Source organism: Xenopus laevis, chromosome 1S (assembly GCF_017654675.1).
Source record: "Xenopus laevis strain J_2021 chromosome 1S, Xenopus_laevis_v10.1, whole genome shotgun sequence".
In the NCBI taxonomy this organism is placed as follows: domain Eukaryota; kingdom Metazoa; phylum Chordata; class Amphibia; order Anura; family Pipidae; genus Xenopus; species Xenopus laevis.
Window position 1 is genome coordinate 84,440,681 of NC_054372.1, and position 72,089 is coordinate 84,512,769.

The window sequence follows — 72,089 nt, forward strand, 5'->3', positions numbered from 1 at the left end:
CCGTTGGTATGATGTTCTTTTTCTGAAATGCTGTGTTACTTTTACGCCAGATGTAACGGGACGCGCACCTTCCAAAAAGTTCAACTTTTGTCTCGTCGGTCCACAAGTCTTGGCAATCATTGAGATGTTTTTTAGCAAAATTGAGACGAGCCTTAATGTTCTTTTTGCTTAAAAGTGGTTTGCGCCTTGGAAATCTGCCATGCAGCCCGTTTTTGCCCAGTCTCTTTCTTATGGTGGAGTCGTGAACACTGACCTTAATTGAGGCAAGTGAGGCCTGCAGTTCTTTAGATGTTGTCCTGGGGTCTTTTGTGGCCTCTCGGATGAGTTTTCTCTGCACTCTTGGGGTAATTTTGGTCGGCCGGCCACTCCTGGGAAGGTTCACCACTGTTCCATGTTTTTGCCATTTGTGGATAATGGCTCTCACTGTGGTTCGCTGGAGTCCCAAAGCTTTAGAAATGGTTTATAACCTTTGAAATTGAACTCAGGTGTGATAAACCACAGTTAAGTTATTTTTTAACAAGGTGGGCAATCACTTTTTCACACAGGCCCATGTAGATTTGGAGTTTTTTTTCTCCCTTAATAACGTAAACCTTCATTTAAAAACTGCATTTTGTGTTCAATTATGTTATCTTTGACTAATAGTTAACGGTTTTTGATGAGCAGAAACATTTAAGTGTGACAAACATGCAAAAGAATAAGAAATCAGGAAGGGGGCAAATAGTTTTTCACACCACTGTACATGTCCCTTCACCTCTGGACAAATAATGCATCATTTTTAAATAATATATATTTCTAAGCATAAACATTCTTCTTTCTCATTTAAAAAGGTAATAACAGAAATCACATTTGAATCAAATGCTAAAGGCATGGTAAAGCCAGTATCACAAAACTGTATGCTAAGGCAAGTAACAGTAACTGCACTGTATTGGTTTCCCAATGGAGCTTAGTAAAAGTTTACATTTAGTACCTAAGCATAGTAGGCCAAAAAGTGCTGTGGGCACATTGGAAATAAGATGATATACATACCCATTTGTATGTGCAAATACTGCATGTTTTTGAAAAGGTATTTTGAGTTATTTAAACAGAACATATTAGTAATACATTGGCTCTTCCAGCTATGCTTGCACTGCAGTTTTGTTCCTTAAAATCCTTGTACTACAATATAAAGCTAATTTTATTATAAATTAATAGGGATTAACTTGGCGGTAAACCAATATCTACTGTAATATACGTGTACAGTGGAAACTTTTTTGTACTGACAACCTTATAAGAAAGCGAGTTTATCCCATCGGAATTCATAGTCTGTCTTGTGTGTGCAAGCAAGTCAAACCTGCAAATCAAGAAAAAGAATAATATAACCAAATACTACAACTTCACATAATGTAATTTAAATCCTTGTGTATTTATCAGAAAACCGTGTCTTACAGGGTAAAGAAAATTTTGTCTTTCAAAAAGAGGATTCATTGAGTTTTATAATAGGAAATAAATACAAATTTCCACTGCCTGTTAAATGTGAAGAAAGTGATAGCTTATTAGCCAATAAACTTGCTCACCAATGTTTTGTATTTGCATTCGTATAATAAAACTGCAAAGTACAATGCTGGTCTATAGCAGCATTACTGTATGGGTCATTTGCCATACCCTGGGTCTTTTGCTTAAGGAAAAATCCCAGTGGGCCCGACTCTTCTGTGCCCTGCCACCTGCCAACCACCAGAACACAAGAATAAAGATTGCCATGTATTCCATTGTGGAATGAAAGGCCATCTTTAATTTTTTCCTCTAGATACGCGGCCTAATTGACAGCAATGTAAGTAAGTATTGGCTTGGGAGTGGTGGTGGTGGGTCCTTGAGCCAGATGCCTGGGGCTAACCACCCCTCTTGGATGAAGAGCCGCCTAATACAGGTAGCTATATACAAAGGGCATGCTCAATTGCAGCCTTTTTTGCACTTGAAATTTGCATTGCATTGAAAACTATCCCTTGTGTGACCACAATTTTTATTGGCGATCTAATGCAGATGCACGCACTCCCATATGCTCCGTCGTGTCCTGCACCGTGTCAGGCACTGCGTCAGTCAGAGTACATAACAGAGCAGATTTCGGCATGAAAACAATATGTATTTTTGTGCCAATATTCACTCCTTATTGCACAAACTGGCAGTTATAACTATAGCAATAAAAAATCATAAAAGTATGTGGAATAGGTGTTAACACCATGAAATATATGGGCCTAGATTTGAATGGGTGATTTTAAGCTAATATGAACAGTAATGGGAAATGCTTTAAGTCTATATGTTTTGTTGCTTTCAAAGGGGTGCTAAGTCTATTTAACATACTGTATGAGGTGCACTCTTGATTACAAAGGTTTTTTCCTAAAGAACTTATTGTTGGATTGGCTTCCCTGCTGTCAACAAGCTGTAGGGAGCTCAAATGCCTGCACCTTCTTGCCTGCACAGCTTTCTGTACTGATTTTTTCTGTCACAGAAATTTAAGTCCCAGAAAAGTCACATGGAGTCTAGATGCTAGAAGGTGAAGACTGAACTTCCCTTCCAGCTTATCCAATCCCCATGCGGCTTTACAAAGAGTACAGAAGCTGTATAAGGGACAGACAATGTAGACACTAAGCTCCCACCCTCCCCGTCTGATTCGCTGCTTATTGACAGCAGGGGACTGACTAAATGCAACACAGTCAGGTCCTCCTAAAACCCAAAACCCACAGCCCCCCCCTGCCTCCCCCGATGGTGGCCCTAATGCTGACTCCTGCCCTGACTATTACCTTTATTGTATGATAAGCCTGTGGAAACCTTACTTGTATATAATAAAAGCCAGAAAGTTTGCCCAGGTTGGTTTTGGTTTTTAACATGTAACCAGTACATTTTTGCTGAATGGTTGCTAGACTTAATTAGACCAGTAGTAGTTTTTGCCTGATCTTCAGTGTCTACTTCCACCTACATCCAGAATTTCAGTTCAGAAGGGCTTATGGTCCTTAGATAAAGTAGACTTATGCGTTGTGGTTCCTTATGCCTACAGGGTTACATACTGAAACATTTACATCTTTATCATTTCAGCAAAAACTAAATAAATATTTAAGGATTTTGAGTTCTACAGAAAAATGTCAACAATGTTAAGCAAATAGCTGACAAACTCTCCTCTTTTACACTGCAAAAAAAAACATTTTGCACAATATGAAGGGCATCTGCACCTGTTATTTACACTTAGATTTTTTTTTTATTGAAGCCCAATGAGTTTCTCATGTGCAAAAAGCAAATAAGTGCTTCAACGGTGAAATGACTTAGCCCTAAAAAGGCTAAGTCCTTTAAAACTCTGGGGCCAAAAGGCAAAACCAAAAAAAATATTTTTCAGGTTACATCTCCTTTCAGCTTTAAGATATTGGGAGCGTCAGACATTTTTTCCCCAATATCTGCAAACACACAAATATCCACTCAACTTCAGGTGCAAACCCACCACAACGCCATCACACTTGGATTATTTTTTATATTAGAAATTAGCAACCCCTTTTGGCGTAACCCCTGTCAAATGTATATATAGGACAGCTTTAACAACAAAAAAAATGTGCACTAAAATAAAAACATGAAAGAGTTATGTACAATATATTACTATCCCAGAATATAGTTATGGTTAATTCCAGTATTAGAAACTTTAACTAGCAATGACAAGCTGATTATAGACATTGTCCCTTAGTATACATAAACCCCACTTAATATTACTAATTTAGAGGTACTGATGTCAAAATCTAAGGCTCACTACATATTTGGCATGGATAATAGCTAGTAGTACTTTGTTAGTTCACTTTTCCCCCCTCACTGCTTTTAACTTTTAATTGATTTCAGGTTACTGCAAATCATAGTTACAAATGCTTTATAAGATTTTGTCTCAAACATTATTTAACAGTATATCAAATGGAACTTTTACCTATGACTAATATGGACTAGCACAGCATTATAATCTAGGGAAAGAAGATGAGAGCTGTCTAAACTCTGTATAAAGAATTTATTTATACCTTTGTGGATTTGGGTCATTTTTGTTATCTTTGTTATGACGAATCATCCGGCATCTTCCAGTAAGAGTATCTGGACGCGATATATACATATCTCTTGATGCAATTCTACAAAAATATTTAAAAAAACAAACAAAGGTAATATGTTATTACAGGGTGACTTTAGAGGGCTAGATCATCCAGTCCAGTTTTTTAGATAATTTTGTGGTATATTTCTGATATTTCCAACAATATTAAAAAAGAAGGTAGAGATGATTTTGGGGTTGTGAAGATAATGATGCTGTAGGCATATAAGCCAATATTGGAGACAAAATCTGGAGCCCAATTAATAAAATAAAATAAAATTTTTACCTAATAGTCTGGTGGGACTAGTGACTTCACAACCACAGCAAAAGAGGACACCTGTTGAGTCCCATTGGGATCTTTAAATTGTACTGAAAGGAATACTCCAATACTGACTGAGAAGGTGTTTTATTTCATTAAACCAACTCAATGATCTTTCAGGTGGTGTCCAGAGCCTGTCAGGCCAATGTAAACCATGCACCACCACTTTTGTAGATATTCTTTGGTACAAAAGAAAATCTCATACACTAAAGCATAATGTGCTTTAGTTCATCTACTATTGCCCAATAGGGATACTGAACCCATTTGGGGGCGAATCTGAAACCTGCTGAAAAAGGCAGAATCCTGGCCCAGACCGAATTTGGATTTGATGCATCCCTAGCATGTACCAGTTCAATTTTTAATTTGAATGCTTTCCTAGATCCCTCGTCTTCCCTTATATATTTTTGTGTGTTTAATGTCTCCTGTATCTCTTTTCAAGAGTGCCGCTAACATGTCACTCAAAGAAGGTTCAAGCTGGGAGGCCCACCAGATTGATATTAAAGCATTACGCTCTGCATTGTGTGGACGGGAACCACCAGGTAAAGAATCTGATCTAATGGTATGCCACATTTTTTTCTTAGCCTTGCCTACTTCTGTTTAATGTTTTATTAAAAAAATTTTCTGGGGGGAATTTGGTTGGTTATTGCATCCTGATGCTGAATCCAACAGGTATTTCATGAGTTCTGGATCACACTGTCAGCATAGATACCAGACAGGCTTCACCTAAAGGACCCTTTGTATAACCCCTAAAATATTTATATAGAAACAATACTAACAATAATAGCTAATGCACCAAAATTGAAGGAATAAAAAATGATAATTAATATAAGAACATCATATTCTATGAAATTGTAAAATTTTAAATTTCTATGAAATTGTAAAATACTTTTGAAACTCCATAAAACTAACTGTTGGAAGGGGTACAGAAGAGAAAAGGAAAAGGGGTCACACAGTAGCCAAATTTGACATTTGTTTTACTACACTGTACAGAATTGCAGTAAAACAGTACACGGCCTAAACATTGCGTCAGCCAAATTGTATCAAATACAATTCAATATGTGAGATATATAGAGATCACATAATATATATCCCTGTAGCCCTTGCCCTTATAAGTGTGTGAAATTACCATGCTATAGTTTGCTTATATATGTCTTTAAATAAAAACCAATGTAACCAGGTGCCTGAAGTATTTCCTCTGTTTCTCAGTCTGGGCTGATAGTTCCTCAAGGAATAGGCAGGAGTATTAGGGTATATCACGTCTCAATATTTGTGAGCATGATCATATTACATGCTCCCAGTATGGCATAAGCTGAGCGCACTCCCTGAAAATGTGAAGACGTGTTTCATCCTCAGTTTTTCTCTCCAACAAACATTACTGACATTACGGTATATTTGTTTCAATTTCTGATGTGTTTTAATACCACCTGGATAGGTGTTTCTTATTCAGCTTCTTAAAACAGCTGCAGAGAAGAGCATTTATACCTTTCTCCAGACCATTCTCTGAGAAATCTAAAATCAAGTCTTTTCCCCAGGATTTAATAAAAAATCTATTTCTTCCTATCACTGGGGGGGCGGGGCTTGGAGTTTATATAATACTGTTGTTGTATTAGGTGGTGAATTGTTGCATAGCACCTCAAACAATGTTAAGTCCATCCCCAGGGAAATACTGCCTCCCAAGTAGGTGCAAAAGTGTTTGACCTGATGGTATTTGAATTCAAAGATTTTATTAAGTGGTCTGGCTCGTCTTAATATTATCTAGGCTAGCTATTTGACATTGTCAAGAATATGGATATACTGATGATGTCCGTCTACTAGCCATTCTTTAAACTCATTCCGCCAGAGGGCAAATGGGAAAACTGGGATCACACCTGTAATCCCCCCTGCATTGTTCACACCTGTAACACCTCTATTGCTCATACCCGTAAAGCTCTTTACTGTACACACCTCAGACCCAGACTGAAAGTGCCCACATTGTTCACACCTCTGCTCTGTGTGTGCCATACTCTGCCTGCCCTATGCTCATTGCATGTGTCATAATCTGCCTTCCCTATTCTCCTTGTGTGCCATACTCTGCCTGTTCTATGCTCCGTGTGTGTCCTTTCTCTGCCTACCCTATGCTCTGTGTGTGTGCCATACTCTGCTTGCCCAATGCTCCTCATGTGTGCCATGGCTGCCCTATGCTCCCTGTGCAGTGGCCCACCCAAAAACCTTAGACCAGGGGTCTACTCTCAGTACTTTTATTCTTCCTCTCCTCACTCAACAAATATTCTCCTAGTCTCTTTTCTTTACATACTATAATCTATTATTCAATCTATTTAGCCTCTTTGTTCTCCTGCTAAATGTTTAGCAGCATGAGGGCCCACTGACACTTGGGCCCACCGGCAGTTTTCCTGGTATTCCGGTGGGCCAGTCAGACACTGCCCCTGTGTGTGCCATACTCTGCCTGCCCTATGCTCCCTGTGTGTGCCTTACTCTGCTTGCCCCATGTTCCCTTGGTGTGACATACTGTGCTTGCCCTATGCTCCCTGTGTGTGCCACATTCTGCTTGCCCTATGCTTCCTGTGTGTGCTATACTCTACCTGCCCTACTCTGTACCATGTGGGACCTGAGCCTGGTAGGGTTTGTTCTAGGGGCTTGTTAGCATTTGGAAATTGTTGTTAGAGGCCCCTAAGGTGTTTAATCATGTGCTGGGGGGGGTGCTGTGTTATCCACAGTGAGCACCAACCATTTGGGTTTTTTTGTGTGTTACCAACATTAATGTGGACATGGTCTTAAAAGTTCTTGAGATAACATGGGTATGGTTTAAATGGGTGTGATTTAGAAGGGGTAGTGGTCAACATTGGCTTCCATTATTGGCCGTCCACCACGTAGACTAGAAAACTTCCAGCCCTCTGTACCACAGAAGTTCGACAGCACTGTATGGTTAAGTAGTGGGTCAGAAATGTGGTCAATTCTACGGTGTAGCTTATCAACCCTTGGCAAGTGGATAAGATGAGTGCATGTAGATTGCTGTCGATTTCAATCCAAGCTTTATCATCTAAATTATGAGACCAGGCTATAATTATGTTTCATATTGCTGTTCTGTGGTAACATCTTACTTCTATACATTATAGCTGTCTTAATTCTTGTGAGATAGCCATTCCATACAAACTTGATAATGGCTGATTTAAATGACTTCAGGCATGTTTTAGAGCAGGGGTCCCCAACCTTTTTTACTCGTGAGCCACATTTAAATGTAAAAGAGTTGGAGAGCAACACAAGCATGAAAAAGTCCATGGGGATGTCAAACAAGGGCAGTGTTCACTGTTTGGTAGCCTCTATATGTACTGGTAGCCTACAGGAGGCTCTGCTTGGAAGTACACCTGGTTTTTATGAAACCAAAACTTGCCTCCAAGCCAGGAATTCAAATATAATCACCTGCTTTGAGGCCACTGGGAGCAACATCCACAGGGTTGGTGAGCAACATGTTGCTCGCGAGCTACTGGTTGGGGACCACTGTTTTAGAGAATGGCAGTGGGGGGCATTGGAACAGATAATGCGGCATCACAGTCATTTATACTAAGTTGATTCTCCCTAGCCTAGATATTGGATGTTTGGCCGAGTATGTCAGGTTCTTTTCCAATTTCCTATCACCATAGTCCTTCATGATAAGAATACCTCGATAAATAATGTGTCTGTTGGCCCATGTATATGGAAATCTTTGGGAGAGACTTTGTACCGTGTGAGATGGTTTTGATATGTTCAAAGCCAGATATTTGGTATAGTTGATTTTAAAGCTGCTCATCTTACCAAATGTCTCAAGAAGTCTTTGGTAGAAGAAATTTAGTATGGAAATCAAGGGTTAGTTAAGAAGAAAAGTAAATCCTCTGCATCTGCCGCTAGTTTGTAGTACTTGTGCCTTGAGATGTCTGGGGTTCCTAGACTAGTTTGAAAAGTGTGGGGGAGAGGGAATGTATATGTAATCTAGTAAAATGCCATTTACTCTGTGTGCTGCTGGACCTTCATAAAGAAATTTTATCCAGTGGCATTCCAAAGCCATATTTGGTCAAGCACACAAACAAATACGGCAAGTTCACCCTATTAAATATTTTCTCAGTGTCTGTTGAGAGTAGCATGAGAGGGATTTGTTGTCCCGTGCTTCCCTTCCTGGGACAAACCACACTTGCTCCAAGCCTATTAAGGTTGACGGAATCATGTATTCTTGTGACTACAATTTTAGCTAAAATTTTAATATCTACATTAATCAGGGAAATGGGGTGATACCTACCAGGGTCCTCTGGGTTTTTATTGGCTTTGAGCAAAAGGGAGATGTGAGCTTTGAGGGATTGCTGTGAGCATTGCAATAGGTCTTGAATTAAATGCTTTAGTTAGGCGAGGGATCAGAGTGTCTGCACATTCCTTGTAGTACATAAGTGTGAACCCATCAGGTTCCGTCCTTTTGCCATTGGGAGTAGAATCCATTACATTAGAAACTTATTCAGTAGAAATGTCAGCCTCTAGTGCCTGGCTTTGCTCTGCAGATAACCAGGGCGAGGGTATTGAGTCTAAGAATTTTGCCAAGTCTTCTTCCTTGGGTAAGCCATCCACGACAGTTGGGTTCCCCAACTGGTAGGGGTCTGAGTAGTATTTAGGGATGTAGCGAACGTCGGAAAAAAAGTTCGCGAACATATTCGCGAACTTGCGCAAAAACGCGAGCGGTTCGCGAACGGTTCGCGAACCCCATAGACTTCAATGGGAAGGCGAACTTTAACATCTAGAAAAGACATTTCTGGCCAGAAAAATGATTTTAAAGTTGTTTAAAGGGTGCAACGACCTGGACAGTGGCATGCCAGAGGGGGATCAAGGGCAAAAATGTATCTGAAAAATCTGCCTGTGTGTGCTTGGAAGAGATAGTGTAGGGGGAGAGCTGTTAGTGATTTCAGGGACAGATGATAGTAAGTTTGCTGGCTAGTAATCTGCTTGATACTGCTCTGTATTGGAGGGACAGAAGTCTGCAGGGATTTGAGGGACATTTTAGCTTAGGTAGCTTTGCTGGCTAGTAATCTACTGTTCTCTTTAAACAACTGCCATACGTTGACCTTGTAGGCATTGTTTGCCCAGTTTTTTTGGACGCAGCCACTGAAGCACAGTTGCCAGAAAAAATATGCCATATAAATGCTGAAAATAGTCATTTTTCGCCATTACGTAAAATATATTATGGCTGCTTGAAAAAAGTGACTCCGGTGTTTTTTCTGGAGACGGTAATATTATGGATATTTAGACAGAATGGGAACAAGGTCACACAGCTTGATGGCGGGTTGAAGAAAACAGTGTGCAAATAATGCCTACAAGGCCAACGTATACACTACTACAGCGGTGGATACGGATTACGTAAAATATATGAATGCTGCTTGAAAAAAGTGACTCCGGTGTTTTTTCTGGAGACGGTAATATTATGGATATTTAGACAGAATGTGAACAAGGTCACACAGCTCGATGGCGGGTTGAAGAAAACAGTGTGCAAATAATGCCTACAAGGCCAACGTATACACTACTACAGCGGTGGATACGGATTACGTAAAATATATGAATGCTGCTTGAAAAAAGTGACTCCGGTGTTTTTTCTGGAGACGGTAATATTATGGATATTTAGACAGAATGGGAACAAGGTCACACAGCTCGATGGCGGGTTGAAGAAAACAGTGTGCAAATAATGCCTACAAGGCCAACGTATACACTACTACAGCGGTGGATACGGATTACGTAAAATATATTATGGCTGCTTGAAAAAAGTGACTCCGGTGTTTTTTCTGGAGACGGTAATATTATGGATATTTAGACAGAATGTGAACAAGGTCACACAGCTCGATGGCGGGTTGAAGAAAACAGTGTGCAAATAATGCCTACAGGGCAAATAATGCCTAAAAGGTCAACTTATACACTACTACAGCGGTAGTAAAATAAAAAAAGTAAAATAAAAAAAAATGAATATTAAAAAAAAAAAATTAAAGTTGGTGCTGCTGAACTACTAGGAGCAGCAGATTAGCACACCAGTCCCACTCCCCAACACTGCTAGACTAATAGCACTGGGCTCTTATAGTAGTAGTAGTAGTAGTAGTAGTAGTAGTAGTAGTAGTAAAACAACAAAAAAATAAATAAAAGCAGTCCTTACAAGGACTACTGTTATTGCAGCAGTCAGCAGATGAGATCAGAAGCAGGACAGCTGCCCACTGCAGCTACATACAGAGCACTGCAGTAGAAGGTAGATTACTAGCCAGCAAAGCTACCTAAGCTTAAATGTCCCTCAAACCCCTGCAGACTTCTGTCCCTCCAATAACAGAGCAGTATCAAAACGATTACTAGCCAGCAAACTTTCAACTGTCCCTGAAATCACTAACAGGCAGCAGCTCTCTCCCTACACTATCTCTTCAGCACACACAGGCAGAGTGAAAAAACGCTGCAGGGCTTCGGTTTTTATAGGGAAGGGGAGTGGTCCAGGGGAGAGCTTCCTGATTGGCTGCCATGTACCTGCTGGTCTGGGGTGAGAGGGCAAAAAAAAGCGCCAACAATGGCGAACCCAAAATGGCGAACGTCGCGCGACGTTCGCGAACTTCCGGCGAGCGCGAACACCCGATGTTCGCGCGAACAAGTTCGCCGGCGAACAGTTCGCGACATCTCTAGTAGTATTTATGAAATTCTTTTGCAATTTGTGTGCTATGGATTATCTTTTCCCAGAATCTCTACCTAAGGACATGGATCTGAATTTTAGTGACCTGTGAACGCAGGAGTCGGGCCAGTAATTTGCTCCGTTTTCATAGTAACGATGTCTCATTCTGGAAACCACATTCTCTACATAGAAGCCATGAAAATGTGTCAGGTCTTTCCTTAGCCCAGTTAGTCGCTGTGTGAGCTCAGCTAAGGGGTTGTTGTTTACATAACATCTCTACAGTTCAGATCTGGTCTGTTGGAGCATTATAATGGGTTTTATGGATGTGTTTCTAGCTTGCACCAACTTGATTCAGAATCCCACACAATTACAGGGTCATCACTGACATCTTTAAAATAATTTGTCACGGGTTGTTTAATCTCTGTAAGGGTGGTTGTATCTTTTCAAAAAATATTAATTTAATCTCCAGAGATTTTGTCTCCCCAGGTTGCTTCCAAGAGACAAGTCAGGTGGTCAGTCCATGGGGCAGATTTACTAAAGGGCGAAGTGACTAATGTTTTCAGGGACTTCGCAGATTTACTAATGGCCACAGACGTCACTTCGCTAGCAAAGGAGATAGACACTAGCGGTGATTCACACTCTATCACCAGGGGAAAATTGACGTTACTTCGCAAATTCAATAAGATGCGGATTTTACTGAACGTTACCTCTTTCGCCAAACTTGCCTTCACCAGCTCAGACCGGGCGAAGTGTTCATTCTTCTGTTACTTATATCAAATTTTTTTTAGTGGAAAAAGTTTCTAAGTCCAAAAAACGCTGGCGTCTTTTCCTTTTTTCAGAGTGATAGCCTGCAAAAGTCCTTAAGAAATTTTTTGGAACATTAACTATACAGTGGGCTCATGTGTAGGGCATTATAACATCTATTTTCTTTATTAAGGTTCCCTGTACTTGTGCAGTGTAATGTATTTGCTGGAACATATACATCTATTCAACTTTACATTTGGAGCCGTATGCAAATAGCCTGAGCGAAGACTCCAACGAAGTTGCGATAGGCTGAGTTGAACGCTAGCGCATCTTTGATTTGCTCGCATTGGCGAAGTAACGCTAGCGATAATTCACCAGCGTTCAGCGCTCTGGATGCAACGTTGCATTCTAGTAAATTAGCGTTGTCTGAGCAAATTTTCTCCTGGCGAAGTGTTGCAATGGCTTTGAAGCCGTTGCTGGCAAATTTTCACCACTTAGTAAATTTACACCCATGAGCCCATGTGAATTTCAACATTATCTACAATGCCAAAGTGATGTTGCAATACAAATATATAATCAATTCTAGTATACAGAGTGTGTCAAGCAGAATAAAATGTGTAATCCCTCTCCGTAGCCTCCAAACATCTACGAGTTGCAATTGGTGTAATATACAGTATGTGTAATCTTACGTTTGAAATCACGACCAAGTACAAGCATGCCTTTCTTGTAAAACCTCTAGTATCCGATTGGATTCCACATCTTGGCTTTCGCTTGGCAAATATAATGCCACAAAGGTAATAATTTAAAGGGATACTGTCATGGGAAAAAATGTTTTTTTCAAAACGCATCAGTTAATAGTGCTGCTCCAGCATAATTCTACACTGAAATCCATTTCTCAAGAGAGCAAACCGATTTTTTTATATTTAATTTTTAAATCTGACATGGGGCTAGACATATTGTCAGTTTATCAGAGCACAAGTCACATGACTTGGGGCAGCTGGGAAACTTCAGTCACTCTTTACTGCTGTACTGCAAGTTGGAGTGATATCATCCCCCTCCCTTCCCCCACACAGTAACCTAACAACAGAACAATGGGAAGGTAACGAGATAGCAGCTAACACAAGATAATAGCTGCCTGGTAGATCTAAGATGAGCACTCAATAGAAAAAGCCAGGTCCCACTGCGTCACATTCAGTTACATTAAAGGGATCTTGTCAACGGAAAACATGTTTTTTTCAAAACGCATCAGTTAATAGTGCTACTCCAGCAGAATTCTGCACTGAAATCCATTTCTCAAAAGAGCAAACAGATTTTTTTATATTCAATTTTGAAATCTGACATGGGGCTAGACATTTTGTCAATTTCCCAGCTGCCCCTGGTCATGTGACTTGTGCCTGCACTTTAGGAGAGAAATGCTTTTTGCCAGGCTGCTGTTCTTCCTTCTCAATGTAACTGAATGTGTCTCAGTGGGACATGGGTTTTTACTATTGAGTGTTGTACTTAGATCTACCAGGCAGCTGTTATCTTGTGTTAGGGAGCTGTTATCTGGTTACCTTCCCAATTGTTCTTTTGTTAGGCTGCTTAGGGTGGAAAGGGAGGGGGGTGATATAGCTCCAACTTGCAGTACAGCAGTAAAGAGTGATTGAAGTTTATCAAAGCACAAGTCACATGACTTGGGTCAGCTGGGAAATTGAAAATATGTCTAGCCCCATGTCAAATTTCAAAATTGAATATAAAAAAATCTGTTTGCTCTTTTGAGAAATGGATTTCAGTGCAGAATTCTGCTGGATCAGCACTATTAACTGATTCATTTTGAAAAAAAAATTGTTTCCCCATGACAGTATCCCTTTAAGTAGGAGAAACCACAGCCTGCCAGAAAGCAGTTCCATCCTAAAGTGCTGACTCTTTCTCAAAGCACATGACCAGGCATAATGACCTGAGATGGCTGCCTACACACCAATATTACAACTTAAAAAAAACTACACTTTCTGGTTCAGGAATTAAATGTTATATTGCAGAGTGAAATATTTGCAGTGTAAACAGTATAATTTAGAAATAAAAAATACATCGTAAAAATCATGACAGAATCCCTTTAATGAAAACATACTGTATGTAGGCAGATTCACTTACGGTCGAATTGTCGCCAGCAATTGTCACCATTACGCTAATTCACTAATATGCGAAGTTGCACACTGGGCACCGAACGCTGTCAACTTTTCGCTAGCGTTACTTCGGTAGTGCAAGCATTTCATAGCAAAGATGCTCTAGCGTTCGTTTGTGCCTAGCGAAAATCACTAGTGATCTTGCACTTAGGTCAATTTGCATACGGCGGGTAATTTATAATTGTATGTAGGTCTGTATTATAAATGTTGGTGGAAATGCTTGAAGTTACCACTTTTTATTACACATGTCCAGGGAACCTTAATAAAGACAAGAGAATTTATATAATGAGCCCACTGTTCAATGAATGTGCCATATGTTAGGAAATGTCTGGAAAAAACAGTTATCCAAAAAAAGTTTGTTAGGACTTTTGCCGGCAATCCCGCTTAAAAAAAGAAAAAGACGCCAGCATTTTTTGAACTTTAATGCATTTTCGGCACACATGATATGATGTAAGTGACAGAAGATTGAGGAAGATCTAGCTTGTTTTAAGCACTTCACCTGGTCTGAGGCGGCAAATTCAACTCTGGCAAAAGAGGTAATGTTCAGTAAAATCCACAGTGCGACTGAATGCTAGCGACGGTTCACTTTGCTAGCAGATTGGCGCCTGCTAGTGAATTGGCAACGCTGGCGAAAAGCCACTTCGCCCTTTAGTGAATCTGCCCCAAGGTCTGCTTAAAGGGGTTGTTCACCTTCAAACAACTAGTTGGTTTCAGATAGATCACCAGAAATAACGACTTTTTCCAATGAATTTCTAATTTCTATGTGTGACAGTTTTTCTAATATTGAAGTGTAAAGTGACATTTCTCTCCTTCTGAATCAGCTCTGGGGGGAGGGGGGTCGCCGATCCTGTAAACTGTTCTAAATTAATACATTGAGTTGATCCATTTCTTATCTTTGTCCCTGCTGAGCAGAATCCCTGGGTTTCATTACAGGCAGCTGTTAGAATTGATACAATAGTTGCTATTACTCCAGAGATGCTGCTGAGAAATGTATCAACTCAATGTTGCAAATTTTTAACAGTTCAGAGTCTGCACCTGAATTACTGAGCTGCCAGACTCAAACACCAGAGACACGAACATTCAACTTTAAACTTAAATTTTGGAAAAAACTTAAAAAATAAATAATGGAAAGTAATTGAAAAAAGTCTTTATTTCTGGGGAACAATCTAAAAACAACTGAATTGAAAAAAGTGTTTGGAAGGTGAACAACCCTTTAAATCCATTTTGGTAAAGAGGACCTTAAAATGGAAATTCCTTCCAAACAGTATGGCCGCCCTTTTGGTTTTGCTCTGCTGAGGGTGACAGGATAGTACCATTTCAGGATGTTAGTGATTTTAAAGTGTGTCTCTTGTACAAAAGCAACTTGAGCTTTATGCCGGCCATCAATTCTGATGAAAGAAAATCCTTTTTTTGAGGGAAATTTAACCTGTATACATTTAGACTAAGTACTCTTATGGGTGTACTTTTTGTGTTGGGTATTGGGTTACCAAGTGTTGACATATTGTTTTGTGACAAATGGGGTAGGGGGAGAGGAGGGCAGGAGGTAGGGGTTAAGAGGGTGGGACAGGCTGATTAAATCCCCTTTCAGGAAAATTATGGTTATCACACTCTTTCCAATGAAGGGTAGTAGCAATCGCCTCATATGGATAGTTCAAAAAGTGAGTGTGGGAGCTAGGGGGAGGTGGGTGTTGAGTAGCGAACCTAAGAGAGTAGAGTTCTGGTGTACCTTTTGTTACAGCATTGGCTTCTTGTGGTTTAGCTCAGACACGGGGGAAGGAATCTTAAAATAGGTAGCTACAGTATTGTGATGGCACTTGATTTGTATGGGGTCTATGACAGACCATCAGTACCATTGGTGTATAGCAAGGCCCTAGTTTATGTGACAATAGATTGTGTTACAATGCCATCCTTTATACCTTACCCTGTACGTGCTGCCTCGCTAACCATCTATGACACATACTAAGGCATAATGCAGCAAGAACCCCATTTATACAGTATAAGAACTAACAATATCTAACAGTATATAAACAACTAGTCATATTGGTCTCTATAAGGGACTGCCAGACACTTAATATATTGTCAGTTCCATGAGATGCATCTCAGCTACATCTTCATTATCCAGAGATAGCGATGGTATATACTGTAACTGGTCAAGGCAGATATTAATCGGTGATCAGTAAAGTATAATTTATGACTAGTCAATAACCAAGATTAAAAAAAATATCAAACCTGCATGCATCATTAAGATGCCTTCCATGGGGTAACATAGGTGACGTATTAACGAAAAACGGTACCTAAACTCAAAACCTGACAAACCAGTTCAGTCCCAATTTGGCTAAATAGCTGAACTTCGTTCAGGTCTAACCACTGTGGTAGTGGAAAACCTGTGGGCATGAGAGCATATCCTCGAGATCATTGTGGGTTGGTCATCCTTCTGAAGCAACTGGTGGACTGGTGCCATACAGGTAGTTAGACCAATCTGTAACATCCGGAGGTGAAATATAAAGGGCTGTACAGAATCTTCTGATATTGGACTGTTCACAGAGGTGATGCCAGGGGTGAGCCTACTTGTAGACTATCTTGCGTGCTTTTAGGGTCTCCATCAGGCCTTTCAGAAGGTGCTGCTGCAGGATTGTCGAGTATGCCATGTCTTGAAACAGTTCAATCTTATTCCTAGTCCTTGCCCTGCCTATCTGACCTTCTTAAGGATTTCTTCTTTTTTTGATGTAGTGGTGTTGGCAGCAAAGTACATCTCGAGGCCTGCAGAATCTAGCTGCGACAACTCTATGGAAGCAGTCTATACGAATATTCATGTCTTTCACCCCCAAAGGTTTGGGAGTAGTCCCAGGAGGCAAAGTTTTATGAGTTTTCCAAATTTTTGTAAATGGAAGAAGCGCTTTGGAGCTCAAAGAAAATATGTCTTGAACTTTTTCTATGAACTGAATCAGAACAAATACCAGTTGGAAATGTGTTTGTTTTTGACCCAGATGCATGGCATGCTTTCCTGCTTTAGTTATTCTTTGAAAACCACCCCAAAAGAGTGAGGAATTGAATCTAAATTAACAATTTACATTACATCTACCTTATGCCCATGTTTCTAGTGAGCCAATGCGTATCCATGTAATGGACAAAATGTACTCTTATACTCTGTATTTTAGTGAAAAAAAAATAGTGTTTGTTAAATGCTGCTGTTAAAATAGTACATAAAATATGACCAGAAGACCATATGGAAACTGTGGTCCAGTCAGTGGCTAGTTAAGGGGAGTAAGGCCTACTCTACTTCAAATGATAGAGCGTTATAAGTTAAACATGCCATATGTCTGCCACAGGATAGAAGTGTCCATAAACACACTTCATTACTTTACATTCATTTACAAATGTCAGGGGGACAGGTGTGTTGATCTGTACAGAATTTCATTAATTTCATTAATAGGATAGGCCAGAGAAACATCAGTGTACCATGTGCCTAATTGATTTGTGAAGGGCTGTCTAACTGGAGGCCATGGCCCTCCAAGAGATTTTTATGGCCCTCGTCTAAGAGCTCCATTAACCTCCCTAGATGACATAATTATTATATTATATTATAGATTGGTGCTGAAATATGTAATATAATAAATAACTGGCCCACTATATGGAAACAGTTTCACACTGGTTTTGTACAATTGATGTTTTCTTACCGGTTGTAGATATCATCATCTTCTCCACCCCAACCCCAATAATTATTTGGAAATCCATTGATTTTGAGAAATTGCTTCATGCTCAATGCAGAAACGCCACCAAAATACTGATTGTATGGCAGGCTGGAAAGAATTCATAATGTAAGTTATAACAACATATGACAATATTTAAACATGCTCTCTAGATTTAAAAAATCTCACTTGCTATCAGAATATATCATATTTTTAATAATGACTAGTGATGGGCGAATAAATTAGGCAGGCAAAAATTCGTGGTGAATGTTTTTGTGAAACTGCGGCGTCAATTTGCCACCGAACAATCTGGTGCAACAATATATCCTATTGCGCATCAAAATTGGCAAGTCAAAATGATTTGGATGCCCATTGACTTTAATGCATTTGGACAAAATAGTCGCATGTATAAAAATTGTGGATTGTGTCAAAAATTGTCGCATAGCAAAACTATTTTGACGCCCATTGACTTCAATGTGAATTTTCAGATTCGCCCATCACTAATAAAGACCCCTTTTCGATTGTACATTATTATGTAAAACACATGACCAGTAGAACTTTATTGCTATTTAGGTGTAGCAAGTTGCTCTGTAATTATAATGCAAATGCCTCATTATTTATGACTTAATTAGACTGTGAACTTAATTGAGATGAAGAGATATAGGGTATATTTATCAAAGAGTGAAGTCAGAGATCGCCACAGTCCTCTAGAGTAAAATTCCTCCACTCTCCATTCATTGCTATGGGATTTTGAAAGGTATATTTATCAATGGATAAACTTTCACTTTCACCATTGATATATACTCTTCCCATAAAATTCCCATAGAAATTAATGGAGAAAGGCGGAATTTCACTCTAGAGAACTCTGGTGATCTCTAAATTCACTCTTTGATAATTATACCACTAAGAGAAGCCCCTGCTCAAAAGAATAACTTTTTTATTTCTAGTTAGGGTACATGAAAATCTTATTTCCACAAGTTCAAACCTATGTGCATATTATTCCTATCACATTTATTTTCCATCTGATCTACAGCAGGACTCTGCAACCTGGTGGCCCGGGTATAATGTGGACATCCAAAAGTATTATGTGGTATCAAACTTCCTAAGATTAATGGAATACCTGGTTATAGATATCATCATCTTTTCCACCCCTGGAGAAGGGGATCTTTAAAAAAAAAAAAAAAAACAAAGATACAGGAGAAAACTACCCTGTGTGTGTGCTCTCACTGCATACACAGGACAGATTTCAGTCAGAAAACACTCAAATGTGCATTTTCTGCTTAAAATCCTGTTTCACTGGTGGAGACAAACACAATGTGCCATTACCTGAAAGGCTATAGTGTGAACATCATCAACTGAAGATGCTATTTCCGCTCTTCTAATCTCAAGAAAGAAAGATCTTGACAAGTCTCTAACCAGGGGCATTTTTGCCAAGGTTATTCCTTTATACATTTTATTAGAAGACACATAACTATATAACATAACTCTTATATAGTTAATCTGATTGGAAAAAAGAAAACTACCAATCAAATTCAGGTCTTCTATGTATCTTGGCAGCCACAATTAGTAGATCTATATGGAAGGTGGTCTTTCAAAAGTGCCACACCCCAAATGTGCCAGTCCAGGTAGATAAAAAAGGAGAATTTTTTCATACTTACCGTAATTCTCTTTTCCTGGCCACTTTCCATTACAACCGGGGGGCTCCTCCCATCCCATCCCTGCCCATAGACCAGAACGTCCCTCCCCCTCTAAAGCTTTAAAGGCACCCCCTGGACACACTTTCTTCATCTAATATAAAGCAACTGTCCCAATGGGGTGGGAAATGCTGAAATGGAGAGTGGCCAAGAAAAGAGAATTACAGTAAGTATGAAAGAATTCTCCATATCAGCATTACAACCGGATATACCGAGTCATGAAGGCTAATGGGTGGGAAAAACAATACACAGGAACTGATGCAAAAATGATTTTAATAAGAATGCAAGGCCATGTGGCTACCAGCTGCAAAGGCATGATTACTTGAAGAAGACAAGTCCAACTGATAGTGCCTGATGAAGGTTCGAGCTGAGGACCAGGAGGCTACTTAGCAGATCTGTGGAGTCGAGACATTCGCCAGCGCTGCCCATGCAGACAAAACAGCCCTAGTGGAGTGGGCCTTTAAACCCTCCAAGCCTGTAGAGACAGGGCAGCTGGGTTTGGATGAAGAAGAGGCCCCTCACTCAGCAAATCCCTCCTCAGAGGGCACAGGAGGGGCTATCGAAAAGTTTGAGGAGCAAGGGGTACCATGGCCTGCGTGGCTATTTTGGGGCAATCAGAATCAATTCGGTCTTGTCCTCGATGAGCTTCAGAAGGACCTTCTGGATGAGGGGAAATGGAGAGAAGGCATAAGCTAGCCTGAAGGATCAAGTTTGGAGCAACTCATCTGACCCCATTGCCAACTGGCATGGTTTTCTCGAGAAGAAAGCTGGAAGCTTCATATTGAGGTGAGAGGCTAGAAGATTGATCTCTGGAAGACCCCATCTCATCACTAGCGTCTGAAAAACCTCCTGGTTCAATGACCACTTGTGGCTTAAGATACAGTTTCTGCTCAGGAAGTCTGCCTCCAGAGTCTCGATTCCCAGAAGATGTTCCGCTGTCAGCAAGGTCAGGTTTTTCTCTGCCCACTGGATGATGGGCTGGGTTTCTAGAAGCAACGACTTGCTCCTCATTCCCCCCTGCCTCCTGATATATGCTACAGCACTGGTGTTGTCCGAAAGGAGCTTGACTGAAGAGCCTCTGAGAACATCCGCAAAAGCAAACCAGGCTAATTTTGCTGCTCTTATCGCCAAGATGTTTGAAGGTACATTAGTCTGACAAGTAGGCCATTTTTCCTGGACCCATTCTGTCCCCAATCTGGCTCCCCAGCCCCGAGTGGAGGCAACTGAAACTAGGACCTTCCAAAGTGGCTGAGAGAGGCAATATCCTCTCATAAGGTTCTTCTCTGATCTCCACTATAGGAGAAAATTCTTGAAGGACTGAGATAGATGGATCTTCTGATACCAATCCTTCTCTTCCCTGTTCCATTGGTCCAAGAACAGATATTGGGCTGGCCTCATGTGCCATCTCACCCACTTTGTTACTGGAATGGTTGCTGCCATGGAGCCCAGCAGGGACATCAAGTCCCTGGCTGTGGCCCAATCCTTGAATTGGAAACTTAAGGCTAAGTTGACAAGGGCCCCGACTTTCTGGAGAGGAATCGAGACTGGGTCCTTCTGGGTGTTGAAGGAAGCCCCTAGATAGACCAAAGTCTGGGATGGAGACAAATGGTTCTTTTCCCAATTCACAAGCCAGCAGTGGGATTCTAGGAAACTGAGGACTCGGTCGCGGTGTGCCAGTAGAGTCTCCCTTTTTGTTGCTGACAAGAGAATGTCGTCTAGGTAGTGTCAGATGGAGATTTCCTCTAGTCTGAGAGCCACTATTAGGGTGACTAGGACCTTTGAAAAAACTCTTGGAGCGGTGGAAAGGCCAAAGTGTAAACAGCGAAATTGAAAATGTCTTCCTGCTATAGCGAAGCATAGGAAACGCTGGTGAGAATGAGCTACTGGGATGTGGAGGTAGGCATCCTGTAGATCGATTGGAAGAAGCCAGTCTTGTGGAAGCACTGCCGCGATGATTGAGAAAATGGATTCCATCTTGATTTTTTGTACTTTCAAGTGTTTGTTGACTAGCTTTAAGTCTAGTATCGGTCTCCATCCTCCTGCGGACTTCTTCACCAAGAAGAGAATGGAGTAGATCCCTTTTCTCTGCTCCTCTGGTGGAACTGGAGACACCGCTTCTTCTGTTATCAGCCACTGCAAATAATGATCCAAGGCCTCTCTTTTTTCTCCTTCGCTGGGGTAAGGAGAGATTCGAAAAATATGGTCTGTTGGGACTGAGACAAACTCCAGAAGGTAGCCTCTTGTTAAAATGTCTAAAACCCACTGGTCTTAGATGGTAGACCTCCATGATGTTAGAAAGCCTGCCAACCTGCCCCCTACCTTCCCTTTGGAGGACGGATAGTCAGGATGGCTTCTTGTTTGTCTGGAAAGGCTTAGACTTGTCTTCTCTAGGAAATGAAGCCTGTCCCTTTCTCCAGGAAAAGGGTCTGTAGTCTTCTCCTGTAGACCTAGACCCTTGCTGTCCGGTCCTGGGTCTTCCTGACCCTCGAAAAGTAGATGATTTAAAGTAAGGGACTCTTTGCTTTTTCTTCCCTTGGGGCAAGAATAGACTTTTTTCCCTGGAGGCTTTGGATATGACATCATCCAATTTTGATCCAAATAGGCGCAAGCCCTCAAAAGGTAAGGTGCAGAGGCTCATTTTGGATGAGACATCTGCCGCACATGGTCTGAGCCACAGAGCACTTTGGGCCGCCACCAAGAGAGCCATTGAACGTGCTGTCAGTCTGGTGAGATCCACTGTGCCCTCTGAGATAAACCCCGTAGCCAACTTTAGTTCTGCCAATCTGGAGGAGATTTCTTTTAAGTCTGCTCCTTCTGAAATAGCTCCTTCAATCCCGTCGATCCAAAGGGACACGGCCTTGGCCATTGAGACTAAGGCCACTGCTGGCTTGCAAGCAGCCCCAGCCACTAGAAAAGCTTTTCTGAGGTCTGACTCCAACCTCCTATCCATAGGATCCCTTAGGGTAGAACTGTCATCGATGAGAAGTGTTCTTGGCTAGATGTATAACAGCCAGATCAACAGAAGGGGCAGAAAAGCATTCCTTGGTTTCAGAATCCTTGAATGGATATAGCTTAGAAAATCTTGTCCCCTGAGAGACAAAGGAGACCTTCTTGGCGGTTTTCTGCCATTCAGCCTTTATGAGGTCTGAGACTTCTTGAAAAAGTGGAAAAGCTTGGGGCGTTTTTGTGGAGGATGGCAGAACCTTCAGGGTAAGTGACCCTTCTCCATCTTCCTCTACCCCTAAAGTCTGTCTGACAGCCTTGATAAGTAGGGAGACTAAGGAAAGATCAAAGTGTACTTGGCACTTTCTGATTTCTCCTCAGAGTCGAAAAGGTCATCCGCAAGTAACTCTGGAGACACAGATTTATCTTCAGAGGAGTCTTCCTCTCTTCCCAGACCAGGACTACCAAATCCCTTGGGGCTATGGTAGAAGGACCAGAAGCAGAACTGCAGAATTCAATCCAGCAGGATCTGCAAAACTTCTTGCCTGTTTAAAACGGATTGAAGCAACCCACATATTCCTGGGCCGTAGAAGGACCTGTGCACTTTTTAGAAGATCCATCTTCTGGTAAGCTGGAAGAGAGAAGAAAAAAACCCAAAATCAAAAAAAAAGAAGAGAGAGAGGGAGAAGGAAAAGAGAAAATAGAAAAGGAGGGACCTACCTAGCTTGGAGGGCAGAGGCACCTGAGGCTAAGGAATCCATTCCAAAAAAACCTTTCCTGACACAAAAGAAGGAAGACTCAGCTCGAACCATGGGGAAGTGGGTAACACTTGGAGAGGAAGTGACACGCACTTCCAATCTCCTCCCGAAGATTCCCCAAACAAAAATGGCCGCCGCGACTTTTTGAGCGAAAATGCACGTGCGCGCCCATCTAAGATGGCCGCGGCGGCTTGTCGGAATTGCGCATGTGCAAAATCCAAAATGGACCCTGCGAGCGAAAACACGCCAGTCACAAGGAAAAAAGGGGTAGCAGCTGAATCCTATTCTGTGCAGGAAGGCAGATATGAGAGAAAAGGTAGATAACATCTACCATGGATTCCTTTGCGGCACAAGCAACTTCCAAGTCACTTACATGCTGCGCTCAGGGAGACAAAATGGAGGAGGTAGAAAAACCCAATCAAGGCTTAGCCCCTTGTCTGCCCCACACCCCGACTTTACAAGAAGGGGAGGAAGGAGAAGCACCCCTGCCCTGGATTCACCTAAGGAAGCTTACAACTTCCCAGGGAATAACTCAAACTAGGAGAGGATCCCTAAGGTCATAGCAGAGCAAGGACAGAAAGAAAAAAGACGAAGTAAGTGTGTCCATGGGTGCCTTTAAAGTTTTAGAGGGGGGGGGACAGTCTGGTCTATGGGCGGGGATGGGAGGAGCCCCCCGGTTGTAATGCTGATATGGAGTGGCCAGGAAATATGAAATAATACTTTAAATGTGTGCTTTTATTTATTTATTTTAATTAAAGAGGTAGTAAATACAATCAGAGACATGACACATGAATAAGGTTGCCGTCTGGCCGTCAAAAATGATGGTTGATCCCAATGTTATTAATAGGGGAAAAAAGGTAAATATATAGGAAGGCCGGTATTTTTTTCCAAAAAAGGTGGCAACCCTACACATGAGGCAAATTCAATTGTTTTCCTCAGGCTCCAGCTGAGTGGGTGGCAAAACACTTGAAACTTTCACTACACAGACATTAATGGGATTGTCTAGACCCTACCATTGGTTTTTGAATTATTTGCCTATACTGCAAATTTCACTAACCTCGTCAATGAAAAACATGCCATACAATTGGGGGCACATTTACTAAGGGTTGAATTTCGAAGTTAAAAAACTTCGAAATTCGACCATCGAATTACATACTTCGATAGTCGAAGTATTTTTTCAATCGAAAACGGCTATTTTCGAGCGATTCGAAGGATCTTACCAAAAAAAACCATTGACTTCTAAAAACTTAGCCAAAGACTCAGAGAGGTTCTAGGAGGTTCCCCCATAGCAATTCGGCAGGTTTAAGGTGGCAAAGTGTCAAAGTCGATGTTGTTTTAATGAGACAGTACTCGATTTTCGAATGGTCGAATTTGTGAAGTTTTTTCAATTCAAACCGAATTTTGGTTTTCGATGGTCGAAGTACCCAAAAATTACTTTGAAATTCAAAGTTTTTGAATTCAAAAATACACTTAGACCCTTAGTAAATGGGCCCCATGAATTATAGGAAACAAGCCTTTATGTCCCCTTTAGAAGATGAAATTAGTTTAAAAAAATTCTTACCCAAACCCAAATTTATCCATTGCTGCAGAGAGATGTCTTGGTTGGCTAAAACACGTGTAGGTGTTCCGATCATCCATCGGGATAAGATCAACATCACTAAATACAAAACAATCGTAGGCATATTCTTTCAATGATTCCACATAACCAATGTTCAGCAGTTTGGCCCGATTGAAAGTTTTTTCACCATCCTTGCAAAAAGAATATGGATGAAAATAAATAATGAAATGAAGGGGTCTTTTCCTAATTATATATACGGTGCTTTATACCATAAATTTAACCAACATTTCAACTCCTGCTTCAAAACAGGTACAATTTCTTTCAAAAACTTTAAAACATAGGAACAAAGGAACAAATGTGAAGTATAACCATAGATACTTCTATTCAGTTAAGCTACTGGAAGAAACAAATAATAATTCTCAGCAAGAGATTTCTATAAGTTTCTATAAGTGTAGCGTTAGATCTGTTCTGGTAGTTGGTTAACATTCTGTCAGCTTGATGGCTTCTGGGGGGTGAGTTTGTTGGTGTTTGAGAAGACAGACTGTGTAAAAGCTTGTTCAGTCTCAAGGACAAGTGGGTTATCCCAAAGTAATTCAGTCTTGTACCAGGAGGTATGTTGAAAAACATGTATTAAGTGTCTAATTGGATGAGGTAGTGAAGATATGTACGTGAGCCATGTGTGGAAGAGTGTATTGTTCCTTATTTGTCATGGTCTTGATCCAATCCTGTTGGAAGATATGATGGAGATTGTTCTGGACTAGGGTTAGAGGTGTGGAGGGGTATGGGATAGCCATAGATGCAAGATGACTTTTCTAGCTGCAGCAGCTAGGCATTCAGTCAGGGCTTTTTCTGAACGCGTAGTTTGTGTGTTAAAAGAGAATTTGCTTAAAAAGAGGCTGTAACGTTCAAAGTTTTGCCTGATGGCAAAACCACCTAATGGCCAGTAGCAGGCAACTTCCCCCCAAAATTGTTGAATATTTACGCAGGACCATAGGCAGTGTGTCAAGTCTGCTCCGGGACTACTGCATTTTAGGCATGTATCAGAGGAGGCAGTGCCAATATGGAATCTCTTAAAGTGGAACTGTCACACAAACATAAAAAGCTGTATATTAAAAGTCCTTTTAAAATTAAACAAGGAATCCAAATTCTTTTTTTTCATTAAAGCATTCATAGCTGTTGTAAATGCATTAAAAAATCTCAGCTGTCAATCAAATATTGCCTGCCCCTCCTCTATGCCTTAGGCCTAGAGGCGGGGCAGGCAATTACTTTCACTTTCCATTCAGCACTTACTAGATGTCACTGCTCTCCCCACATTCTCCCTCTCTCTTTACTATTTATTTATGAAACCAGTGCATGGGGATGGACATCAGGTCCCCCATTCTGGTGCACAAATAAGACTTTGAGATGACGCAAGGCTTGCCTTAATAACAGTGTCCACAAAATGGCTCCTAAAATTATTATTGCCCTGACCTAAGGAAACAAGTTTCAAATAATTCCTATAGTGTAATTAAAGTGTATTTTGCTTGACTAACATAATAAAATAGGATTTGGAATATTTTTTTTTAGGTGACAGGTCCCCTTTAAGTGGTGTAAGATATGAGTGATGTAAAATTTGAAGGGACATTTCCTGGTAAGTACTTGCTGGTAAGCTTTTCATTATGTTGATATAGTATTGGAAGATATCGTGGTGTGCTTCTGCATTTGGGATCAGAGCTATCGATCTTATAATATTTGTGCTGGGGTTGTCAATGCCCATGTGGATTCTGATTTGTTGATATATTTGAGATGTAGATTTTGTAGTCGTTTGTAGTGGCCACAGTAAATCTAACAGGTTATGTTTGACTGCATCAGTTAGTTGGGATAGCATCTGTTTTGCAAAGTGTAGTAGTTGTAGGAAAGAGAAAGGTTGATTATGTAGGAAAAGATATTTCTTTATCATATCGAGTGTATGTAGCAGTTTTATATTATCAATAGTTAGTTCTTGTATATCCTTAGTTCTAGTGAGCACCATGTTTGAAATAGTGTATTGTGTCTCCCTGGAGTTAAGTTTTTGTTCCCTAACCATGTAAGGTGTATTGAGTTATACAAAGAGAGACTGCACTCACCAAACAATTTATACTCAAAAGGCCAGGTGCACTATGCTCGGTGTCTACTCCAACCGACATACAGCATTGTAGAAATTAGCACAACTGCCACATGAATTTTAAAAAGTCTTTATTTGTTTCACATGGCTTTTAGATCTCTGACACGTCACGTTTCAAGCCCCAGTATCAAGCATGAAAAAATGCTGATACTGGAGTCTGAAACGTGTGTCTGAGATCTAAAAGCCATGTGAAACAAATAAAGGTTTTTTTAAAATACAAATGGAAGTTGTGGACGGTGCTATGCTAATTTCTTCTCATTTGCTTCATGCAAATTGACTATTCTAGCTGTGTCATTTGCCCATTTATCTAATGTTTTTAATTTTTGTATAAAATTTGTCCCAGGCTGAATTCGTGCCTCCACCGAAGATCGGTTTGTGGTCCCCCAGGAGTCTAGCTGCTGCAGAAGTTCCGAAAAAAACAATTTATTATCATTATTAGGTGTGTATACATTCGCTATGATATAGGTGAGTCCCTGAATTTCTATGTCTACTATTAGATATCGACCTCTGATTTATCTTTGTATCTCCTGGTGACAGAGCTGTGTAGTGATTTTTTAACAATATTGCTACACCTCTAGATTTTGAAGTATCTGTTGCAGTGATTTGCTCTTGTATCTTGTATTTTCTGCCAATGTGTCTCTTGTAGTGAGGACTACATGGACTTTCTCACGTTTTAGAAAGTATAGGCCTTTTTGTATTCCTCCTGTATGTGATGTAGTGTAGGGTCTACCATTGGAAAAATTAACATAACCTATTCCCCCCTGGGGATATGGCAAGATAGTCTGGTTTGGGGTGGGTGTTCCATCACAGCAAGCACTAAATAATGTTTTTAGGCATAATCCCAAAGTGAAACTGTTTTGATAGTTAGCTACTACCCAGTCAATCCTGAAAACCTGAGTATTTTGCGGTCTGCATTAGAAATTCCCAGCTGTGCCACTAAAGGATCAACAAAATACAGGTATGGGTCCTGTTATACAGAAAGCTCCAGGTCCCGAGCATTCTGTATAACAGATCTTTCCATAATGTGGATCTTCATATCAAGTCTAAAGAAAGTCATTTAAACATTTAATAAACCCAATAGGCTGGTTCTGCCTCCAATAAGGATTAATTATAATCTTAGTTGGCATCAAGTACAAGCTACTGTTTTATTATTACAGAGAAAAAGGAAATATTTTTAATTATTAATTAATTAATTATTAGATGATCATGAAGTCTATGGGAGATGGTATTTTTTGTAATTCGGATCTTTCTGGATAACAGGTTTCTGGATAATGGATCTAATACCTGTAGTTGAAATTTAACTTGTTTTTAACAATAGCAAGCAACACTTCCTGCCAACTGTGCCTGTTATCCTGAGAAAATGTAGAATTTTGAATATGTGTCTGGACTGAGTTTTTTGTTATTACAAGGAAAAAGGAAATCATTTTTTAAAATCTGGATTATTTGATTATAACTGAGTCTAAGGGAGACAGCCTTTCTGTAATTTGGATCTTTCTGGCTAACAGGCTTCCTGATAACATTCTAATATCTGTTATTCAAATTTAACTTATTTTCAACATTAGCAAGTAACTCTTACTATCAACTGAGCCTCAGTATGTGTCTGGACTGAGAGTTCAAAACATCCCCATTTTCTTCTGGTAATGTTTACAAATCTAAAAGATAACATTCCTTTATGTACAATATTTCATTAGGTTCAATGCAATCAATATAAGTTAACTTTTTATGATCAGAGTTCTTTCCTGCGTTTTGTTTAAAAAATCTGGAAAGATGCAAGTTTGCCAGTACAAAACACTTCAAAATGAGTATGTAACATTGACACACCTATATGACACACCTATAGGATAGACTAAAGATAGAACAAAGCAAGGCAAAGTTGACTAACACACCTGTCTTTGTTTCATTTCTGTTACTAAAGAAGGAAGGAAAGTAACACTTGGGTGTACAAGTTTAGCACTATAGCATGATTGTTCAGAATCTTTGAATACATAATAAATGAAAGCATTTGATTCAACATACAGTATTAGGAAACATTCTGAACATTTTGTAATTATATTGAGGTTTGGCCTTACACTTGACAGTTTGGTTTTCCCCTCAGTCTCTCCTTACATGTGTCTGTGGAAGTTGCAAAGTCCCACCACTTCGATTACACAATACTAGGGATGTAGCGAACGTCGGAAAAAAAGTTCGCGAACATATTCGCGAACTTGCGTCAAAAATGCGAGCGGTTCGCGAACGTCGCGAACCCCATAGACTTCAATGGGAAGGCGAATTTTAAAAGCTAGAAAAGACATTTCTGGCCAGAAAAATGATTTTAAAGTTGTTTAAAGGGTGCAACGACCTGGACAGTGGCATGCCAGAGGGGGATCAAGGGCAAAAATGTTTCTAAAAAATACATTGTTGACACAGCGCTGCGTTTTGTGCTGTAAAGGGCAGAAATCACACTACATTTCTAAACCTGTGTAATAAAATGCTTTAAAACGTCCGGCGTCTACATGTAAAGGTTACAGCCTGTTCACACGCAAAGACGAAACGCGGCGCTTACTGCAACGCAAAAAAACGCAAAGAGCTTTAATGAATGATACCGTCAAGTGAGCAAATGATAGTTGTTAATTACTAGTTGAGCTTGTCACCTCCAGGATGTTCGTCCTGTTGGTGGCAATATTTCTGTAGTGGTGTGTTTAGCAGTCACCGTGCTTGTGCGCACGTGCACGGTCAGGCAGAGGTAATTCAATGTACAGTGAAGTCAACCAAAAAACACTGATTCTGCAGTGTGGGCCCAGTCTACTTTATTGATCACCTGCGGTGACCATAAAAGATGCGATTTTGCCACTGTTGCAGAACCCTGAAAAATTAGGCATGTGTACTTTCCTGAAAAATTATGTTTTTTTTGTCGCAGCCACTGAACCAGAAGGCCAGAAACAATATGCCATATAAATGCTGAAAATATTCATTTTTTTTTGTCGCAGCCACTGCAGCACAGAGGCCAGGAAAAATATGCCATATAAATGCAAACAATATTAATTTTTTTTGTCGCAGCCACTGCAGCACAGAGGCCAGAAAAAATATGCCATATAAATGCAAACAATATTAATTTTTTTTGTCGCAGCCACTGCAGCACAGAGGCCAGAAAAAATATGCCATATAAATGCTGAAAATATTCATTTATTTTTGTTGCAGCCACTGCAGCACAGAGGCCAGGAAAAATATGCCATATAAATGCTGAAAATATTCATTTATTTTTGTCACAGCCACTGAAGCACAGAGGCCAGAAAAAATATGCCATATAAATGCTGAAAATATTCATTTATTTTTGTCGCAGCCACTGAAGCACAGAGGCCAGAAACAATATGCCATATAAATGCTGAAAATATTCATTTTTTTTTGTCACAGCCATTGCAGCACAGAGGCCAGAAAAAATATGCCATACAAATGATGAAAATATTCATTTATTTTTGTCGCAGCCACTGAAGCACAGAGGCCAGAAACAATATGCCATATAAATGCTGAAAATATTCATTTTTTTTTGTCACAGCCACTGAAGCACAGAGGCCAGAAAAAATATGCCATATAAATGCTGAAAATATTCATTTATTTTTGTCGCAGCCACTGAAGCACAGAGGCCAGGAAAAATATGCCATATAAATGCTGAAAATATTCATTTATTTTTGTTGCAGCCACTGCAGCACAGAGGCCAGGAAAAATATGCCATATAAATGCTGAAAATATTCTTTTTTTTTTTGTCGCAGCCACTGAAGCACAGAGGCCAGAAACAATATGCCATATAAATGCTGAAAATATTCATTTTTTTTTTGTCGCAGCCACTGAAGCACAGAGGCCAGAAACAATATGCCATATAAATGCTGAAAATATTCATTTTTTTTTGTCACAGCCACTGCAGCACAGAGGCCAGAAAAAATATGCCATACAAATGATGAAAATATTCATTTATTTTTGTCGCAGCCACTGAAGCACAGAGGCCAGAAACAATATGCCATATAAATGCTGAAAATATTCATTTTTTTTGTCACAGCCACTGAAGCACAGAGGCCAGAAACAATATGCCATATAAATGCTGAAAATATTCATTTTTTTTTGTCACAGCCACTGAAGCACAGAGGCCAGGAAAAATATGCCATATAAATGCTGAAAATATTAATTTATTTTTGTTGCAGCCACTGCAGCACAGAGGCCAGGAAAAATATGCCATATAAATGCTGAAAATATTCATTTTTTTTGTCGCAGCCACTGAAGCACAGAGGCCAGAAACAATATGCCATATAAATGCTGAAAATATTCATTTCTTTTTGTCACAGCCACTGCAGCACAGAGGCCAGAAAAAATATGCCATACAAATGATGAAAATATTCATTTATTTTTGTCGCAGCCACTGAAGCACAGAGGCCAGAAACAATATGCCATATAAATGCTGAAAATATTCATTTTTTTTTTTTGTCGCAGCCACTGAAGCACAGAGGCCAGAAAAACTCAGGATTTACCTGGATTCAAATTAAACCAGTAGGGTTTGCACCCTAGTTTGTAACGGTGGTGGAGGGGAGGAGGACGCTAAAGGACAGCTGTGTGTGGAGTCATGAGGCGTGCAGAGAAGGACAGCTGCATGGGGAGTCAGAAACTCAGAACAAGTCTTCCGGCGTGCAGTAACCCTCCGAGATCCACCCCTCATTCATTTTAATAAAGGTCAGGTAATCCACACTTTTGTGACCTAGGCGAGTTCTCTTCTCAGTTACAATCCCTCCTGCTGCACTGAAGGTCCTTTCTGAGAGGACACTTGAGGCGGGGCAAGACAAGAGGTTCATGGCAAATTGTGACAGCTCTGGCCACAGATCAAGCCTGCGCACCTAGTAGTCCAGGGGTTCATCGCTCCTCAGAGTGTCGATATCTGCAGTTAATGCCAGGTAGTCCGCTACCTGCCGGTCGAGGCGTTCTTTGAGGGTGGATCCAGAAGGGTTCTGGCGCTGCCTTGGACAAAAAACCATTTGCATGTCTGACGTTACAGAGTGGCCAAAGTGCTTTGTCCTTGCAGGTGCGCTCGTGGCAGGATTACTGGCACCTCTGCCCCTGGAATGTTGATGAGTTCCTGAAGTGACATCACCCTTAAAAGCATTGTACAACATGCTTTTGCAGGCTGGTTTGTAAATGCAGCATCCTTTCAGACTTGTGGTATGTTGGTAACATTTCTGCCACTTTATGCTTGTACAGAGGGTCTAGTAGAGTCGCGACCCAGTACAGGTCCTTCTCCTTAAGCCTCTTGATACGGGGGTCCTTCAACAGGCATGACAGCATGAAAGACCCCATTCTCACAAGGTTGGATGCAGAGGTATCCATCTCCGCTTCCTCGTTATCAAGGACTGCATCATCCACGGTCTCCTCCCCCCAGCCACGTACAAGACCAGGGGTCCACAAAAGGTCACCACTAGCCCCCTGTGAAGCCTGCTCCTGTTGGTCCTCCTCCTCCACAAAGCCACCTTCCTCCTCTGACTCCACTTCTGACACCTCTCCCTGCGTTGCAGCAGGTGCCTGGGTTCATTCTGGTGATTCCGACCAGAAATCGTGCGCTTCCTGCTACTCGTCACGCTGGTCTACAGCCTCATCTGTCACTCGTCGCACGGCACGCTCCAGGAAGAAAGCAAAGGGTATTAGGTCGCTGATGGTGCCTTCTGTGCGACTGACCAAATTTGTAACCTCTTCAAAAGGGCGCATGAGCCTGCAGGCATCGCGCATAAGCACCCAGTAACGGGGGAAAAAAATCCCCAGCTCTGCAGATTCAGTCCTACCACCCAGTTCAAACAGGTATTCGTTGACGGCTCTTTGTTGTTGCAGCAGACGTTCCAACATGAGGAGCGTTGAATTCCAGCGAGTCTGGCTGTCGCAAATCAAACGCCTGACTGGCATGTTGTACCGCTGCTGAATGTCAGCAAGGCGTGCCATGGCTGTATAGGAACGTCTGAAATCCTGGGTACTTCGAGACAAAACGTTGGACTATTAAATTCAGAACATGTGCCATGCAGGGCACATGTGTTAAATTGCCCAGTCTCAGTGCTGCCAACAGATTGCTTCCATTGTCACACACCACTTTTCCGATCTTCAGTTGGTGTGGGGTCAGCCACCGATCGGCCTGTGACTGTAGAGATGACAGGAGTACAGATCCGGTATGGTTTTTGCTTTCCAGGCACGTCATCCCCAAGACAGCATGACAACGGCGTACCTGGCACGTCGAATAGCCTAGGGGGAGCTGGGGGTGCACAGGTGTGGAGGAGGAGGACCCAGCAGCAGAGGAGGAAGAAGAGGAAGAAGACGAGGTAGAGAGCGAAGGAGGAGTAGAGGTGGTGGCAGAACCGCGTGCAATCCGTGGCGGTGACACCAACTCCACTGTCGTTGTTGAGCCACACATTCCCTGCTTCCCAGCCATTACCAAGTTCACCCAGTGGGCAGTGTAGGTGACATACCTGCCCTGACCATGCTTGGAGGACCATGCGTCAGTAGTCATATGGACCTTTGGCCCAACACTAAGTGACAGAGATGCGGTGACTTGGCTCTGCACATGGTGGTACAGGTGTGGTATTCCCTTTTTTGAAAAAAAATTGCGGCTGGGTACCTTCCACTGCGGTGTCCCAATTGCTACAAATTTGCGGAAGGCCTCAGAGTCCACCAGCTGGTATGGTAAAAGCTGGCGGGCTAAGAGTGCAGACAAGCCAGCTGTCAGACGCCGGGCAAGGGGGTGACTTGCAGACATTGGCTTCTTACGCTCAAACATGGCCCTCACAGAAACTTGGCTGGGGGCAGATGACTGGGAATGGGAACTGGTGGTCAAGGTGGAAGGCGGAGTGGAGGGTGGTTCAGACGGGTCAAGGACAGCAGAGGTAGAGCAGTAAGATGCTGGACCAGAAGGAGGGTGGCTTTTAGTTTGCCTGTTGCCTTTGAGGTGTTGCTCCCAAAGTGCTTTGTGCTTGCCGTTCATGTGCCTTCGCATAGAAGTTGTACCTATGTGGCTGTTGGGCTTCCCAAGACTCAGTTTCTGACTGCACTCATTGCAAATTACAACGCTTTTGTCAGAGGCACACACATTAAAAAAATCCCACACTGCTGACCTTTTTGAAGCTGGCAATCTGGTGGTAACAGTAGAAGTTGGCGGCGTTGGCGGCAATGGCGGGTGCGTTGGCCGGCTGACCACAGGTGCCGATACATGTTGTTGCCCTACTGTTCCCTGCGAGCTGTCCTCCCTGCTTCTTCCAAGTCTTATTCTCCTCCTGCCTCTCTGACTCTCCGTCTCTCCATCTGAACTATCCTCCTCTTGCTCTCTTCTACTGGGCACCCACAAAACATCAATCTCCTCATCATCATTCTCCTCAGATGCATCAATTTCTTCTGACAGCTCACAGAAGGAAGCAGCAGCGGGGACCTCCTCATCACTCATTATGTCCATCTCTGTTGTGTTCTCTGCCAGAATTAAATCTGGTGTAACGTCCTCATCTCCTTCATCTTCTTCTGCCAATAATGGTTGCGCATCACTCAGTTCAAGAAACTCATGTGAAAATAACTCCTCTGACTCCAGTGAAGAAGGGGCGCCGGTGGTGGAGGAAGTGTTACGTGGGGTGCCCATAGCAGTGGAGGATGAGGATGTTGTGGTAAAGTTAGAAACGGTAGAGGATGGGGTGTGCTGTGTAAGCCAGTCAAGTACCTCTTCAGCATTTTGGGAGTTCAGGGTCATTGCCTTTTTAAAACTGGGCAATTTCCTAGGGCCACAGGATAGCATAGCAGCACGGCCCCTAGTGCCTCTGCGTGGCGGCCTGCCTTTGCCTGGCATTATTTTTAAAACAAAAACAACAACAACAACTCAGGTGGTGTTTCTGGAGACGGTATTATTATTGATATTTAGACGGAATGTGAACAAGCTCACACAGCTAAGTGGCAGTGGTTTGAAGAACACACTGGGCAAATAATGCCTGCAAGGTCAACGTATACACTACAGCAGTGGTGGATACGGAATATATTATTGCTGCTTGAAAAACGTCACTCAGGTGGTGTTTCTGGAGACGGTATTATTATTGATATTTAGACAGAATGTGAACAAGCTCACACAGCTAAGTGGCAGTGGTTTGAAGAACACACTGGGCAAATAATGCCTGCAAGGTCAACGTATACACTACAGCAGTGGTGGATACGGAATATATTATTGCTGCTTGAAAAACGTCACTCAGGTGGTGTTTCTGGAGACGGTATTATTATTGATATTTAGACAGAATGTGAACAAGCTCACGCAGCTAAGTGGCAGTGGTTTGAAGAACACACTGGGCAAATAATGCCTGCAAGGTCAACGTATACACTACAGCAGTGGTGGATACGGAATATATTATTGCTGCTTGAAAAACGTCACTCAGGTGGTGTTTCTGGAGACGGTATTATTATTGATATTTAGACAGAATGTGAACAAGCTCACACAGCTAAGTGGCAGTGGTTTGAAGAACACACTGGGCAAATAATGCCTGCAAGGTCAACGTATACACTACAGCAGTGGTGGATACGGAATATATTATTGCTGCTTGAAAAACGTCACTCAGGTGCTGTTTCTGTCTCCCTACACTAGCTCTTCCAAGCACACACAGGCAGAATGAAAAAACGCTGCAGGGCTTCAGTTTATATATGGAAGGGGAGTGGTCCAGGGGGTGTGGGGGTGGTCCAGCAGGGAGAGCTTCCTGATTGGCTGCCATGTATCTGCTGGTCTGGGGTGAGAGGGCAAAAAAAAGCGCCAGGTAAGGCGAACCCAAAATGGCGAACGTCGCGCGACGTTCGCGAACATTCGGCAAGCGCGAACAGTCGATGTTCGCGCGAACAAGTTCGCGACATCCCTACACAATACAAAGGAATCTTTGTTCCTCATATTACTAAGAAAACAAGTGTAGATTTCTCTGTTATTTTTACAATTTGCACTTTGTAACCAAATAAATTAAACAATATAGCAAGGTAACCAAATAAATTAAACAATATAGCAAATAAATATCAAAACTAGTCACCTTTTACTAAAGGTTTGTGCCAAGTTTTCACCAAACAGGCACATGTTATCACCAGTTACTAAACAGTGATCACTTTTTTGATTCTGAAGTTTCTAGAGTTTTTTTTGTTTGGCTTTTTCTTAAAATAATCACAATTCAATTAGCAAGAACTAGTGATACAAGCATGTGCAAAATACATTAATTGAAAATCAAATGATTGTTGTTAATTTATAAGCTTGTATATGATGTCACCAGGAATTGATAGAGCTCTTAAAATAAATAATATAGGCTTTGGTAAATGATGGTTGTCGTGAGCATGTTAATGTCAACCCTAAGATCATTTCTATATGTCGTGTGTATATATATATATATATATATATATATATATATATATATATATATATATATATATATATATATATATATATATATATATATATATTTATATAAATATATATATATATATTTATATAAATATATATATATATAAATATATATATATATATATATATATATTTATATATATATATATGCAATTTGAGTGCCGAGGACTCTAGTATTTGTTCATTTTGAGCTTTCCGGAAAGAAATATATGTGGTTATGTAATACAAGGTTACATAAAAAGGTTGCTACAGTTCTATATAACTTTTCCTGCAAATACATATATGTGCTTATGTAGTACAAGTTTACAATAAAATTTGCTACAGGTCTATAAAACAATCAGCAGGTAGCATTTACTGGTTTAAAAGCAATATCATTATGGCTTGTATAGGGATGCACCGAACATAGGATTAGATTCAGGATTCAGCCTTTTTCAGCAGGATTCTGCCGAAACCTTCTGCCCAGCTGAACCAAATCCGAACCCTAATTTGCATATGCAATATGCAAATTAGGGACGGGGAGGGAAATTGCGTTACTTTTTGTCACAATACAAGGAAGTAAAAAATGTTTTCCCCTTCCAACCCAGATTCAGATTCGGTTTGGTTCAGCCGAATCCAAAATAGTAGATTTGGTGCATCCCTAGTCTGGTATTACATATGTGGGATATTTGTGAATGCTACCATATTTGTGAACAAGTGCTTGACGAAATTGTATTATCATATACTGCATGAAATTGCATTATATTTCAACCTTGCTGGGGAAATATGCACAAAGCAAATTATATTTTTAAAAGGTTTCATGTAAAATACAAGGATATTATATGTCACAGAAGCCTTCAGCCTCGTGCTTTTACATGTTCATGGAACTCCAAGGTGGCTTCTACTATCCTCATATTTTTTAACAGGGAGTTCTTTACTTATTAATAATACACAAGTTTTAGTGAATCATGTCACAGAAATGACATCACTAAGCACAGTTTATAAGGACATCATTACAGGCACTCATGTATTTTATAACATAGTAACAGCAGCCTATTATACCAGACATACTTGTTAAAACTGTTCACAACCCGGAAAAGATTGTTGAATCCAAAACATACAGTGCCACATTTCTAATGTATAACAAAGTTCTATAGAAGCATTATAAGCTTTCAGGAGGTTCTTTATTTCTGATTTGATAATTCCCCTTAAAAATCAGTTCAACTGTTTTCAGATAGTACACCAGTAATAATGATCTTTTTTCAGTTGCTGCCCATTATTATTATTTGTGACAGTTTTTTCTAAGAATTAAGTTGAAAATTTAAAAACTAACCCAGATATAAACTTACTCAAAGTGCTCAACTGAACACTTTTGTAATTTTAGACTGCTAATACCGGACTTGAAGCTCAACAGATATCTTTCATAATAAGAGTTAAATGGCTACAAAGAAAATTACAGCTGTTGAGCTGAAAGCATGGAATTAGAAGTCTAAAACTGCTATGTCCGAAACAAGTAAAAGAGTAAGAAGAATTTCACCGGCACACAGGAATTGTAGTAGCAGGGTAAGCCCTTGCAATTTTATTATGCAGTAGTGCAACGTTTCGGGGTCACGCCCCTTTGTCAAGCTTGACAAAGGGGCGTGACCCCGAAACGTTGCACTACTGCATAATAAAATTGCAAGGGCTTGCCCTGCTACTACAATTCCTGTGTGCCGGTGAAATTCTTCTTACCCTTGTTGTGAGGCTGCCGATATCACTGGGCACCAGGATAAGAACCTTTGGGAGTGTGTGGTGTGCGGCTTCTCCATATTCTATTCGAAACAAGTAAAAGCAGAATATTAATGTAAATTAAACAATTCAATAGGCATGGATCAAACAATTAAATAGGCATGGATCCTTTGGGTGTACCTGGTACACCCAAAGGATCCAACCCCTAAAGAAAAACAAACTATGTGGTATACGGAGTCCAGTGTATCGAGGAGTGCACAGATCTATACATTGGGGAAACAAAACAACTGCTCACCAAGCGAATGGCTCAGCATAGGAGGGTGAACACTACAGGGAAAAACTCAGCTGTCTTTCTACACCTAAAAGACAAGGGACACTCCTTTGAAGATAGCAAGGTCCATATATTGGATAAAGAAGACCGCTGGTTTGAACGAGGCGTGAAAGAGGCGATTCATGTCAAGGTGGAGAAACCATCCCTGAACAGAGGCGTGGGCCTTTGACACCACCTGTCTGCTACATACAATGCTGTTCTAACATCTGTACCCCAGCAGTTTGAGAAGACTTCACACATCCATTCATGCAATTCTCACAAGTAACACCTCTTTCTATGAGTTGCATGACACATTGGATAATCCTATCACAGTAACTACACAGAATCAACACCTCTGTGAATTTCTTCAGATGTCATCTCTTTGAAGAGTTACAATGTGCCATTGTGATTTGATTAGTGGAAGAATTTATATGCCAAGAATTTCCCACACCAGTCAGTTGAACTGAAGAAACTGCTCGGATGAGTAGTGAAACGTCTTCATTGATTACTCAGCAATTCCAGTTGAAATCTACCAAGTGCGAAAAAAAGGTTTCAGACGCAAAAAAATGAGAGGATACTACTTACACTGAGCTGCTAAAATCAGCCTGTAGATTTAGTAGGCTGATTTCGGACCTGTGTTGCTCAATATCCTCATACCTTTGTGGTGGCCGCTGGTAACTTCAATTAGGTACTATCCCCGGCGACTGATAAACTGTGGAAGCATCCCACCAGATACCCCCCCACACACACACAACAATTAACTAGACTGATGAACTCTGGCCCTTGTGGACCCCTGGCGGACTGCTGACCATAATAAAATTCAGTTCTCTTGCTACACCACCTCCAACTTAGCCCTATCAGGCTTGATATGGCATTTATAAACAGAGCCTTTGTGTTCTAAGTTAGCAAAGTATCTCCCGTGTGGGATATCGGACCATGCCCTAATCCCTAGTCCCTGAATACACTTAGTCTGACTAAATATTTAAGATAACCACAACACAACAGAGAACTCTATTAAAGATCTACTTACTCTAAACAAAAGTACTGACAAAACGCCCCCCCCCCCTGGTGACCTGAAATCATACTTAAAGGAGTGGTTCTCTTTGAGATAACTTTTAGTATGATGTATAGAGTGGTATTCTAAGATAATTTGCAATTTGTTTTAATTTTTTATTATTGAAGGTTTTTGAATTATTTAGTTTTTTATTCAGTAGCTCTTCAATTTGCATCTTAACCAATCTAGTAACTAGGGTCCAAAATGTTGCTTAGAATTGGCCGTCCTATAACATAATAAAAGTTACCTTAACGTTGAGCCACCCCTTTAAGGAACCCTATCATGGCTGAAATCACTGCATATAAAAAACAGCTGCAACTGAAATATCCCAACTTGACATAGTAGCTGCATTCTCCCCACCCCACTGAATTTGAAACAAAGGGGGATGCAGGAAATATACTCCCAGAACCTCAAACAGAAAGTGCAGCTACTAGCCCATCTAACGAAATCACATACTTCCCCTCCACCTATTCCTGCTTTGAAAAATCCCCAGGGCATTCTTCATACTTAGCCGAGATAAATCAGAGACATACTAGTAACATTCTATACAGACCTATACACTAATAAGCTAAGTTGAGAGTGAAATTAATACTTTTCTCACCCCACTGGCTTTCCAAACACTCCATTGGGTAAGGCTGAAGGCTCTGGCATAATCTAAATAGATCTACAAAATCTCAATAGAGATCTACAAAAAGCACTCTGCAACCCTGGAACCTTCTGTTAAAAGCTCTGACCAAATGAGGAGTATGGGTATCAGAGGCTTTTACCCAAGACCTCTCTTCATGCCCAAACCCCTTCCAGTGCTCCCACACCTGCAATAATACTAGAAAGGAATTTGTAACTGGCTGTCCAAAGCCATTCCAGAGTGGGGCACTTGCAACCCTAGAACTTATCTCCTATCACTAGACCTGGAAAGTACTTTGGATTTTGGACACATGAGGCTCTTCCTTACCAAAGCCTTGTTGCAGGAGAGAAGACCGTTAACTCCACAATGGAAAGACCCCAATCGCCCAACAAAATCTGAGTGGTGTAGTGCAATGAATGATCTGATGACACTAGAAAGAACTATGGGAAAAAAAGGTGAAGTGCTCAAGTTCTGGTGCCACTGGGCCAACATCTTTCCTACTCCACCTTCCTCCCCCCAGGGTAGCTTATATGCACCACACAAAGTATACAGCATTTCTTCTAGCCTAAAGTGTAAATAGGCACATGCCTAGGGCTCAGCAGTGGGGGGTGCCAAGCATGTACCTCTTCTGCCGCCTACCTTTGTCCCCTCACCACTTGCCGTTGAGTGTGGGTGCTTAGTCATGTGCACATGCACGGCGGGCAGGTCGGCAGCGAATGGGCACACAAGGCAGGGGCAGAGAGCTGGCCAGCTGTGTTGCCTAGGGCACCTGACCCGCTTGTCCCGCCTCTGACGCTGTTCAATACATTACTATTGTAACAATGCATACCATTGATCTCACCTTTGAATATATGTATATGGTTGTGGGTTATGTACTTGTCACTGTGTTTCTCTACCAAATAGAGACATACATTAAACAAAAAAAATTATTTCAGTGGCCACGAATAAGGTTTGCCCCATCTCAATTTAAAAATATCTGCAATTATCTGGGAGGAAAATAAGAATCTATGAGTTAAATTAATGCAAACAGTTTTATTATTTAGATGAGTAAAATACACTACCTGATTGATAACATATACTCCATAATCAAGCTGCTGCCTCTGTAGAATTGGATGCATATAATGTAGCCAGTATTTAAGGTGATCATCACGATTTCTAAAAGGTATGATTATAGCCACTTTCTGCAATGCCTTACAGTTTTTTGGTCTGTAGCACCCTCCTTCTGTTACATCTGGGTTAGTTTTCCTTATATCTTCCAGATCCACGTGAATGGAAAACACAATATTTTGAGGACCAACTGAAAAACAATGATAATAAAAAATATTACTTAAATAACAGATGGACAAAATAAATCAATTAGCCAAAATATTTATCACAAATGACCAGGGCCGGATTTACATAGCGGGCACCCCTAGGCCACTGCCGTTCGTCACTGCTGTCCCCTCCCCTTTATTTGTGCACATACACAAATTTTAATCATCAGGTTGGGAGCACTGGGGATTGGTGCATTGGAAATTTATTGTATCTCACGATCAGCTCCAGAGCTTTCGAACCAAAGTGGGTGTGGTTTGGCTTCATGCTGCCCCCTAAAATCCTGCTGCCCTAGGCCCAGGCTTTGATGGCCTTTCCACAAATCAAGGCCTGCAAATGACAAAGATATAAGAGAAAGCATACTTCATATTTTCATAGATATATGGGAAGATTCAGTTGGGGTTTTTTTCTTGGAAGTTAATAGTCCACATAGTAAAATAATTTTTAAGGTTCCTATATATTTTGGCAATAAGGCATTTTTCATAAACTTCAGTCATAAACTTCAGTCAGTGACTGAATTTATGACACTGGGAAGAATATATAAATGCAGGTGGAGGTGTTCTGAAGGAAGTACCATACAATTCTTACAAAGTCCCCTATTCACTTAGTGCAAATATTGCATTTGCGTAATTAGTATTAATTTATAATTAGGTATAGGATCTATTGCCAAGAAACCCATATTGACAAAGCCCAAAAACAAAAGAGCCAAAACATTGTAATTAAAGGGCACCAGTCACACTGAATTGTTTTACCCCACCAGAGGTTTTGTGGAAAACGTTCTTTTTCAAAAAAATTGGCCATGTCAGCACTAGGCTGCCTGCACCAGAAGGGTGCTCCCAACCATGTGGCCATGAGAAAAAAATTGTATATATCTTTTTGTAAAAATGCCTCTAGCCATTCTACTCGTAATGCATGAAACAATTTTATGTAAATGTACCTTTACATTGTTATATAAAAGTTGTAAAAATCTAAATTTTTAAATATGGGTGAAGGTGGGCTGTTATTTATCCACCATTGTAGTATTGTTTTCTTTGCGACCACTGTTATAGTTGTCAAACATTTTCTACTACCTTCTGTGAGTTTTGAGAATATTAATGCCTTTATCATTCCTCAACAATAGACTAAGATTATAAATTCCATAGATGCCCCTTTTAGTCTCCCGAAGTCAGAATACCCTTATTCATCAGCTTATCAATAACCAAAAGACACCAAAATACTGACAAACTCTGGCAGTATTAGGGCATGGTTAGTTATGCTAATGGCCTACTTGGCCAATCCACGATCTTGTGCTTCATGTTCTGTGTGAACTGACAGACACGGTATTGGTTTGTTGGGGGATACAGTGTATATATAGCATATTTCATTGTGGAAATACTAAAATATGCATTTTGGCATTGAAATTTTTTCTGTGTGTTCCCTGACAGGTGGGTGAAGTACCTGTCAGTGAAAACATAACACAGTGGAATACAGCAGATCTGATCTGCCTTTTCTCCACCTGATTTCTGCAGAGATGGAGAAAATGCAAGTGTGCCAATAGCTTTAGGATTGCTTTACTTGGCCAGTTAGTACGATACTTGATGCCAATGTCATTAATAATTAAATAAGGTAACATTTAAAAAGCCTAGAAACGCTATCAGTCCAGAAAATTATACAGGGAACCATTATTCAGAAAGCTCAGAATTACAGGATGGCCATCTACCATAGAGCTCATTTTAAACACATATTTCTAATTTGTAAAAATGAAATGAAATGGTACATTGCATAAATCCATATTGGGGGCAAAACAATCAACTACTCATGCTCCCGCATGCTTAGTGTGTCATCTTTGAGACCGGAAGAGAATGACAGAAGATTCCAGTGTTAATATACACTATAAGGATAGATAATTTATATATCTATGTGTTTAACAAAGGTGAAGTCATATAAGGCAGGGCTGTCCAATTGGAGGTCCGCATCCAGCCCGCGACTCCCCCCTTGTGTGGCCCCTGCTTGAAAGACTGACTGCTGTGATTCCTTACATTGTGTAAGGCTTAAAAGGTATCAGTACTGGGATTAACTGGCCCCTGCATTGGTTACACCTCAAATTCAAACTGTAAACTCCAGCATTGTTCACACCTGTAATCCTCGCTGCATTTTTAACACCTGTAAAATCCTGTACTGTTCACACCTCATATCCAGCATGAAAGTGCCCACACTGTTCACTAGTGATGGGCGAATTTATTCGCCAGGCGCGAATTCGTGGCGAATTTGCGCGATTCGCCGCCAGCGAATAAATTCACAAAACGCCCGCAAAAAATCGCCGGCGTCAAAGATTTTTTTTAGAAAAAACGGGCGCCGGCGCAAAAAACAGGCGCCGGCGTCAAAAACGGGCGCCGGCGTCTAAAAAATGGGCGCCGGTGTCAAAAACGGATTTCGCGAATTTTTCGCCGTTTCGCGAAATTCGCGAATTTTTCCGCGAAGCGAAACGGCGCAAATTCGCCCATCACTACTGTTCACCTGTTCACACCTGAGATAAACTGTTGAAGGGGCACCAGTATTGTGTCACTGTATGTAGCACAGTCCTGTAGTAGAGTCCTGATTGGTTTCCCTGTCTCCTGCTTTATTCTGCCTTTCCTATGCTCCCTGTGTGTGCCATACTCTGCCTGCCCAATGCTCCCTATGTGTGCCCTACTCTGCCTGCACAATGCTCCCTGTGTGTTCGATACTCTGCTTGCCTGATGCTTCCTGATTGTGCCATACTCTGCCTGCCCTAATCTGTACCCTGTGGGACATGAGCCTGGTAGGGTTTGTTATGGGGGCTTTTTAGCATTTGGAAATTGTTGTTAGGGGCCCCCTTAGGTGTTTAATTATGTGCTGGGAGGTGCTGTGTTATCCACAGGGGAGGAGGCATATGAATTTAAAGGTATGTTTATTTATACAGTATTTAAGGGTATGATTAAAATTTTCACATATGAATGATGAGTAATATCCCTGAAGTAAGCAACTAGCATTTGATTTTTTTACCAGCATTAATGCGGACATGGTCTAAAAAATGTTTGTGATAACATGGGTATGGTTTTAATGGGTGTAGTTTAAAAGGGGGAGTGGTCAACACTGGCTTCCATTATCGGCCCTCCACCACATGGGCCAGAATCACAAGTTCATTAGAGTTAGAGGGCATTATAGACAGATAGCAGGGGATCTTTTTTCCCATATAAACGATTAAAGCACAAGAGGCCACCAGACAAGAGGAACAGGTATATGTGGTTTTTAACGTCAAAGGAAGTGAGATTGTGGAATGCCTTGCTGGGTGATGTTGTTATGGCAGATTCTATTAACGTGTCTAATAGTGACTTGTGTATTGTTTAGCTAGGTATGTATAAGTATATTATTAACTATGTAACTATAACTGCATAATCTGTTTCATTTGTGGAATCTGTGCATGTGAAAGGAAGCATCCATGTCAGGAAATCTTTTATTTACTAATTTTTCTTATTCCGTCGGTACCTGTCATGAAGGCAGTGGTATTTTAAAGACTTCTGCTTGATAAACTGTTATAGACTAGACAGGAGAAGACACTAACCTCAGGGATACGCCTTCTCAAATTTTTATTTAATAAAACTTTTTCCTGTTTAACAAAGTTATTTACTTTGTTTCAATGAATAATGACATGGCTAAAATAGTCATTTTATAATCCCATTTATTTCTATACACTTAAATGTGAAGGACAGGCTTGGTGCACAAGTAATTGTATTGACTTACCTGAAATTCTGGACCGGTGCTCCTATCAGCAAAAAACTGCACCGGCCCGGGGTTATACCAGTGAACACCACGGAGTAATTCACTTCCGTCTTCTTCTTTCTTCAAATTTCTCTGGGCAAACACATGCACAATTGAACAAAATAGCTGACTTTTTACAGTATTTTAGTAAATAACTTTGTTAAGCAGGAAAAAGTTTTATTTAATAAAAATGTAAAAACGTGTATCCCCGAGGTTACTGTCTTCTCCTGTATGCTTCCTTTCACATGCACAGATTCCAGTACAGCACAGAGAGCAAAACTGAGCTCTCTGCGCTATAAAATACTAATTTACGGTTTAATAACCGGAAATTCGGCTCTTAAAGTTACCAGGAGCATTTTTTTGTCGCCCCTGGTAACTTCTGGGGAGCTGCCGCCTGAGGCAAGGTGCTCATCTTGCCTCATGGCAGAAAAGCCCCTGGCACATTATCTGGCTTCTCTGTGCCAGCCTGATCCAAATGACTGCTATTGGTGAAGTCTCTCAGCTCTTTGGGCTGCATAGAGATCACTGAACAGCTGGTTGCTGGGTAACAGCTTACAGCACACAGACACAGGCTCTGTGCTTGATTTCTTACAAGGATAAGTGCAATGGTTTTGGACTAATTCCCTACATGTATATTAAAAATAAATAAAATGAAATAGGCCCAACAATCCTGGCTGTCTTAATGATACTAATCCTGGCTGTCTGTCACAGTGATTCTGTCCTTCTCCCACTATAATCTAGAGAGAGGTTTTAAATGGCAGCACCATAGTATGATGCAACCACTACTATACTTTATAGTAGGTAATGTGTTTACTGAGGTGTAAACAGCAGTAGATTTAAACCACATATATAACTATGAACTTTAGATAAGCACTATATTGGTCTTATTTTACCACTAAATAGTTTCCATACTGCAACTGGGGTACTTGCTTTCTGAAAAACACCATGTGTTTTTTCATAGTTATTGCCTTTTTCTTTCCATCCTACAGGCTTCGGTTATCTAGAGTTCTAAATATGGTTGACTCACAGATACAGATGATATGGTGGTGGAGCTTCATGCTGTGGGGCTGCTTTTCATGAACAGGGGTTAGGCATCTTATTAAAACAGAGTGAATAAAGATGCTGCAAAGAAATTGCTTCATTTTGTTAAAATCAAATTGTTTTTAGTTCATCTTTCAGCAGGACAATTATTAGCACATGAACAAGAAGGTGAATGCTCTGCAAAAACATCAAAACATCTCAAACCAGCTGAAAATCTACCACACTATTTAAAAATTGAGATACAGTACACTATAGTGATATTACACTCAATAACTAAACTGAACATGGAGGAAAGCTACCTGAAAGAATAGGCCAAAATCATTCCAGAACAGTGTACAAAGCTGGTATGTACTTATCCCAAAAGGTCCGCAATTGAAACTGCAGCCAAAAGTGGTTCAACCAAGTATTAAGTCAAGTATGTGAATACTGTACTTATGCAACGAACAGCCATCTGCTTTGTTTTTTTTTTTACTTTTTGTCAAAATAAAAAAAATTTGGCACCTTCAAAGTATCTTGTATAAATTCAAATCTAAGTTAAACAATAAACATATTTCCAAGTCATATGTGATGTTGTCATAGCTAGCACAAAAGAAGTTGAAGTGTTTTGTAATTACTGAAGAGAGTTCATAGTAAGTAACAACTATCCAAGTTCCAAAATGTTATTTGTTATTTTGTGTAATAGGTCATCCGTCACTTGCATAAAATGTAAACTAAAATTATGAACAAAGGGGCGCTCCTCCAATGAAGCAAGTTGAGCAACTCCCCTCAGACGACAGCGCCAGATAGGTTTCCAGGGGTGGCAAAAAGCCACTTCTGGTGCCTTTAAGAGTCAAATTTCAGTTTTTTAAACTGGAGATTCAGCTTTACTGGTGCGAGAGAGCACAATTGCGCTCTCCGCGCTAGCGTTGCTGCCTAATGTCCTTTATTATTGCAAAGGACTATTTGCCTCATTTTTCCAGTTTACTCTAATTTAGTCTCTGCCAACATCCTGAAAGAAACATATAGTTTTACACAATTTAGTATCACCAGCAAATTTAGCTATAGTACTTACAATGCACACCTTGAACAAATTAAAAAGTAAAGGACCAAATACAGGCCCTGTGGATCTCCATTAACAACATTCATTCAATTAGAAAGTGTTCTATTTCTCAACCGGGCAAAACTGGCCCTACTGAGAAGAATCCCTACGTTTCATTAAAGGCAGCTGATATAATTGATACAATAGTTGCTAATACATCACGGATGGTGCTATGAAATGTACCAAGTAATGCAGCAAATTGTAACAGTGTAGAATCTGCTATTGTTACTTTGTATTCATTATCTTCCTGTCTCTCATTCAAGCCGCTGCCTGGTTGTTAAGCTAAACAAGACTCTAGCAACATAAAAGCTGCTAAAATTCCAATCTAGAGCACTGCTGAACAAAGAGCAAAATAACTTAAAAACCACAAATAATACAAAATGAAAATTATCTCTGAATATCAATATTTATGTCATACTAAAAGTCAATTCAAAGGTGAACAACCTCTTTAAGAAATGTAGAGTGGGTTAGATGGTAAATTAAGTGAAGAAAAGAGAGTAATACTGAATTTACTGGTTTCGTTAATTCAATAATATTTTTACCTTCTTTTTTTACATAATATGTATTCTACAGTCTGCAGCTATATTTGCATGTAAAATTCTTATTGTGTTGGACATACACTATTCCATATATGTATATATAGTGTGTGTGTGTTTAACCAACTAAATGTGACTGCAAACTTGTTTTAAAGGGGACATTTCATATAACCTTCATATTCAGATATATTACACATCCTTACTCAAAACATGTAATGATGCAGAAAGAAAAACCATTTGAAAGCATTTTACCTCCTAGACCTGTCATTATATCAGAGCTGCAGAGAGAACCTGCAGCTGATATAATGTGAGTGCAAACTTGTTTTAAAGTATTTTTTAACTTAATAAATGGTGTTACACTATTTTGGATTTGTATTTCACTTCATTGGAGTACAAGAGTGGACCCAGAGGAAGAGTGAGGTCTGCTAATAATACGGGATATACAGTTAGGTCCATAAATATTTAATCAGAGACAACTGTTTTTCTAATTTCGGTTCTGTACATTACCACAATGAATTTGAAATGAAACAACTCAGATGCAGTTGAACTGCAGACTTTCAGCTTTAATTCAGTGGGTTGAACAAAAGAGTGCATAAACATGTGAGGAACTAAAGCCTTTTTTAAGACAATCACTTCATTTCAGGGGCTCAAAAGTAATTGGACAAATTAAAAAACTGAAAATAAAATGTTCATTTGAAACCCTCTGCTGGCAATGACAGCCTGAATTCTTGAATTCATGGACATCACCAGATTCTGGGTTTCCTCCTTTTTTAGTCTTCAACAAGTGAAATGCATGCTCAATTGGGTTCAGATCAAGTGACTGACTTGACCATTCAAGAATATTCCACTTCTTTGCTTTAATAAACTCCTGGGTTGCTTTGGCTGTATGTTTTGGTCCATCTGTATTATAAAACGCCTCACAATAAATTTGACTGCATTTAGCTGAATTTGAGCAGACAGTATGTCTCTGAATACCTCAGAATTAATTTGGCTGCTTCTGTCCTGTGTCACATCATTGATAAACACTAGTGTCCCAGTGCCACTGGCAGCCATGCACACCCAAGCCATCACAATGCCTCTGTCATGTTTTATAGATGATGTGGTATGCTTTGGATCATGATCTGTTCCACGCCTTCTCCATACTTTTTTCTTGCCATCATTCTGCTAAAGGTTGATCTTGGTTTCATCTGTCCAAAGAATGTTTTTCCAGAACTGTGCTAGGCTTTTTAGATGTTTTTTTTTTTTAGCAAAGTCTAATCTAGCCTTTTTATTCTTAAGTGCACCCTCTGTATTTACTTTCATGCAGTCTTCTCTTTATGGTAGACTTGGATATCGATATGCCTACCTCCTGAAGAGTTTTTTCACTTGTTTGGCTGTTGTGAAGGGGTTTCTCTTCACCATGGAAATGATTCTGTGATCATCCACCACTATTGTCTTTCGTGGAAGTCCAGGTCTTTTTATGTTGCAGAGTTCACCAGTGCTTTCTTTCTCAGGATGTACCAATCTGTATATTTTGCCACTCCTAATATTGTAGCAATTTCTGCTTCATTGATAATGACATAACAAAGGAATTGTCCACACCTGCCCATGAAATAGCCTTTGAGTCAATTGTCACTTGTGTGTCAATTACTTTTGAGCCCCTGAAATTAAGGGGCAGATTTACTAAGGGTCGAATATCGAAGGTTAATTAACCCTCGATATTCGACTAGGAACTAAAATCGTTCGACTTTGAATATCGAAGTCGAACGATTTAGCGCTAATCCTACGATCAAACGATCGAAGGATTATTCGTTCGATCGAACGATTAAATCCTTCGAATCGAACGATTCGAAGGATTTTAATACAACGATCGAAGGAATATCCTTCGATCAAAAAAATGCTGGCAAGCCTATGGGGAAGGTCCCCATAGGCTTGCCAGCATTTTTTTGATCGAAGGATATTCCTTCGATCGTTGTATTAAAATCCTTCGAATCGTTCGATTCGAAGGATTTAATCGTTCGATCGAACGAATAATCCTTCGACCCCCTACTTCGGTAGCTTTTAGCTGCCGAAGTAGGGGGTCGAAGTTTTTCTTAAAGAGACAGTACTTCGATTATCGAATGGTCGAATAGTCGAACGATTTTTAGTTCGAATCGTTCGATTCGAAGTCGAAGTAGTAGTCGAAGGTCGAAGTAGCCCATTCGATGGTCGAAGTAGCCAAAAAAACACTTCGAAATTCGAAGTTTTTTTAATTCGAATCCTTCACTCGAGCTTTGTAAATCTGCCCCTAAGTGATTGTGTTAGGCTTTAAAAAAGGCTTTAGTACCTCACATTTCTATGCAATCTTTTTTTTCAACCCACTGAATTAAAGATGAAAAGAGATCTACAACAAGGAAAAACATGTCGCCACATAATTTAATGACATTATAAGAGGTTTTTCCAATTACATTACATTGGTGGAAAGCAAGTATAATGTATAATTGGCAAAAAAAAAAAACAAGATTTTTTTCACAATTTCACATATTTCTGAATAGTTAAACTACTTTCTGCTTATATGCAGAAAATCATCTTTGATGAATGCAGCAAATAATCTTTACCATAGACATAATAAATATTAATAAAGCCTCCTCCAAACTGGTAATGCCTACTGATGTAATCAACCCAAGTTCCAAGCAGTGCAGGGGCGATCCGTGGGCTGCTGCCGCCTGAGGCAGGAAATTTGCTCTGAGTCAGTGCTCTGCTGCACCTTTGTTGCTCAAAATACAAACCCCCGTGTTTAATAAAAGTGCAAGGGGAATATAATTACTGAGCTCCGGGCCCCCCTGCAGAATATTGTTCAGAGGGGCCCAGCAAATCTTTGTTGCACTCTAAGCCCCTCCTTTACTGCTCGCATGTGTGCAGATGCACGTGCATCAGTTTGCAGTGGGTGCGATATTTTTTGTAGTGTGGCTATAGAGGTGGCCCTGCTTCCACTATAAATAGGCCACTGAAAGGCACTAAGCTTGCCCAGGAACAGTAACCAATAGCAACCAATAAGATGTTTGTTTTTAAACAGGTACAGGTTCCGTTATCCGGAAACCGGTTATCCAGAATGCTCCGAATTACAGGCGTCTCCCATAGACTCCATTTTATCCAAATAATCCAAATGTTTTAAAATTATTTCCCTTTTCTCTGTAATAATAAAACAGTACCTTGTACTTGATCCAAACTAAGATATACTTAATCCTTATTGGAAGAACAGCCTATTAGGTTTATTTAATGTTTAAAAAGGGTTTAAGCACACGGGCAGATTTGGGGAGATCGCTCTGTTCTTTGGGGCGACAATCTCCACGAACTGCCTTCCCCCTGCCTGCCGCCTGCTAAAATGAAAAAACGCCTGCACCAATGCACTCGCGGAGCTATGATTTCCGAAGTCGCCCAAAGTTTCCTCGTGAGGCAACTTCGGGCGACTTCGGAAATCAAAGCGCCGAGAGTGCATTGCTATTAGTAATTATTGTTACCTTTTATTATAGAATAGTCAAATCTAAACAACTTTTCCATTGGTCTTCATTATGTATTTGTTTTAGTTTTTTTAATTATTTGCCTTTATCTGTTGACTCTTTCCAGCTTTCAAATCGGAGTAACTGACCCAATTTTAAAGGAGAACCAAACCCTTAATTATAAAAAAAAAACCTACCCCATACCCTACAAAGGGGTAAATGCCCCTTCCTCTTTAATTACCCCTCAGTGCAGATTCTGTGCAGCGGAGTTCACGGACACCATCTTTTTCTCTTTGGTAATCTTCGGGAAGAGAACGGCATATCGGCACATGCGCAGCTGGAGCAATCTTCCGTTTGCGACAACTGCGCATTCGCCGAAAGTGAAGGAAATTGCCAAAGCGCCAGAAGACCTGAAGACCCAAGAGAAGAAGATGGTGCCTGTGAAGTCCTCTGCACAGAAGTGGCAGGTCGGGAGATGGCACCGACTAATCATTCGTCCGATATGAAGGTAAATCTGCACGTCAATGGCCAGCTTAACTGAAAGGTGAACAACCCGTTTAATACCCTCAAAAGGCTAAAACTTTTGCACTGGAGCAAAATAACCCTGCTTGGTGGATATTTTTAAGGAACAAAAACGAATGGAAATGATATACCTCTTTGCCCCTAGGCTTTAAATGACCGTAAGCATGAAGTGACATGTAAAACCTTTCTGGAATAGCTTCATTCTTGCTCATCCTGATTAGGAAGGTGCAGCTCTACATGATGTTATTACAATGGTGCTTGCAAAACAATTTTTTTTATCACTAAGACAGTATCACAGAAAGTGTTAAAAATACCTAGGGCAATAGCCAGGTCAAATTTCTCAATTTTGGCCCCACCACCACATTGTAGTGTCTCTAGAAGCAATTGAACAGCAGTGGAATGTGCAGAAAGATATTTACTATGAGCTGAGCTATTTGTACATGAATGAAGGACTTAAAAGTGTTATCTGGGAATTTCTGAAATAATCATAGTTTTGTGTTGTCTAAGTTTTAAAAAAAAATGGAATTAGTAACTCACGTAGTAAGGGAGACGTCTTGGGACAGTTCTTTAGTTCTTCCTTCGCTATTGTGCTGATCTCAGCAGTTAATTTGCCGTTGCTAATAGTATAATTTTGTGCATATCCTAGCTGGGACTGCTGGTTTCGCCTGAAGTATTGAAGGATGTCAAAATTGGCGCCAGACAAGTAGTAGATAAGGACAACGCTGAGATGAAGGGCACAGAAGACCACCAGGAATTTACAGGCTCTCTGTAGAGACGCACCGGGCAGGGCAACTGTCACTTTAGATACTGATATCAGCGACTCTTTCATTCTGCTTGTGAATCCGGCCGGGAGAGATGGCACTTCAGTGTTACCAACCTAAAAATGATCAATTAAAAATCGTTCTTTTGTATGACACACTTGACGCATAAACTGTTTGCCAAAAAAAGTTTAAATTTAAGATTGCAACAAAAGTAATGGCAGGTAAAGTAGCGAATAAATGCGCTGACTTCCTTATTAATTCCGATATAGGTAATGAGTGTTGCTTTTCTAGTTGGGGAGCCAAGCGCGCACTAAAACTTACGATCACTTCACAGAACAAATAGAGGCTCGTTGCTGGCGGATTCGGAAAGCCACTTGAGTAGCGCTGTTGAACTATGCGGTTTTCCACGGACCTCCACAGACATCAGCGCTTCGCTTGGCCCCCCGGTTAAACGCGAGTTACAATAGCAGAGGAAAGGCTCTCTCTGGTCGTCACACTGTAATAAAGGGGTGGAGAAGGAAGCAGCAATGTGCAGGTATTAAGCAGAGCGTGGGATTAGTGCTTATTTTCACAACCAATGTTTGAACATCTTACTGTACATCACTTCCTTGTAGTAAAAAAAGCAGTCCTTTTATTTCTGATTGTCTTCAGTAACTTCAAGGATAAGTAAACCTTAAAAATAAGTGAATTTAAAATGAATGAGGGTGATATTCTGAGCACTTTTGCCATTTACATTTATTATTTATTTTGTTTTTATCCCATGATATTAAGGGATACATGTACTGTTAATATGAATGTTTTGTTACAAAAGCGCCACCTGCTGGTCAGTTTTTGACCAGTCTGACCACCAAGTAGTCAACAAAGTTGTCAGAAGAAAGAAAGAGGCTGCTCTTATGTTCTTCTGCTTAGGAAAAAAAATTAGAAATCTTTCTCACATCTTTCCTAAGCAGAAGAACACCAGAGAAGCCTCTTTCTTTCTCCTGACAACATCCCTCACTACTTGGTGGTCGGACTGGTCAGAAACTGACCAGCAGGTGGCACTGTTGTAACAAAATTCATTCATATAACAGTACATGTATCCCTTAATATATCCGCATAAAACCAAAATAAATAATGAATGTACATTGCAAAATTTCTCTATCAATTTAACATTCACTTATTTTAAAGCTTTACTTATCCTTTCAAGTCACGTATGGCTGGTTTAACTGTAGGAAGTGTTCCCTGACAGTTGTTGCTCATATTGTGTGTATCTAGAGTACATCATGAAATTCACAAAATAGAATTGCTAGTTACCCATTTTCAATAAATTCATTAAATTTAATCCATTATAATACAGTCTATAGAGGCATGATTCAATCAGTGCATTCAAATCAATTCATTATATAGCAGGCCATGGATGTATAAATAAATCAATTAGTTTCCAATCAGTTCATTGACTAAAATTAATTCTTTTAAATTAACTGTTAAAAACATAGGACACTTTGTCAGCATTATGAGCCATCCTGTGCTAGATTACACTTGGACTGAAGGCAGCAGCTTTTTGTATAGTTTATAATTGACTGAATTATAATGCAGCTACTTCGTGTATAGGGACTTAACTTATGCAGAATTAGTAGCGGTATCCCTACATACGGTACCACTTCGGAATTGTCCACACGGCTTCTCCTGCACCCAACTTGCGTGCCTTACATTCTTTCGCTCCTTCAAGCTCCCGAGGTGCATCTTTCAGTCCTCTTGTACTGTTACTCGTTATGATGTTTCCATTAGCAGCCTCACTCATATCTTTGCTCCACGCCAGACGCCTCTTTACACCTCACCACACGCCCTCCATGCATTTGCCAGCATACAGCGAAGGTTACTATTTTTTCCTTTTGTAATTTACATTACTTAATGGAAAATGATATATTAAGTTGGTATTAGCCTATTTTCCTTGTAACAGAGGGACCTCCTTAGCTGTAAACTGTATGCCCCCATCACTTCTTCCCCATAACTACTTACTAATCCCACTGCCTACTCTACCTTAGCTTCCCCATAATTCTTTAGCTCACCCACCCCCCTTGCCTAGTTTAAATACTCCTCCAACCATTTAGCCATTATTTCTCCTAGCACAGTGGACCCCCTTCCATTGAGGTGCAAGCTGCCACGACTAAATAGTTTGTACCCCAAGGAAAAATCAGCCCAGTGCTCTAGGAACCCAAACTTTTTCTTCCTACACCAAGACTTGAGCCATGCTTGTAGCTCCCTAAGCATTTATTTAGCTCCACTTGCAATTTCAGAAAAAAATACATTGGAACCTTCCCATAAGGTCCCCATAGACGTTGGTGAACGATCGGTTTCAGTGCAATCCGACCAATCAGTCAAATTATCGCGAGGTTAATGGGAATCGAATGACCGTGCATCGTACGATTTTTCGTCCAACATCTGTCAGAAAATTGATCGGGCAGGTTAAAAAAAATGTATCAGTCCCAGTGCAATCTATGTTTGCAGGGCCAAGCAGGCAGCTACCCTCAGTTTTCCTGGCAATATCGCTTGAAATGGTCTTTTTAGTTGATGAACAAATCGTACATTTAAACAATCGTTTCGAGATAATCGTGGTCTCGCGATAACGAAAAGATCTTTTAAAAATCTTTGGGCAGCTTTAATCTTAGATCCTAGATCCCTGAACTCAATCTTTAAAGGAATTATTCAGTGTAAAATAAAAACGAGTTAAATAAAATAAAATAAATTAAAATAATTAATAAAAAAATGTTTCTAATACAGTAAGTAAGCCAAAAATGTAAGCTATAAAGGCTGGAGTGACTGGATATACAGTATAACATAAAAGCCAGTACACTACTTCCTGCTTTGCAGCTCTCTTGGTTTCCACTGTTGGTTACTAGGCAGTAACCAATAACAGACTTGAGGGGGAGCCATATGGGTCATACCTGTTTGCTTTTGAATCTGACCTGCATGCTAAGGATCAATTTCAACCTCACTGAACAGTTATGTCCCATGTGCCCCCCTTAAAGTAGCTGACTAACTCAGAGTTACAGAGCTAAATAGCAGGAAGTAGTGTTCTGTTCTGTTAGACATCCAATAACCCCAGCCTTTATAGATTACATTGTTGGCTAACTAACTATATTAGAAACATTTTTTATTTTGCACAGCCCATTTACCCAGTTTTTATTTTTACACTGAACTTTTTCTTTAAGGTCTTCTATCTACCATTAATTTTGTCTTTAGTATCAATATGTACTGTACTAAGACATACCCAATAATTTGTCTGGCTAGGACTAATTCTATATTGTGGAGCAGTGTCGGACTGGGGGGCACAGGGCCCACCGGGGCTTTTTTCTCTGGCCCCCCCTGCAGACCGTGAGGGGTGCTGCCTCAGGGCCTCCTGTCCAGTAACCCTCCTCTCTCCCCCTCCTCTCCATGTGCGCACTTGTGCATGCGTGTCAGTATACGCACAGTTTGAATGCGGCAAAAAACTATGCGCACTATTGCACATGTGCGTGCCGATGCGCACTTGCGCACTTGCGCACACAAGCTTCGGCGAGGTTGTCTGAAGGGAGGCCCTGAGGCAGAAGCCCTCAGTGTTTGGAGGTGGGACCCTGAGAGAGAAGAAATCCAGGTTGCGGATCTGGGCTGGCGGGGCCCACCGGGTTTTTTCCCGGAGTGCCGCCTGCCCAGTCCGACCCTGTTGTGGATGACCACTGTGCCTTTCTTGTTAACTTGTCCTTTTCCTACAAAGATTTTTAGGACCATTACTTGTTCTACCAGAACATTAGTAAGAGCACTTGGGAGCATCCCTTTTTATTCAGCACCTAGGAAAGTCTCTTGTTATAACTGAAATTCGGTCAGTCTAAATAGTTTTTAAATATTTAATACATTTAAATAGTTTTCAATATTTAATAGCATTCTTGCCATTGAGTAATGTTCCTGAATGTTTCTCTGCAGGGGGGTCCCAAAAACTGTAGTTACGCCACTGGGGATGCAGCAGAGTTTTGTATTGGGGTACATTTTATATAAATAATTTCTTAAAGAAACAGTAACAAAAAATGAAAGTGTTTTTAATTAATGAAAATATCATGTACTGTTGTCCTGCACTGGTAAATCTGATCTGTTTGCTTCAGAAACACTAATATAGTTCATATAAACAAGCTGCTGTGTAGCAATGGGCTAAATGGCACAGGTTAAACAGTGGATAACATATAACACCATTATGTTCTACAGAGTTTATCTGCTGTCTGCTATGTAACCTGCACCTTTTCTCCTTTGAATGGCTGCTCTCATGGCTACACAGCAGCTCATTTATATAAACTATAGTAGTCTTTCTTCAGCAAACACAGCAGTTTTTACTAGAGTTTTACTAGAGCAGGGCAACACTGCATTATATTTGTTTTATTAAACTTTCATTTTTTGATGTTACTGTTCCTTTAATGACTTGGGGTGCTTAAGTAATGTATCAGTGTTTGCCAATGGAGCAAAACTGCACACACTAATTAATTTAATCTAAAATGTGGCATACTTGCAGAGGGATCTGTACAAGCTGGCAATCTTGGTGGCTAAGTAACAGGTGAGATTAAATGTAGATAAATTTAAGGTTATGCACCTGAGATTTACAAATATGCAAACTACTTGTATCCCGAGCCTTAATTTTGCTTTGTTCCCCTTTACAAAGCAATAGTAAATTTGCAATGCTGATTCAATCCATGCATGCTAAGTTCCCATTTGACTGGAGCTGGATGAAGTTAGTAACAGAACTCAAGAATCAATGTTTCACAGACCTACTATAAAAACTGTGTATTTTATAGTTGTCAAAATGAGTTCAGATTTTAATAAATAAAAACTTACCCATGTACTATTCATTCCTATGGGATTTTTCAGAAGGATATTTATCAATGGGTGACAATCAGAACTCTCCATTTGATAAATACGCTTGTAAAAATCCCATAGGAATGAATAGAATATGGAAGTTTTTGTTTATTAAAATCTGAACTCCCATTTTGATAAATCTGCCCCTTAGAGGCACATTTATCAAGGGTCAAATTTTGAATTCATATGAGTTTTTTTTTTTAACTAACATTAATTTGACTGTATTCAAAATTCAAATATTTGATTAAAAAATCGAATATGTAAAACTCAACAATTTTACCGACTCAAAAAACTTGAATCAAATGCAACCAAACTTGATTTGAGTTTTTACTCCGAAAAAAGCTTGAATGTCAGGAAGGCTATAAACATCACCAAATTGATCCCTGGACCTCTTCCATTGACTTATACAGCTATTCATCAGGTTTTACGTGGCGAATAGTCAAATTCGAATTCTTAAAGGGAATAATCTCAATATGATAAATCTCTAAATTGGAATTAAATTTTTTTAAAAAACTTGAATCTAGTTTGGATAATTCTCTAGTCGAATTTGACAGTTTTGACCATAAAAAAATGTGAAAATTCAAATTTTCAATTCGATCCTTAATGAATCTGCCCCTTAGTGTTCCAAATATAAATGTAAGTTTAGCTTTTCAGCATACCAGCAGGTACTTCATATAAATTTATGTATGAATTGAATGACATATTAAAGAATCTTACCAAACTGGAATATATATTTACATAAATATTGCCCTTTTACATCTCTTGCCTTGAACCACCATTTCGTGACTCTATCTGTGCTGCCTCAGAGATCACCTGACCAGAAATACTACAAGACTAACTGTAACAGGAAGAAGTGAGGAAGCAAAAGGCAGAACTCTGTCTGTTAATTGGCTCATGTGACCTTACATGTGGTTTGTATGTGTGCACAGTGAATCTTACGATCTCAGGGGGCGGCCCTTATTTTTAAAATGGCAATTTTCTATTTATGATTACCCAATGGCACATACTACTAAAAAGTATATTATTATGATAATGGTTCATTTACATGAAGCAGGGTTTTACACATGAGCTGTTTTACTCAGTATCTTTTAATAGAGACCTACATTGTTTGGGGGGTATAGTTTCCTTTAAACTGGCACAGTGGACAGACACCATGCAACTAACAGACATATGGTGCAGGGTGTTCTCATGTTATTCCTCCACACATAACACAATGACCCGGATAGAAGATGAAGAAATACAACGAACACGGAATGCGCTTTGTCAGGCAGAGATGCAATACATTGCTGATCCCTCAGCACCCAATCTACATTCATATAAAACGGTGCAGGCCGAATTAGAAAGGGCCAGAATCAAAGCAACCAGGAAGAAACTATACGTCATACAGCGAACCTTTGATAAGGGGGCAAAAAATGTGAAATTATTGGTCTATCTAGCCCGCACGCAAACCGCATCCAATGCAATACTCAGAATCTTCACAGGGGCAGGAAACATAGTCACAGATCTCAACAATTTTGCGGAAGTGTTCTCAGAATTCTACCAGAGTATATATACCACACGTGCCAACTATGACCACTCCCAACTGAGTAGGTACCTAGACATCATACCCATCACCAGACTCCCTAATGAATTGAGATAGGTACAAAACGCTCCAATAACGAAGAACGAAGTCTCACTAGCCATCAACTCTATGCCAGCAAACAAGGCCCCAGGTCCAGATGGCTACGCGGCAGAGTGGTACGAACACAATGCAGATGAATTAATACCACACATGCACAGAACTATCACAAACGCGATAGAACAGGGATCCCTCCCACACTCCTACCAAGAAGCCACAATAGTAGTCATACCCAAAGAAGGGAAGGACCCACTCTCACCCGGGTCATATAGGCCAATATCCCTACTAAACTTGGACACCAAAATCATGGCAAACAGACTCAAGCAAGTCATAACAGACATAAATATAAGGAGGTTATATACCAATATCCTAGCAATACATAGAGAGGTAAGTACTAGAGTAGTGGTAACTTTGGATGCAGCCAAGGCCTTCGACTCGGTCGAATGGGCATATCTGTGGGAGGTCATGTGAAGGTTTGGACTGGGCTGCCATTTCATCAAATGGGTGGGACTTCTATACCAAAGCCCCAAAGCTCGAATAAGTGTCAACAACATACTGTCAAACACATTTTTGCTAAGCAGGGGCACCCGGGAAGAGTAGAAGAATGTATTTCCTTATTTGCAGACGATGTATGTTGAACGACCCTGGACCCTCGCTACAGGCAATGCTAGCAATTACAAATGAGTTTGGAATATAAATATACTGGGAGAAATCCAGCATCTTCCCAGTGGACAAAGGTATAGACCCTAACAATTACCCCCCCCCGAGATGGGTAGACTCCTTCAAATACCAGGGTATAACGATCACAAGGGACAGCACCAGATGTGCAGAGCTAAATCTCACCCCAATTACAGAAAACATGATAATCAAGCTCAAGCTGTGGGAAAATCTTCCCCTAACAATATGGGGTAGAATCATTTTGATAAAAATGATCTATCTGCCCAAATTCTTGTATATCCTACGTAAGTCTCATATATATATATATATATATACCAAAATCAGTCTTCAAATATATTGAACAGGCCCAATCCTTGTTCATATGGAGTAAGAAATCCCCGAGATTCGCCAAATCTAAATTGAAGGCCCCAATTAATGAAGGTGGATTGGGCTTTCCAGCCTTTCAACTGTATGCTGGTGGTTAACACCAGACCCCAACAACCCCAATTTTCAACTGCAGGCTACTTTGGCAGGCTCAGCAGAAACTCTGAAACACATACCATATAGGAAAATAGCAAATCTGCAAGTGAGACACCCAATTCTTACCACCCCACTTAAAGCCTGAATGGCGGTGTTGCGGGCCAGCCGGCTTAAAAATCTGCTGCCCACAGCTCACCTGCCTATATGAGGCAACTCACACCTACCTCATTTCCAACAACTCCTAACATATATGAGGTGGCCGAGGCCCGGGATCAGAACATTGGGGAATGCAGCACCAGAGTGACAGATGCTTACTAGAGAACAAATGCTACAGTCGAATCCCGGGGTCCAAATCAACCAACTAGCATACCTGCAATTCAGGCATGCCTTCATAACACAATTTGCATCAACCAGAGTGGAACTGGTTTCACCCCCCTTCCAAGAGACCATTAAATCGCCGACACCCAAAAAAATGGTTACCAAACTATGGAAACTTGCTCTCCACTACCCATTTACCATTTGCCAAAGTGTATGAGACTTGGCACATAGACATCCCCACTTTAACAGCCGAAGAATGGGAGGCGAGCAAAGGAAAAGCATACGAATATCTCATTGCTACTAGAGACAGGCTAATCCAGTTTAAGGTGATACACCGACTTCACATTACACCATTACGACTTTGTCAAATGGTCGATGTAAACAAAGTGCACTGTACATTCATATGATGTGGAAATGCCCGAAGATCAATAAATATTGGGATAGAGTAATGTCCCATATCCAGGCTAAAACCACCTTCCCCAAAATAATGTCTCCACATGTATGTATAGACCAGATTGTCCCACTGAATGCAAAGAGATCCTTACTGTTCTATGCAAGAAAAGCACTCCTTATGAAATGGATGAACCCAAAACCACCTTCCCTACAGTTCTGGATGGACCATTTTAACAAAAATCTTCCACTCATACAACTGACATATTTAGCTAGAGGGTGCTCGAATAAATATGGGAAAATCTGGGACGAGTGGACGGACGCCAAGTCCTGATGAGTGCTGTAGGCCCACCAGGGTAACACTAGATAAACCCAACCCCACTCTTAGGGGCAGATTCACTAAGGGTCGAATTTCGAAGTAAAAAATACTTCGAAATTCGACCCTCGAGTTGAAATCCTTCGACTTCGAATATCGAAGTCGAAGGATTTAGCGCTAATCCTTCGATCAAAAAAAGGTTAGCAAGCCTATGGGGACCTTCCCCATAGGCTAACATTGACTTTGGTAGGTTTTACCTGCCGAAGTAGGGGGTCGAAGTTTTTTTTAAAGGGCAAGTACTTCGACTATCGAATGGTCGAATAGTCGAACGATTTTTCGTTCGATTCGTTCGATTTCGTTCGAATTCGAACGAATTTAACCAATTCGATGGTCGAAGTACCCAAAAAATACTTCGAAATTCGAAGTATTTTTCATTCGAATCCTTCACTCGAGCTTAGTGAATCTGTCCCTTAATGTGCCTAAGTGAGTTGGAACTTGAATGCAAGCTAATATTGTTTACTGTATCAACTGCTGATGATTAAAATGTACCTGATAACCTCCCCCCCTTTTTCTTTCTGTACCCCCTAAGTTGAAAATGGAAAATAAACACTGTTAAAAAAAAAAGTGGATTACATTTTCCTAGGACAATGCCCATTGACTTCTACATGAACATGAGCTTTTAGATGCTGAATTTTTACATTTGAAGTTTTGCTGTTTTTTGTCCTTACAAAATACCAAACATTCGAGGTTTTGAAAATACAAAAAAAAATGTCAAATCATGGTAAAACTTATAATTCGACCTTGATAAATCACCCCCTTAATGTTGTACAAAAAAATTCCTGTATTCCTGTTCACAGCTTAATTTGCCCTATATTATTCCAACTTGTTTTTAGGTTGGTGGGAGCTATTATTTATATACTGTATGGACATTTAAATATTCAAAAGAGAGCACATTAACTTATAGGATATATATAAACAATCTATTATTGATGTGGTCAGGCACTACTGACCAATTTATGAAATTCATTACATACATAAATAACACCATCAACCTGAAATTCACATCTGAAATTGACACACATTTAATACATTATTTAGCTGTTACTTTTGGCATCAAAAGTCGCAATATGACAACTTTTTTTCAAAATGAATGCTAAGTGAATACCATTCTTAAAGAACATGTAAATTGTATTCGACTGGGGGTGCCAAAATTTAGGCACTCCCTGGTGAAATCGAGCTGGTGCTCCTGTTTAGTGATGGGCGAATTTATTCGCCAGGCACGAATTCACGGCGAATTTTCGCGTTTCGCCGCCAGCGAATAAATTCGCGAAACGCCCGCGAAAATTCACGGCCAAAAACGGGCACCGGCATCAGAAACGAGACGCCGGCGCCGTTTCGCGAATTTTCCGCCGTTTCGCGAATTTCGCGCGGAATTCGCAAATTTTTCGGCGAAGCGAAACGGAGCAAATTCGCCCATCACTACTCCTGTTAGGAGACGACTGCAATGGTCTAAGTAAAAACACTCCAAGTGCTGTACTGGCACCTTCTTATCTTAAGATTTTTGTTTCTTCTGTAGTTTCCCATGTAGATTAGGGTAAATCTTGCCAGCTTTACAGTACACGAGCAAACAGGAATTTGTGCAAGAGATGCCTGGGAAGGTAAATAATATACCTGCGTGGTGCTGAGACAATATTTTCCACAGGCAAGAGAAGTTCTCTTCTAACAGGAAGGGAAAAACTTCAATTTCACTAAGGGGTGCATAACAGTTTGGCACCCCCAGTCAAATGCACTTTACATGTGTTTTAATGGCAGACCATGCCATCCTAACCATTTGATTAATAATATACCTTTTAGTCAATGTTTATGTTTGTTTTAATTGTGGTTCTATGAGTCTCTCGGAAATAATTGAAACACACCAGCTACGTATAACCAAAAGTTTTATTACATACAGAATGACAAAGAAGTACATTACCGAATGAGTAAAAGAGCAAAGCTCTCCTGTCTGCAATCCAGACTGGGAGATCCCGAACAGCCCACAGAGTGAAGTCCCTCAAATGGGCCCAAAAAAGGTCCTGTGGCTGCACACGTTAACCCCACAAGTGAGATCTCAACTGACTGAACAGGGACCCCCAGTATATTTAGGCTTAGCTCATATAATGATTTGGTTAATAACAGATCTTGCTTCCCATGTGGATCTAGCCAGACTCCCAACGAGCACATCCGAAACAGAGATCTTATTTTAGCTAACTGGTAGCTGAATAGCATATTGTGCCCCTAGCTATAATAAAGAGTCTGATAAGGACTTCAGAAATCATACACATATTAGAGAATTCATATGAGAATATCCAGAATAAGAATAAAGAACAAGTATTAGGTCATGGAGTTGATTAGTTCTCATGATTTCTCTTACACAAAGCTTCATTATACAGGATTATAGATTAAAGCTTGGGGGCCGCCAGGCCAGTGCCGCACGTCTTATGTCCGTGCACCTGTTTGTGGGCATGCGCGCGCCTCCTATATGTGCGGCGGAGGGGGCGTTGCGGCAGGCTGGGTTGCCTGGGGCGTCCGGCCAGCATGGCCCAGCCCTGAGGCCGCCTTGTATACTATGATAAAAAGCTTTGTTATACACAATTATATGTTATAAACTGTCTTTATACACTATATTGGGCTCAACATACGACATTGGGCTCAACAGTAGAACAGTGTTATATTTTGATGCAGTTCTTTATCAAAGTATTGCAATGAGCTATTGGTTTTAGTATTACCATGAGCGATTATTGAAAAAAAAACGCCTATTATTACAATGTTGTATATGCTCAAAATACAAATGCCTGTGAATTACAAGACAGACTTTTGAGGACAGGATATGCTAAATGGTAAATTTAGAAATAGCACTGTTAATATAAAAGTATAGTTTGTTTTAAAAAGTCTTATTCAGACCAAGGAAGCAAGAAGTACATATGTAATTTACTTATCATGCAGCAAATGTTATAAACATAATTTGTGTGATACACCAGCCATGATCACAAATAAAGGATTAGAGAACATATTTTAAATATTGGTAATAATAAACTAAACTAAACTAAAATAAAATAAACAGAGGTAGCTAAACACTTTACAGAGTGTACAATTAGATCTTTATCTTCCCTCTCATTTATTGGTAAAGGTATGGGATCCTATCCAGAAAGGTACGAAGTACGAAATGGCAGTCTCCCATAGACTACTATAATGAAGTAATCCACATTTTTAAAAATGTTTCCGTTTTCTCTGTAATAATAAAACAGTATTTTATACTTTATCCAAACTAAGATGTAATTAATCTTTATTGGAAGAAAAAACTGCTTTTTGGGTTTATTTAATGTTTACATAAGATCCAAATTACGGAATGTTTCCATGATCCGGAAAACCCCAGGTCCCGAGCATTCGGAATAATAGGTCCCATATCTGTTTATAGAAAACTGTCCATAAGGGCTATGGAGCAAGTGCAACATGGTCGCAAAACTATTACGAAAAATACGTGCCTTTTCTACATAGGCACTAGGCAACCAAATGGGGTAGCTGTTTAATTTCAAAGACATAGTGATGGCAACCCCCTTTAACCACCTAGGAACATTTCCCCAGGAAGTCACTTAGAATTCAGTGGCCGTCGCTTGTGACGTCAGTAACATCCATGCCGCCTAAATAGAAACAAAATGTTTGGGCAGGCGGATGTTACGTTAAATATATGTGACCGCGCTCGGAAGTGACGATTTACGTGCAAGGGGATTTGGCTCACTGTGTGTCTATAGGTGTTTAGTGTATGTTACTTGGTTTCAGAAAAAATGTCTATCGAAATTGAGTCGTCTGAGTAAGTATAGTCCCATATAGTTTTAACTCTTTGTTAAAAAACCTGTGTGTGACTTGTGGAAAGCAGTGTTTGGTTTCAAGCTGCACATGGGAAGTCTAATGTATCCGCGCAATGTCTTTCGTGCAGGAAAAAATGTAGTTTAGCAGTACACATGACGTACAAATGCAGCTAAGCTCTAATACAGATATTAATGTTGTTGTATGCACTGTTGCTCACAGCAATGTTGTATATTTATAATTTACGAAACCAAATGTTCATGTAGCTGTTTTCCTAGAATCCAGTGTGATAAATAGACACCGATGTTAGTATATTTGTGTACTTTTATAATGCTTCAACTGTTACAATACCAGAAAAAAAGAAAACCCATGTCTTTGGAATACCCTTTTGATCTACCTATTATTCTCTTATAAACCATTACATTATGGTAAACATCTGATCGGAGTGATTAAGAGTAAGTAAATTGATTATAATAAAACACGTAGAACCTGCCACTTAAATGTAAAATAGTGTTTGTGGTTGCAACAGCATAGATCAGAGGTCACCCATGAGATACAGTCAAATATAAAAAAAAAAAGTTGGAGAGCAACATAAGCATGGGGGTGCTAAAAATGGTCTGTTATATGCTATTTGTAGCCCCTATATGTGTTTGCAGATTATAGGCGACTCTGTTTGGCAGTACACACAGTTGTTTTGCAACTAAAGCTTCCCTTCAAGCCAGTAATTCAAAAATAAGACCTGCGTTAAAGAGGACCTGTCACCTTGAGACATAAGTAATATATATCTTTTCCCTCCTTAGTTTAACCCTTTAGTCAGCTGTTTTTGTCTATATCTGAAACGGATTAGAAAATCTCCTACATGTAAAAAGTGCTTCATAGGCGATGCCATGTTGAAACAGGACCCCTTTGTTTTCTGTGTGTGGATTGTGCCAAACTGCCAAATCTCATGGATGCTCATTCATAAACACTGGGCAAATCTGCACCTGGACAATAACCAATTAAATGTTTGCTTTCAAAGTTCAACCTGCAGCTGCCTGTAAAAAGCCAGACACCGATTGGTTGCTATGGGCTACTGCCCAGGTGCACATTTGCCCAGTGTTTATTAATGAGCCCCCTTTAGTTTAGTCAACCACAAAATAAAAATGTCCGTAATAAAATAAATAAATAAATACATAATAAAATAAATAAATAATAAATAAAGACACTGCTGGGATTTAGGGTTAAATATAAAAATCAGGAAAGTGTGTGTGAAGGGTAAAGTAACTCAATACTTTTGCTTGTCAAGAGTAGACTAATTGTTTACATGAATAGCAGAAAGCAGCAGCATTATGGTTAAACTTTAGCTGCTACTTCTGCTAATACCAGCAAACGGAGCTCCTTATCTGACATATGACACCCCCCTCCCTTCTTCCTCCTCCGTGCTGATAAACCTTACCGATGTTGTGCTTCCCAGTTCTATCTGTGCTTAGAGCAGAAAGCAGCAGGACTATAGTTAAACTTTAGCTGCTACTTCTGCTCTGTAATGCTGGCAAACGGAGCTCCTTATCTGACACCCCCACCCTTCTCCCTCCTCCGTGCTGATAAACTTTACCGATGTGCTTCCCCATTCTGTGTGCTTTTGAACTCCTATACAAATTCACGCGCTGTAGTCCTCCAGCCCCTGACAACTGCAGAAACTGGAGATATCGCGAGAGGAGTGTGCAGGGCTGATTCTACCCATGATGCCTTGCTTTCCTGACTTTCAGAAAGTCTGGGCTTCAATCAGTATCTTGTGGACATTTTCAAAAGTAGTTATAAATTGAGATTTAGTGAGATTTGAGTTGAATAAATTGAGGTATGTGGTTTGTTTTAACAGTTTTATTGCCTTCCTAGTGTTAACTCAATCGTGACAGGTTTCCTTTAAGGGCACTGAAAATAACATCCAAGTTGCTTGCAAACCACTGGTTGGGGATCACTGACAGATGAATTTCCAAAGTATATTACAATGTAATATTTGCTGGCAAAACTAAAAAAAAAAAAAAGAAAAAAAAAGGTTTTTCATGGCACACAACTGGAACCTTCTATCTCTTGGACACAAAGGAGCCCATAACCTACATCTCCCTGGGGACAACAGCCAATGGCCAAATGCCTAAGAAAGCATAAATGTGCATATGTATGGGCTGCTCCAAAGATTATAGTAATAATTCTGAATTATAATACAAAAGACTGCCCCTTCCCCTAGGAAGGGGAAGTCCGTTCACATTTTTAATTTTATAAAGCCTGATATGATATTTGATTAAAAGAGACGTGTGAAAAGCAAGAATGTACCAATGCATTATACTCTTAAATATAGAAGGAAAATGCTGAAAAAGTAGTGTTTTGGGTTGATTTATTGAAAAATTCTTAGGTTAGGAGAATTCAACTGATTTTTACACAGTTTGTGCAGGTTAGCCTTCTGAGGGGCAGTGGTGAGGAAATGTGGCCCTCTCGCTTCCTTATTTGCTGATGCTCCACCCACTTGGCACCTGGCATTTTCCAGAAAATGGATCTTTCCATAATTTAGATCTGCATGCCTTAAGTCTATCAGAAAGTCATGTAAACATTAAATAAACCCAATAGGCTGGTTTTGCTTCCATTAAGGATTAATTATATTTTAGTCTGGATCAAGTACAAGGTGCTGTTTTATTATTACAGAGAAAAAGGAAATTATTTTTAAATATTTGGATTATTTGATTATAATTTAGTCTATGGGGGACAGCCTTCCTGTAATTCGGAACTTTCTGGATAACGGGTTTCCAGATAACGGATCCCATACGTGTTAATACATATTAAACTTTCAGTATTGACAGGGTGATTGTGATATGAAAGGCTTACAAGGTGGTCTGTTGATTGTCTGCACTATGGAGAACCGAGAAATCAATTTAATTTTGCTATTGATCTCACCATGTTCGGTTAAATCCTTGTATAATGCACTTCTCATCTCTAAATCATTTATATGGATTTCATTTCAGTGGAAACTGAACGCGTGTTCAGTTCAAAGCCCAATTATTTATTTCCACATTAAATATAATGTTACTGTGTAACAGAAACTTGTAAATTGCTATTTTATGAGTTTTGAGATGAGTTTGGTAATTCATATATTACTTCTGTTTAGTGTCATCCGGCTTATCATGCAGTACCTAAAAGAAAATAGTTTGCACCGTACTTTAGCAACATTGCAAGAAGAGACCACTGTGTCCTTAAACACTGTGGATAGTATTGAGAGCTTTGTGGCTGACATCAATAGTGGTCATTGGGATACAGTGCTTCAAGCAATTCAGTCACTGAAGCTGCCAGACAAGACACTCATCGACCTCTATGAACAGGTATGATATTGAAAAAAATGTGTTTATTGCTAGGAGATATATATATATATATATATATATATATATATATATATATATATATATATATATATATATATATATATATATATATATATATATATATATACATACATACACACACCTTCTGGGTGTGGCTAATTCCAGCGCATCACTGCATTATAATTGCATTATGTTTCATTGGGGGACCTCTTTAAACGCACATAACATTAAGGTTTTTTGACATGAGCTTTGTCAGTTGAATTCATGTCCAAAAAAAGGCACACATATATATATATTTTTTAAAAATGGCAGGGACCAGGTTGCATCCTCGCTCACAGTGTAATCCAACCCATTCCTCATTTTGTTCACTGTGACGTAATTCTACAACTTTGTCCTGCTGCTTACCATAAGGCTCTACCCCTTATGGAAAGCACAGCGTTCATCACTTCACAGGGGAACAAGGTGTGACAGTTGCATTACACTGAGCTTAAGGCAGTGGCAATTTGGCCTCTTTGAGTAGAGGAACACTTCTATGGTTTCCTTCCAATCTATGGAATCAGAATTTTTCTTAAACTAATTTTGAAAGTTCAGATAATGCTTATGCACATTTTTATATATGCCCAACTAATGAGCTCATGTTAAAAAGCAGGGGTATATTTTGTCTTTAAGTTAATAGTTAAATGTTGCAAAACGTGCTGAGATATGGCTGAATCCTGGATTCAGTGCATCACAAATTATTGTGCTCTGTTTTGCCATCTTTAGCATAATGACAGCTGTATGATCATCACATTTGCATAATGATTGCTTTTGTTTATTACAGGTTGTATTAGAACTAATTGAACTTCGTGAGCTGGGAGCCGCCAGATCCCTTCTGAGGCAAACAGACCCAATGATAATGTTAAAACAGAACCAATCAGAAAGATATATTCATCTTGAGAACTTACTGGCCAGATCATATTTTGACCCACGAGAGGTATATGTTTTTGTTTTATTATCTATGAGATAAACGTTTTCACAATGATTAGGACGTCATTGCAGTGTTCCATATGTTTGGTTATTAATGCAGAAAATATTTAGTGGTTGTGTCCACTATTTAATTGGAGATTCTCTGCGGATATCTTTATCAGACAGACATAACAAACTTCGTTTTTATGGTTTTAAATTTTATTGTACTTGTGATTCTTAATGGCTGCACTTTATTTTGTATTTTCTAAATAAAAATACATTATAAAACATTACAGCTATGCGGCAAATGCAAATATATACACTGGAACATCAATTTTACATCCCCTGATTTTAAGTTTTCCCTCATTTTACATTGTTGTTTTGTGGTCCCACCTATATATTATGCATAATACATTTTCCTGGATTTTACACCAATTATATTCTGGTCCCCTAAAAAACTTAAAATAGGAGTTCTACTGTATTTTTTAATTGCTTTAATCCCTCAAAGATCTGGGAAGATGTTGCTGTGTAACTGGCAACATGACCAGGCAAACAGACCTCTAAATTTGACTCTCTGTCATAGTGGTTTTATCAAAGCATGTAAAGAGTAGTACTAAAAGTCGGCCAGCAGAGGTATTCCACTGTTGCAAGTGCAAAACTGGAAGAAAAGTTGGCCCTTTACACATAACCAAGATGGGGCCAGAGGGCTGAATTTCATCCAACATTTAGAAAGTTTCTTAAAGGGTATGCATCTCCCCCCCCCTGCTGCCAGTGTTTCAGATGTAAATTACCAATACTACATTTTCCCAGCATCACAGGGTTTATGCTTGGAAAACTAATCTGCTTTGCTGGATTAAGGACATCACTACACATACATTACCTTAGTGATGCTCTATTTTGTAAGCGTTTGGGATGCTACATAGCACTGAGCTATTGGCAGTGTTGTTCTGGGATTTCTTTTTTGCTAAGGTGCTGTACTACAACCAAGTAGCCAGACACCTATGTTTGAGTAGGGCCAAAAGAATGTATTTTAAGGTATCTTGAAAACTGGAGTTGTGGCATTGCATTGTAAAAATGATTTTTACAGTGAAAGGATCTGGATATGTTTTTAGTTATCGGCTTATGATACTGTATCCAAAGTGCCTATGTCTTCCCATTTTCTAAAAAAATTTCTGTCATTAGTCTGAAAAGTTGTTGCTTTGCCATGCATGTGGTATGGCTTAGACTGTCTTGGTGAATCAATAGCCAGTGTTAAACATTTGTGTGACGTTCAACCCCTAAGTGATTGTATGAGGAAGAACTTGATGTACTACTTTTTATCTATGAATGATCAGAGTTACAGTTTTGTTATTCTGTAAGAATCCTTCAAAATAGTCTATTTTGCAATTTAGATTTTTTATTGTAGTAGTAGTAGTAGTTGTATAATATACAATGCTGCAAAGCAAGATAAGTTGACTGTCCTGTACAATACATCTTTTTCAGTTCTTAAAGGAACAGTAACGTCAAAAAATAAAAGTTTTAAAGTAATGAAAATATAATGTAGTGTTGCCCTGCACTGGTAAAACTGCTGTGTTTGCTTAAGAAACACTACTATTGTTTATATAAATAAGCTGCTGTGTAGCAATGGGGGCAGCCAATTAAAGGAGAAAAGGCTCAGGTTACACAGCAGATAGCAAATAAGCTCTGTCTGTCTAATGGTGTTATCTGTTATCCATTTGTTAACTTGTGCCATATTTCAATTCCGCCATTGCTCCACAGAAACTTGTTTATATGAACTATAGTAGTGTTTCTGAAGCAAACAGATCAGTTTTACCAGTGCAGGGCAACACTACATGATATTTTCATTACTTTAAATCACTTACATTTTTTGGTGTTACTGTTCCTTTAATGTAAAATACCCATTCATTACTTAAACTTCTTTCATCTAATATCAATGGATAACCCCTTTTTGATGGAAAGATCTTTTGTAGAATAAGACACTAGAACATTTAAATGCAGAGTATGGAAGATTATGCATCACAATTAAAATATGCAGGGAACTAAACCTGATGTTGCCTTTTACAATATTGAGACCGTTTCGTGGCCTTTGATGAAATTATAAAGACATGCTCCTGACTGGCTTAATTTTGTCTTAGCAAACCAGATTCCCATTCAATTGTTTCTTCACCCACAAAGCTATTAAATTGCTATGAAGCTGAAATCTATTTCAAGAAATGATCCATGATTTGACACATTAATTACTTTAGTTGTTTTGTGCGTCCAACACAGGCATACCCAGATGGCAGCAGCAAAGAAAAAAGGCGAACAGCAATAGCTCAGGCATTGGCTGGGGAAGTGAGTGTTGTACCTCCATCACGTCTCATGGCACTGCTTGGTCAGGTAATTTCAATATTATTCATTTACTCTGTATTGTGTTTTTGTTCACTGATGAAGTAATGTTGCCAGTGTTTGCCTTGAGACCTATTCTCATTGTTATCATAAGATCAATAGGTTGAACAGGGAAACCAAAGCTACTCCATGGATGGCTAATACAAAGTAGATAAGTAACTTCAGTTTCCCATTTTGCCTTGTTTAGCTTAATTTGCAACAAAAATATATTTTCAGCACAAGCCCTATTAATTAGTTAGTTATTAATTAGTTAGTTTTCTAACTATGAGCTCCACTCCCAATACTGTGCTCCGGATGAGACCTTAAATCTTAGGGTCTTAGGGAGTAAGCCTTTGCAAACTGTGTGGAAGCAGAGTGTAGTGTAACTGTAACTTTGTTCAGGGTGCAATAATTGGGTGCCAGTGGTTCTTATAACTTACCCAATAAACATATTTATTGAGCAATAACAATCCTCAATGGAGTGTACATACAGAGCAAGCAGGATCATACATCAATAGTGTATAGGCATATACTCACAACACCTTTGGTCAGTAACTGCCCCCCACAGAGATGGGGACAATGTACACAACACAGCTCAGGGTACACCCAGCTTTCAGCCTTTTTCCTAAGTGGAACCTGAGGGGAAACTCGCATACCTAGGTCTGTA

At 40.0% G+C, this 72,089-nt stretch overlaps 2 protein-coding genes across 3 annotated transcripts in view; one reads left to right on the forward strand and one right to left on the reverse strand.

Moving 5' to 3' along the window:
• Positions 1–666: 666 nt before the first annotated feature.
• On the reverse strand, positions 667–52,823 carry b4galt1.2.S (UDP-Gal:betaGlcNAc beta 1,4- galactosyltransferase, polypeptide 1, gene 2 S homeolog). The gene is made up of 7 exons (XM_018243541.2): positions 52,609–52,823; positions 52,064–52,403; positions 40,883–41,118; positions 24,598–24,785; positions 17,630–17,752; positions 4,020–4,124; positions 667–1,330 (listed from the first exon to the last, which is right to left on the reverse strand). The coding sequence occupies exons 2-7, from the start codon at positions 52,353–52,355 to the stop codon at positions 1,195–1,197; spliced, it is 1,080 nt and encodes a 359-aa protein (XP_018099030.1). The 5' UTR covers positions 52,356–52,403; positions 52,609–52,823; the 3' UTR covers positions 667–1,194.
• Positions 52,824–64,612: 11,789 nt separating this feature from the next.
• Positions 64,613–72,089, forward strand: part of smu1.S (SMU1, DNA replication regulator and spliceosomal factor S homeolog) — a 21,453-nt gene continuing 13,976 nt past the window's right edge. Inside the window, exons 1-4 of one of the 2 annotated variants that reach the window (XM_018235988.2) lie at positions 64,613–64,770; positions 67,900–68,110; positions 68,931–69,083; positions 71,324–71,434. In XM_018235988.2, the coding sequence (XP_018091477.1) occupies positions 64,745–64,770; positions 67,900–68,110; positions 68,931–69,083; positions 71,324–71,434 (501 nt within the window). In that variant the 5' untranslated portion in view covers positions 64,613–64,744. 2 annotated transcript variants of the gene reach the window in all.

Coding starts and splice junctions, on each gene's coding strand:
- b4galt1.2.S (XM_018243541.2), bottom strand. CDS start 52,355: ATGAAAGAGTCGCTGATATCAGTATCTAAAGTGACAGTTGCCCTGCCC. Junction 24,786..40,882: donor GAGTATATGTTATCAATCAG/GTAGTGTATTTT, acceptor TCTTTTTGCAAG/GATGGTGAAAAAACTTTCAA. Junction 1,331..4,019: donor AATGACCCAAATCCACAAAG/GTATAAATAAAT, acceptor CTTGATTTGCAG/GTTTGACTTGCTTGCACACA.